Source organism: Lathyrus oleraceus, chromosome 5 (genome assembly GCF_024323335.1).
Source record: "Lathyrus oleraceus cultivar Zhongwan6 chromosome 5, CAAS_Psat_ZW6_1.0, whole genome shotgun sequence".
NCBI lineage: Eukaryota > Viridiplantae > Streptophyta > Magnoliopsida > Fabales > Fabaceae > Lathyrus > Lathyrus oleraceus.
The window spans coordinates 487,067,242-487,139,330 of record NC_066583.1 but is presented as its reverse complement, the minus strand read 5'-3'; the positions used below and the strand labels follow the sequence as shown (position 1 = coordinate 487,139,330).

Genomic DNA, 72,089 nt, shown 5'->3' with positions numbered 1-72,089 from the left:
CCGCCCTTGTAATATTTTAAGTTTTAACTTGTAATATTTTCAATTTTACTTTTCGCCATCTTTATTATGTAACTGCACCAAAGCGTTGTAATAATTAGGGTTTTATTTTCTGCCATTTTATTTTTCTGCCATTTAAATTCCTGTCATTGATCCTATATTAACTGCGTGGTTTAGTAATGTAGGGCGTGAAAACCTACTAAATTAATTATTTAATATTTTTCTATAACCTTTATATTTTTTGTAAATAAATAATAAATACTAACTATTTTAATAACTTTTTTTTTATTACTTACTTATAATAATAAATCCTTATATATTTTGTAAATAAAATCTAATTGACCATTTTTCTAATTGAATAATAATTATAAACCTATTAATCTAATAATTTGATATTTTCTATAATCTTTATTTATTTTGTAAATAACTAACTTAATATTTTTCATATAACTCTTTTATTTTATAATTTGTACATTAATGTATTTTAAATTCTTTTATTATTACTAATTTATTTTAAACTCATATTTTTCTAATAACTTCTAAAAAAATCTAACTTGTTTAACCTAAAATAATTTCTTTTAAAATTCTAACCTTTTTATTATCACTTTATTATTATTGTTATTTTATTATTGCTTTATTACCATTGTTTATTTATTATTTTATTATTATTTGCTTTTATCTATTCTATTTTTGCTTCATTATTTTCCTTATTTTAATTTTGTTTTATTTATAATATTAGGAACAAATGTATAGGTTGTAAATTTATTCTTTCTCGCCTGATTATTATGTATCTGTCCCATAGCCATGTAATAGTTTAGGAATTTATTTTTCTTGCTTTTATTTTTGTAAATATTTATTGCGCGGTTAGTAATTTAGGGAGTGCAAAAAACTAACTGTAAATAATTGAACTTAGAAAATTAAATTCAAGACAAATATCTGAAAAATAACACTCACACACGTAAGTCGATCTTTGATCGCCATCTGTACTTCCTAGGGTATTCCTCTTGGTTGCCTTCTTTAAATGGTCAAGTCCCTCGAAAATAGGGGTGTCTTAAGCAAAGTCCCTTCAAACAGAAAAATCATCAAGTCCCTATAAACTTAAAAGATCAAGTCCCTACGAGGTTGCCTACGATATAATGATCTTGTCCCTTCGGTAAATATGATGATAGTCCCTACGAGTTGCTAAAGACACCCCTTATGTTGCCTTCATTGACCATACGATGACCCTACGCCCGTCCCTTAAACACATCCAAGGTAATGACTACCTATCACTACGCCAAAAACTGGAATAGACAGCGCACCTTAGAGGGCGCTTTATTACAAAAGCGCTCTCTTAAGTGAAGCGAAAAATAAGGAGCAATAGACAACGCACTTTAGAGGGCGCTTTTGTAAAAAAGCGCCCTCTAAGGTGAAGCGAAAAAATAAGGAGGAGATAGAGGGACAACAATACATGGCGCTTTTTAGAAAGCGCCCTCTAAGGTTATCCTTAGAGGGCGCTTTTACTAAAGCGCTGTTTTAAGTCCATGTGCATTTCCAGCTTATAAAGCGCTTCTGGAAAGCCTTAGAGAGCACTTCCATAAGCGCCCTCTTAGGCCCCCTTTAGAGGGCGCTTTTTTTCCACAAGCGCCCTCTAAGGTGAAACGAAAAAATAAGGAGGAGATAGAGGGACAATAATACATGGCGCTTTTTAGAAAGCACCCTCTAAGGTTACCCTTAGAGGGCGCTTTTAATAAAGCGCTGTTATAAGTCCATGTGCATTTCCAGCTTATAAAGCGCTTCTGGAAAGCCTTAGAGAGCGCTTCCATAAGCGCCCTCTTAGGCCCCCTTTAGAGGGCGCTTTTTTTCCACAAGCGCCCTCTAATGTCCCCTTTAGTAAACATTAAAATTATAACATACTGCGCGTTTTGTTATTTCGCTATCTGTTATTTTCGTTCTTTTTCACGTTACGGTTCTAAGGCGTTTTCCTTCCACCTCTGTTAGATCTACATTATTACTGCACGTTTCCTCCTTCTACCAATCAAAGGTACACGATGCATACATTATTACTTGCACTATTGCTTTGTTTTAGCTTTGCCCAATTTCAGTTTTATGTTATTGTTGTCTATGCTACGTTTGTTTCGACCTGTAAAGTTTCAATATTCATAGTCATTTAAATAGTTTGGGTTTATTAGGAAATTGACGGTTGGTTTTTAGTGACCATGATAGCGCATGCAATGGGACTACATTACCCAGTAGTTAGGGTTATACGACCTATGAACATATGATTTTGTGTCAACACCAGTATCATTAGAAACCTAGGTCCGAATGTGTTTGAACTCTTCTGAAATTGTTTTTTGTTTATTCTAATTAGTAATGGATAATACATGGATGTCTTCCAATCGATTGTCGAGAGAGTACGAGAATGGGGTATCAGAATTCGTTAAGTTTGCCGTTGCGCACGCCGAAGACCCCAGTAGAATGATATGTCCTTGCTTGGGTTGTTGTTATGGGAAACGGGTTGACGCAGTTCAGTTGACATCGCATCTAATGAGGCATGGAATTGATCGAAGTTATACATGTTGGAATTTGCATGGTGAGAAAAGTAACGAGAATGTTGAACCGGGGGATAGTACGACCTATGCCTCAAACTATAGTGGCGCAGATACATACGATTGTGATCGAGTTGAAGAGATTGCAGAAGCACTTGAAGGAGATCTTAAGGATTGTCCCGAAATGTTTGAGAGGTTGGTAAGTGATGCAGAGAAACCTTTGTATGATGGTTGCACTAAATTCACAAGATTGTCTGCGGTATTAAAGTTGTACAACTTAAAGGCGGGCAATGGATGGTCGGATAAAAGTTTCACAGAGTTATTAGCCCTTTTGAAAGATATGCTTCCTGAGGATAATGTTCTTCCCAATCGAACATATGAGACCAAAAAGATGTTGTGCTCTATTGGCATGAGCTATGATAAGATACATGCATGTCCAAACGATTGCGTTTTGTTTCGAAATGAGTATGCATCGTTAAATGAGTGTCCTAAATGCGGTGTCTCGCGATATAAGAACAAGTTGTCTCCAACAAAAGTCTTGTGGTATTTTCCTGTTATTCCGAGATTTAGACGCATGTTTCGTAGTGAAACCGATTCAAGACACTTGACCTGGCATGCAGATGAAAGAATTATAGATGGAAAGTATCGACATCCGGCAGATTCACCACAGTGGTTGAAAATTGATAATGATTATCCTGAATTTGGAGAAGAATCAAGAAACCTTCGCTTGGCATTATCTACTGATGGAATGAACCCACACGGTATCCAGAGTATCTCACACAGTACATGGCCTGTGATTATTATGATTTATAACCTACCTCCATGGCTATGTATGAAGCGTAAGTACATGATGTTGTCTATGTTGATTTCTGGACCTAAACAACCAGGGAATGACATAGACGTGTACTTGAAGCCCTTAATCGAAGATTTAAAGATTTTGTGGGAGACCGGTGTGGAGGTTTATGATGGATATAGGAAAGAAAGTTTCAACTTGAGGGCGATGTTGTTTGGCACAATTAATGATTTTCCAGCATACAGAAATCTATCAGGGTATAGCATAAAAGGTCAATGTGCGTGTCCTATTTGTGAAGATAAAACAGATTGGAAGCGCTTGGAGTTTGGTCAGAAGAATGTCTTTCTCGGTCATCGGAGATTCTTAAATTCAAATCATCACTACCGTGGATGGAGAAAGGCGTTCAATGGAGAGACAGCACAAGGCAGAGCTCCACCTATATTGACTGGTGATCAAATTTTTGAAAAGGTGAAAGATTTGGATACTCAGTTTGGCAAGCCTTTTGCCCACACACTTGTCAAAAGTGGGTGGAAGAAGAGGTCAGTTTTTTTTGAATTGCCGTATTTGAAGTCCTTGTATGTGAGACATTTTCTTGATGTTATGCATATTAAAAAAAATGTATTTGAAAGTGTTATTGGCACGTTACTCAATATACAAGGAAAGTCTAAGGATGACCTTAAGGCAAGAAAGGACTTGATAGCGATGGGAATAAGAACTGAATTAGGACCCTTGAAGAAAGGAAAACGAACATATCTACCTCCTGCTGCTTATACTCTATCTAGAAAGGAGAAAAAAACATTGTGTAAGTTTCTAAGTGAAGTTAAAGTTCCAGAAGGGTACTCTTCAGATATTAGAAGACTTGTGTCTATGAAAGACCTCAAGTTAAAGAGTTTAAAGACCCATGATTGCCATGTTATAATGGAACATTTTCTCCCAATAGGTATACGTTCTATTCTTCCAGAAAAAGTAAGAAGCTCTATAACTAAGTTGTGTTCTTTCTTCAAGTCAATTTGCAGTAAGGTGATCAATCCTGCGATCTTACCAATGTTGCAAAAAGAAATCGTTATTACTTTGTGTGAGCTTGAAATGTTTTTTCCTCCACATTTTTTGACATAATGGTACATCTAGTTGTTCATCTTGTGAAAGAGACACAATTGTGTGGACCAGCTTATATGAGATGGATGTACCCTGTTGAACGTTATATGAAAATATTAAAAGGGTACGTGAAGAACCGAAGTCGACCAGAAGGTTGTATGGTTGAAAGATACATTGTTGAAGAAGCGATTGAGTTTTGTACTGAATATTTGTCTAATGTTCAGTCAATCGGACTCCCCAAGTCTCAGCTTGTCAAAAAGAAAGAAGGAAAAAATCTAATTGGAAATAAAATCGTGGCAGTATCAAGGGTCGAACGGGATCAAGTGCATTTGTATGTTCTGCACAATGAGAATGAGGTTGAGCCGTATGTTGAAATTCACAAGGATGTTCTCCGAGGTTTAAATCCCAATAGAAATGAAAATTGGATAGTACGAGAGCACAATCGATGTTTTATACCTTGGTTTAAGGATCATATTTATTCAAAGTATTATTCATATCCCGCTTCAATAACAGAAAGGTTGAGATGCTTAGCATATGGTCCAAGTTTCCATGTTTTTTCTTATAGCGCATACGCGATTAATGGATACACATTTTATACCAAAGAACAAGATGATAAAAGTACTATGCAGAATAGTGGTGTCACCGTGGTAGCTGAAGCAATGCACATATCAAGTGTGAAGGACTTAAACCCCAAATTTGCAAATCTGTCGTATTTTGGTGTTATCGAGCGCATTTGGGTGTTTGATTATGAGAAGTTTCAGATTCCTATATTTGGTTGCAAGTGGGTTGAAAATAATAACGGCATTCGAATGGATAAGTCAGGATTTTTGCAAGTGGATCTTAATAGGGTGGGATACAAAGATGAGTCTTTTATTCTAGCCTCTCAAGCTAGACAAGTGTTCTATGTCAATGATCCGAAAAGTACGAAATGGTCTATAGTTCTTTTTTCCAACAAAGTAATTGATGAAAACACTGGAGATCAAGGTGATATTGATGTTGAGATTGAATCGTTTACCAGAAATGATCAAGATGAGAATATTATATCAAATGATTCATATATTAGAAATGATCATAATGAGGGTATTTGGATCAATCCAACCGTCCGTGTTGTTAAGAGACATGTAGAACATATTCCAACCAAGAAAAGAAAGAGAACTTAGTGAAAAAGGTACAGGTCAAATGATTTTAATTGTTTTCTTTATTACAGGTAAAATGACTTTTATGATTTTAATTGTTTTTACATTTGTCATCTGATTTTAATTGTTTTCTTTATTACAGGTAAAATGGCTATTATGAAGTCAATCATTCGTGCAAGGGGCAAGGGATACTCGAAAGTATCAATTGATATTTGTTTAGATGGAGATGTTCCATTGTCGTCAAGCCTCATTCGCGTAGATGATGATGCTGGATATTTGAAAGTATCCCTCTACGGCAATGGAACATGTCCATCTAAACAAATATCAATTCTATCTTCAAAAGATAAGAGACCAAAAATATAAGGGGATTACGCAGCAAATCAAGTCAGTTGCATCAAAAAAAAAGTATAAACACAATTATATGATATTTATGCATAGAAAATGTTAATTCTTGATCTTATACACCACCTAACTAATTTTATGATATTTTAGGTTCATGCTATTGATATTGAACAAAAAGAGGTTGTTGCTAAGAAGACTGTTGCTAGCAAAAAAAACATACATCTCAGAGATGCTTTTGCTACTTAGTTTTATTTCTTTTTAAGTTATGAATTGGTTGTATATTTAGAATCTTTAGAAGTTAAACGATTATATATCAGTGGATTATTGTATATGTATGGATTGTTGTATATAAGGCTTGTTGAATGCAATGTGTGAAAAAGGGCTTCAAATTATACAGTTTTGGGTGTACTGCTTCAATATACAGGTTGTCTAAAATAAATAAAAAAATATAGCGCTTTTTAAAAAAAAAATTTTAAATAACCACCCACTTTAGAGGGCGCTTCCCAAAATAAGCGCCCTCTAAACCCTTTAAATTTCAACTTTAGAGGGCGCTTTCCAGTAAAAGCGCCCTCTAAACCCTTAAAAGTTTCCACTTTAGAAGGTGCTTTCCAGTAAAAGCGCCCTCTAAACCCTTAAATGTTTCCACTTTAGAGGGCGCTTTCTTTAAAAAGCGCCCTCTAAAGTGGCCCTTAAAGGGCTTAAAAAGCCACTTTAGACAGCGCTTTCACCAGGAAAAAAAGCGCTGTCTTTACCTATGCCAGCGCCATATTAGAGGGCGCTTTAAAGCGCTGTTATAGGCAAAAAAAAGCGCCCTCTTTTCCCTTATTTGGCGTAGTGTATTCCTTAATAATAGGGACAGTCTTACCATTGAAAGAATATACGAGAACACGAAAGACTTAATCTAGGGTAGGTATCTCATAGTTACTTGCTCACACTTTTCAAAATTACTTTTACACCTCACAATTTCTAAACTAGGCTTTGTATACACCCATACGAGGGTCATTACAAAGTACTTAAAGAAATTTTTCTAATCACACACTACACTCTTGCAAACAAATAAAATGAGCTAAGTAACTAAGAGCCCATGGATAACCATGGATATAAAGGGTGCTAATACCTTCCCTTTGTATAACCTACCCCCCGAACTCAAAATCTTTTTTTAAGGTCTTTCCTGTTCTTTTATGTTCTTTCCTTTTGGATAAAATAAAAGTCGGTGGCGACTCTTGCTATCCGCAACATTTAACTAAAGTCAGTTCTCCCACCGTGTTACACTATGTATCATTCATCGGGTGATGAAGGATCAGAGCTCCGCAGTTCGGAGTAGATTTGTTTTTTTTGTTGATTTTACCTTTGAGAAAAGGGTTTTCGGTGTGAAGCCTTAAGGCACAAAAATGAGATTTTATGGGTTCTATTGTTTTTACCTTGAGTACGAGTTTACGAAAGAGTATTTGTGATTAGATTCCACTAAAGTCTATAGGAATAGGTGAATTTTCTAGACAAACGTGACAAGTGTCTTATGTCCAAAATAATCATAGTAAGGGTAGGAAAGCTCCATTCTTACTCATTCTCAACCACTTAAGGCTCGTGGTGCACAATACTAATCATAGTTTTATTGTATTTTGAATTTAATTATGAAAATGTTGTTTGACGTTGAATCAAGGATTTATTTGTTTGATTATGAAATAGGGTGATGTAATGGATAAACAAAGTAAACAAACAATAAAGTAAAAGGTCTCATTGTAAGGTAGTCCAAGAGAAAGCCTTGTGTGTGCAAAAGTGACCTAAGATAACAAAGGATAATGGTCTTACAATCATGTCTCCCTAGGATAGTGCCATGATGTCATTCTTACCACAAGTATGTAAGTTATAGATGAAATCCAAAGTTAAAATAAAGTATTAGAAGATAAGGGAAAAGTCCTCCAAGAAAAGGTCCTAATTGAGATCCTCTAAGTCCAAGTTGATTACAAGTGGAATGAATCTGTTTGGTCTTATCATTTTATCATATTTTTGTTGTTTTTAATTGTATGATGGCAATAAAGTAAAAAAACAATAAATAAACATGCATGAGGAGTATATACAATGGTGATGATGATGATGAGTACTTGAATGTAAATGACAATACAATAACATAAAAGTATATCACAAGGTAATAATATTGACATAAAAGTAAAGTCACAAGACAATATTAACAGGATAAAAATAATGGTTAGTGATAAACAAAGTTAGTAAAGTATAATTATTGGTTAGTAATATATACAAGATAAAAATTTTAGGATTATCTATCCTTAGGTCAAAAGATTCAAAATATGGCGCATCAGTGGATAACTTATCACTGATGCAAAGTATTGAAGATGACCAATGATCAACTAACAATAGATTTGTAATAATGAAAGTTATACAACCCCAAGTCCATCTATCAATAGCTTGACAAAAGGAAGATTGTATCACTCAATGATTAAAGATTAACAAATTGATTAAGGGTTATGATAGGTAAGTTATACAATGATTAATGTACAAAGTAAATAACGAAGCATAATGCTCAGAGGGTTAGTAAACAATGGAAGCATAATAGGTCAAATTGTTGGTGTAAGCCCTAGAGGCCAATGCTTTTGGTACTTGTATCGAATTATTTATTAATAATAAAAGGCTTTTTCTTTATTATGTTTGTTTAATAAAGTCCCTAGAATAGCTGGTCCGTTTAATGTATCAAGTATGACTTAATCATGAGATCACATTAAACATAAGGATACTATTCTTAAAGTATCTGTAGTCAAGTTTTATTGTGAAGTGGGATAACATTAAAGCATGAAGACTATTATGTTTATAGACTGATGATCACATTTCATGGATCATGGATAAAGAGTTATCAAGTCTTAAACATAGGTATGAATATTAAGAGTAATATTTATACTGGATTGACCCGCTATGAGAATACTATATAGAATGTTATGCAAAGTGTCATAAGTTATTCTCATGGTGATAATGGTGTATACCACCCTTCGACCTGAAACCACTATGGACCCTAGATGTAGAGTCGAGTGTCTTATTGTTGATCAAACATTGTCCGTAATTGGATGACCATAAAGACAATTAATGGGTACTCCACGAAGCATGCTAAGGGACATGAGTGACCTAGATGGAATTTGCCCATCCTGCGTAACAGGATAAATGTCTATGGGCCCAATATTGAACTGGACAAGGATGCCACGGTATATGCCTTGTGTTCAATATAGACATAAGGGCAAAAGGGTAATTATATACATAATTATTATCACAGAAGGATTTGTCAGATCACATGATATTTTCGTGTCTTGGGTAGCAATGATGTGTTGCTAGATACCGCTCACTGTTTATTATGTTAAATACGTGATTTAATATAATTGCCAATGCCGCGAAAACCTATAGGGTCACACACAAAGGACGGATTTATGAGAGATATAGTAATTAAGGAATACTGTAATGTACGGTGCCCTTAAGGGAATTATAGAACATCGTAAGGTACGGTGTACTTAAGTAGAATATGAAATATGGTAAGGTACCACGCGCTTAAGTGATTTTGGCATATTATAAGATATGGGCCATATACACTTGAGTGGGCCTTTTAGCTTGCAGCCTACACAAGTGGTTCTATAAATAGAACCCTTGTGTAGAAGCAATGTTACACTTGCAATTTCGTTTCTCTCTCTCTCTCTCTCTCTCTCTCTCTCTCTCTCCTTCTCTCTCTCTCTCTCTCTCTCTCTCTCTCACACACACTCAAAGCCTTCATTCGTAGCAGCTAGCACTGAGATTGAAGGAATCCGTTCGTGTGGACTGAATAGAGGTGTTGTCATCGTTCAACGTTCGTGATCGCCACAAGAGGTAACGATTATATCACTGATCATGCCCATTCGTAAGGATCATTAAAGGAGAAATTTTAAATTCTGCTGCGTTTTGGATCGCTCTTCTCCTTCAGTGGTATCAGAGCCACTTACGAAACCATGCATCTGATAGCTGTTTATTTTCTGTATTTTCTGTATTAATACGATTAAAAGACAGAATGAACCAAAGAATAAACGAGTAATTAAATTCAGATCGATCAAGTTATATATATGATATAAGTAATCCTGATGCAAAATACGGTATATATGATATACTGTTTCTGTTTCATTCATTCAAACACTTTATGGTTGTTTTCCTTTGAGCGATCAATGATCGTTTGCTTCTTGATCCGACATTAGTATGGTGAAGCAATAACGTGTTGATAAATCATACTGAATCAACAATCGAGATGTGTTTGACGGTCTGAAATTGGTGCATTAGGGTTAATGACGGCACAAGGGTTATGTTGTCAAAGAGTTATGCATTAGGGTTAATGACGACACAAGGGTTGTGTTGTCAAAGAGTTATGCATTAGGGTTAATGACGGCACAAGGGTTATGTTGTCAAAAAGGTTATGCGATTAGGGTTGTGACTGCGCAAGAGTTGTGCTTTAAAGTATCAAGTGTTGATGCGAAAAACACCCGTTCCCGCTGACCGGGCAACGGACCCCCGGCTAACTCTGCGTAGTGTGATCGGTCGCCGAAATTTAATTTGGTTTTAATTAATTAAAAGAATTAAAATTAATAATAATAATGTGTTTATTATTATTTTCTTATGGTGATCGGTTATGGCCTTAGTTTTCCTTTATTTTGTTTTGGGTTTTTTAAAATACGACCTGCGTGTCGTGCCTCTCTTTTAATCTCATAATGTAACTTCTTTTCTCATCTCACTCCCTCGTATGTAAAAAGAGTTTCTTTTATGTAATGTAATATTATGAAGAAAGAGAAGAATTCAATATCAAAGGAGGACAACCTTGAAGATCTTGCTTGGAGAAGCTTAGATCGTTATTAGGTTAGCTTAGGTTCTCTCATTGGCTTGGGAGAACAATTGCGCTAGGGGCCATAACTGTTTCATTATGTATGTATGTTGATACATGTGAGTGTATGTTGATGCATGTGAGAGACGATTTATATGATAAATAAGCCGGTGAGATCAGAATAATTGCAAATTCCCTCAAATTAAATATTAAGTTTATGCTTTCCAAGTTTTAGCACTCATCAAGACTAGTATCCGATAATGTAGGTTTCGCCTACGCGAGGTGCATGTTCTATATTAGTAAGGTGCGATGGGATAATTGTAATATCCAATTGTTAAAATAATGGGTCAAACTTAACTAAACAAATTATAATAAGATTATATATGTTTAGAAGCAAGAGTTGGAAATGATCCATGTGATGGATTGAAATAAGGAGTTATTCACCCAACTAAAATATTCGAGAGTTGTATTAGATATAATTGGAAGGATTTCCTACCTAAATAACCTAGTTTTGTGTAATCCGCCTACGCGGACTTAAAACAAAGTGAAATATGGATCTCGACCCACTAGAAAATCTTCCAACGGGATTTTCCGAATCAAATGGTGAGGGTCATTTGTTTTGAGTAAAATAGTGGGAGCATATTGTAACACCTCAAAATTTGCCCTCCTCTCTTGGGACTAGCTTAGCATATTGCATTTCATTTTTTAGGTCATTAGGCATTGCATATTTGCATATCATATGGCAACATTGAGCAAGCCATCTTCCTAGGTCTTGATCAGAAGATAAAGAGGTTAAGATGCAAGCTGAGGGTTTCATTGAATTGATCACTAGCCATCTGAGGGTGTGTGCTTCAAATTAGGGTTTCTTGGTTCCTCAAGGAGGGTTGAGCTTTATCTTGGTTGAGATGGTACATCATCATCATCATGGTCTTGTCATCACCAAGAGATTCATTATGCTTGATCAGATACCTTGGGATTAGGGTTTTGACCTCTGGTCAACCCTAATCTTCTGCATTGTGCCAATCAGGGCTTGTTAAGGAGATGAGGTCTTCATTGAGATGAGAGATCATCATATGGTTTCATTGAGATTATGGAAGCTAGGGTTTCATGTTTGAGCCATGTCATCAGGAGCTTGAAGCTCAAGTTCATCTATGCATAGCCAATTCATCTATTAGTCAACAAAAGTCAACCAAAGGTCAACTGGTGGATTTGGAGGTGGGAGAGGGTTAGAGACACTTCATTCATGTCCAAACAAGTTTCATTTGACATTTCAAACATCAAGAATGAAGAAAATAAAGTCAGATGAAAACTTTCCAAAAATAGAAAGTGACTTGTAATTCAAAATTGCCAAAAATGGAAAGGTTTTCTCCTTAAAATTACATGTCCAAAAATGCTTCAAATGAAATTTTGTCCAACATGAAAGTTGTAGATCTTGCTCTCAACTTTCCAAAAAGTCCAAGAACATGAATTTCTCATGTGTGGTTGGCAGGTTATGGTCAAATCATTGTCAAGAAATTTTGAACTTCAACAAGGCATAACTTTTGCACCAAATGGCCAAATCATGTGGTTCTTTTTGGAGCAATTTTCTCTTGATGTGCACTATCATAATCATGCATCACATTTCATTAAAACTCATCACAAAAAAAGTGCATTTTTCACTTGAACTTAATTTGAATTTGGAGGGAAAAAGGTGAATTTGAAAATTAGGCATGGCATTCACTTAATTCCACTTGCCTTGGCTTGGAAACAACATTTCTGAAGAGAATTGAAACAGAATTTGCACTGTTACATTGAATTGCACATGTGAGGGGTGGATTTCCAATTTGCACTAAAACTTGGTTTTGGCTTAAACACTTGCATTAACACTAATCATGATTAGCAACATGCTTAACATCACATATATAAACCTAATTCTAACTGTTTTTGTGATTAACAATTCATTCAAACAGATCTAGATCAAAAATTGCAAATTCTCTCAACTTTTTCTCTTCATTTTTTCTGTAAATTTTTCATAGAACCTTGCCTAGTTCTTCATTGTTCCATCATCCACAAGCAATATTGAAGGTTTTGGAAGCAAGCATTCAAGGTTTTCGTGCTGTTTCAAGGACTGTCAAAGCTAGCATCATCAATGGCAAGTGAAGATTTGAGCTGCTTCAAGGACAATTGAGCCACGATCCATCATCCATTCATCTACCTGAGCATTAAAGATCTTCTGTTTCACCTTTTCAAAGCCAGAAAACAACGAATTCACTTTTGCATTCTAATTCAGGTCAGGAATCGATCCTCACAATTCATGAAATTATGTTATGCTTTTTGTAGATCTTGCATCCATGAGTGTTCTGAGCTTTGTGGCATTGATTTTCATCAAGTATTGAGTGAGATATTGTGAATATAAGCTTGAGATGCAAAACTTATTTCGATCGATCCTTCCATGTTAGTAAGAATTAGAGGAAATAGATGCTGGATTGATGATGTAGGTTAAGAGATGAATCGAATGGTGTATCGTTTGTGTATTTCTGTGACAAAAAATTCATGATGATGATGAACATGATGAATGCGTGAAGAACCCTAACATTTCCAATTTCCAGATGCGTTAGATCTTGCTGAGTTCATTTTGCATGTTTTTTTGTGTTTGTGTGCCATGCAGCCAACCGTACCCTGCCACCTCACTTAATGAAACGGTGCATTTCATTAAGTGAGCGCCATATTTGAATACGAGCGCGGTTCGATTCCGGCTCCAAGCGTTTCACATTTTTGGTTTTGGCATTTTTGCATCATTATGCATCCATGTTCATGCTTGGTTCCACATTTTTGGCATTTTTGGATGCATTTCCAATTTGTTTGAGAATTTCCTTTCTGTTTGACCATTTGTGGACTTTTTGTGAGTCATGATCTTAAATGATTTGTTAAATTCTTGATATGTATTGGATGGACTTGAAATTTTGTGGAGTGATTCTAGACACTTTAAAGTTTGCCATGGCTTTGGTTTGGTGCATTTATCATGTTCCTACTCTGTTTTATGCTTGCTTGAAGTTGATGCATGATTTTGTGCCTTGTATGAGCTTGTATGTGCATGCCTTGACTTAGGGATTTTATTTGACTTGCTTCCATTTGTCCAAATGACTTGAAATTTGGTGTGATGATCCTTTGATGAATGATGTTTAGCCATGATTTGTCTTGGGGTTTATTGAATTATTCTTGAGTTGGTTTGAATTGGATATTTCTGTTTGGTCCAATGAGCTTTGAATTTTCATGTTTTGCACTAAATGCTTCATGAAATGATCTTGGTGAGTGATATGAATGTGAGACCACTTGGACATTGTTCTAATTTGATTGAACTTGATTTGTGCCAATTTTCATGTTCTGTTTTGAATTATTTCTCCCCCTTTGACCCTAGGCCTTGTCCTAGGGGTTTGCTTCTCATGATTGAGTTGTGTTTTCAGGACAAAAAGCATATGGCATGGAGGAATTAATTCACTTGGCTTGAGTTGTTTATTTTGTTGATGTTTAACTAATCTTGAGTTTGTTTTGTAGGTGCTTCTAAGTCATTTGAGTTGAGCTTGTGCTTGCACTTGTTGCTTGCTTATTGCTTGTGTACAGTTAACTGTTGACTTGTAATTGTCTGTTTGACTGTTTGAGCTGTGTACTGATTATGTTAGATTGTTTTCAGGTACATTAGTTGCTATAGTTCATTGTGAACTTGCTTTTGCTGTTGCTTGGTTGCTTAACCAATTGAGGTAGAACTCACTAACTCCATGTAGTCTGGAAGACCTGGCCTGTTACTTGGCCAGGCACCTGTCTGAAGTCCTCCTTAAGAGGCAATGCTTGTGATTGTTTATCTTTGTCCCCAAGCAGGAAAAGACCTTGAATAAGGCAATTGGCAGATACAAGAGATGTGTAATCCATCTCCTGCTATTCAGTTGAGTCATCCCTTTGCTCACACAACTGGTGTTGATGCATTGTGGATATTAACCCAAGATCCTTGTACAGTTGAGTCAGTCATAAGTGTAGAAGGGTTCCCACTTTCTGAACCCACACTTCATTTGTCTAAAGCTCTCCCAGGCCAGGGATAAGAGCTGTGAGGCACACCCCTCACTTCCTATTTCATCTGCTTCACCCTAACTCTCAATGTTAGGGTTAAGAGCTAACATCACCCTGATACAGGTGGCTTGCTTTTGCAGCCTAACCCTTGTGTGAGCCCACTTTGTCTGTATATAGTGTGTGCTAATTGTGAATGTTTGCTTTGTTTTGCTTATGCTTGCATGCTTTGCTTTGCCTGTTTAGGATGGCTTGCAGTCTGTGCAAGTAGATAGAAAACTCAACCTAGGACCATTGTGGAATACATGATAACTATTAGGCTCGAGTTAGTCTCCCTTCTAGTTGGTCATTTCCCAGTCTCTGGTTAGGAGAAAGTTTCTCCCCTGTTTAGGGGAACTACGTTGCCCTGATCCTCATACCAGATGAGGTACGTAGGCAGGAGGTCGTACGAGATCTCTCTGGGCACCCTTTTTCTTTTTTGTGTGTGTTTGCTTGACAGTTGCTAGGCTCGAGTTCCCGACTCCTTAGTAACTTGTTTTGTTTGATTCCTTTTCTTGTGTGTGTAGGAGATGGATGTAAGCCCAGCAATTGGCATTCCGTATCCTCTTGTTGTGTGCTTGGAGTCCGGTATAAGTCCATCAAGTGGCATCTGGTTTCCAGTGTGGGTTTGTTTGGTTCGGAAGCTGATGTAAGTCCAGCGATTGGCGTTCGGGTTCCATGTTTGCCTTTTTGTGTTTTGTTTTGTTTCGGCGTGCGTGAGCCGAACTACGATAGCTCTGATTCTCATTCCAGATGAGATACGTAGGCATAGGATGCGATATCCTAGCAAGCCCTCTCCCCTCTTCCTCCACCTGTGTTGTTTTCAGCGTGTGTGTGTGATGTTTGTTTTAGCAACCTTTTTCTATCTTTTGAGCGTGGATCCCGTCGAGTACGACGGATGCGTAGGGGTGCTAATACCTTCCCTTCGCATAACCGACTCCCGATCCCATTCTCTTTGGTCGCGAGACCATGTCTTTTCCAGGTTTACTTCGAGCGTTTCCTTTCCCTCTTTGGGATAAATAACGCACGGTGGCGGCTCTGTGTTGTTTTGTTTTAGCCCGCCGATTGTTTTTCGCGGATGCGACACATATTTAATTAAAGGCCTAATTAAATATGTTATTGATACTTATATTTTCATTATTTTCATGTAGATTACCATGACAACAAACACCTCTAACAACATTTTGCGATCAATCCTTGACAAGGAAAAATTGTCTGGGACAAATTTTTTGGATTGGCACCGAAATCTGAGGATTGTCCTCAAACATGATAAAAAGCTGTATGTCTTGGAGAAACCTGTTTCTGAAGAGGAACCTCATAGTTTTGCACCTAAGGCACAAAGAGATGCTTATAAGAAGCATGTCGATGATGCCAATGAAACTGCTTGTCTCATGCTAGCTACCATGAACTCAGAGTTGCAAAAGCAACATGAGAACATGGCAGCGTTCGATATGATCGAACACCTGAAGATGCTCTATCAAGAGCAAGCAAGGAATGAAAGGTTTGAAGTTTCAAAAGCCCTTTTTCAAGGCAAGTTAGCTGAGGGAGCCCCTGTAGGTCCCCATGTGCTCAAGATGATTGGGTATGTGGAAAACCTTGAGAGGTTGGGTTTTCCCCTCGGAAAGGAACTTGCTACTGATTTGATCTTGCAATCGTTGCCAGATAGATTCAGTCAATTTGTCCTAAATTTCAATATGAATGATATGGACAAATCTCTTCCTGAACTGCTAGCCATGTTAAGAACTGCTTAGCAGAATCTGAAGTCAAAAGGGAAGTCCATTCTGATGATCGGAAATGGAAAGAGACAGAACAAAAGGCCCACCAAGCAGGGTGATAAAGGGAAACGCAAGGAAGTTGCCAAACCCAAACCCACTGTTGCTGCTTTGAAGCCTAGTGGAGGCATAGCAAAAGAAGGCACCTGCTTCCATTGCGGTAAGACCGGACACTGGAAGAGAAACTGCCCAAAATACCTGGAAGATAAGAAGAATGGAGTAGAGACTTCAACTTCAGGTATTTTTGTTATTGAAATTAATTTATCTACTTCTGCATCATGGGTATTAGATACTAGATGCGGTTCTCACATTTGTACCAATGTGCAGGGACTAAAAAGGAGTAGAGATTTGGCAAAAGGTGAAGTCAACCTACGAGTTGGCAATGGAGCAAAGGTTGCTGCTTTAGCCATAGGAACTTATGTATTGACTTTACCTAGTGGTTTAATAATTCAGTTAGAGAACTGTTATTATGTACCTGCAATTAGCAGGAATATTATTTCCGTTTCTTGTTTGGACAAGTTTGGTTTTTCATTTATAATAAAGAACAATTGTTGCTCAATTTATTTGAATGATATATTTTATGTTACTACACAAATGAACAATGGACTATATGTCCTTGATCTTGAAATGCCTATTTATAACACTAATACTAAAAGGATGAAACCTAATGAGTTAAATCCAACTTACCTTTGGCATTGTCGATTAGGCCACATAAATGAGAAACGCATTTCCAAACTCCATAAAGATGGACTATTGGACTCTTTTGATTATGAATCATATGAGACATGCAGATCTTGTTTAATTGGAAAGATGACAAAGTCTCCATTCACAGGAAAAGGTGAAAGAGCTAATGATCTTTTGGCCCTCATATATACTGATGTATGTGGACCACTAAACTTACCAGCCAGAGGAGGTTTTCAGTACTTCATCACATTTAATGATGATTTCAGTAGATATGGTTATGTCTATTTAATGAAACACAAATCAGAGTCCTTTGAAAAGTTCAAGGAATTCAAGAATGAAGTACAAAACCAACTAGGTAAGAATATTAAAACTCTTCGATCAGATCGAGGTGGTGAGTATTTAAGCCTAGAGTCTGATGACCATCTGAAAGAGTGTGGGATCCTATCCCAACTTACTCCTCCTGGAACACCCCAATGGAATGGTGTATATGAGAGAAGAAATTGCACCCTGTTAGACATGGTCCGATCCATGATGAGTCACGCCGATCTTCCAAACTCCTTTTGGGGACATGCACTATTGACAGCAGCTTACACACTTAACCGTGTTTCATCCAAAAAGGTTGAGAAGACACCATATGAGATATGGAGTGGTAAGAAACCACATATGTCTTACATGAAGATTTGAGGTTACGAAGTTTATGTGAAACGACAAATTTCAACTAAGCTTGAGCCCAAATCTAACAAATGCTTATTTGTGGGGTATCCTAAAGAAACAAAAGGGTATTACTTCTACAATCCTTCTGAGGGCAAAGTGTTTGTCGCTCGAACTGGAGTTTTCCTAGAAAAGGATTTTATTTCCAAAGGAATCAGTGGGAGGAAAGTAGAGCTTGAAGAAATTCAAGAATTACAAAGCATCGATACACCTATGGAGGAATTAGAGCAGGAAACACAAGTAGTTGTGGAAGAGCAACCTGCTCAAGTAGAACAAGACCAGCAAAGGTCAAGCAGGATACGTCACCAACCTGAGAGATATGGATATCTCATAACTGATCAAGGTGATGTATTACTCATGGATCAAGATGAGCCTATGACCTACCAAGAGGCCATAACTGGTCCCGAGTCTGAGAAGTGACTAGAAGCCATGAAATCTGAAATGGAATCCATGTACGCAAACCAATTTTGGACCTTGGTAGAGCCTCCTATAGGAGTTAACCCTATAGGATGCAAGTGGGTCTTCAAAAAGAAGACTGACATGGATGGTAAGGTACATACCTATAAGGCAAGACTGGTTGCAAAAGGATATAAAGAAATTCATGGGGTTGACTATGATGAAACCTTTTCACCAGTTGCAATGGTTAAATCTGTTCGGATTTTACTTGCTATCGCTGCATATCATGATTATGAAATATGGCAGATGGATGTCAAAACTGCTTTCCTTAATGGGAATCTTCTTGAGGATGTGTACATGACACAGCCTGAAGGATTTGACATACCAGAAGAAGCCCAAAAGATATGTAAGTTACAAAGATCAATCTATGGATTGAAGCAAGCTTCCAGAAGCTGGAATCTTTGTTTTGATGAAACGGTAAAACAATATGGATTCATCAAGAACAAAGATGAGCCTTGTGTCTACAAGAAGGTTAGTGGGAGCATGATCGTTTTCCTGGTATTATATGTAGATGACATATTACTCATTGAAAACGATGTCCCTACCCTGCAACAAGTAAAGTCTTGGTTGGGGGAAATGCTTTTCTATGAAGGACCTAGGTGAAGCAGCCTATATATTAGGAATCAGAATCTATAGAGATAGATCACAAAAACTGCTTGGCCTAAGTCAGAGTACGTACATAGACAAAGTAATGAGACGCTTTAATATGCATGATTCCAAGAAAGGATTCATACCTATGCAACATGACATGTGTCTATCAAAAACACAATCCCCTTCAACTAAGGAAGAAAGGGATCACATGAATAAGATTCCATATGCATCTGCAATAGGATCTATCATGTATGCCATGTTATGTACTCGACCAGATGTCTCGTATGCTTTAAGTGCAACGAGTAGGTACCAATCTGATCCCGGTGATGCCCATTGGGTAGCTGTTAAGAATATCCTTAAGTATTTGAGAAGGACTAAGGACTCATTCTTGATATATGGAGGTCAGGAAGAGTTGGCTGTAATTGGATACACCGATGCTAGCTTCTAGACAGATAAGGATGACTTTAGATCATAATCTGATTATGTGTTTTGCTTAAACGGTGGCGCTGTGAGCTGGAAAAGTTCAAAGCAAGATACGGTTGCTGATTCTACAACCGATGCCGAGTATATTGCTGCCTCAAGTGCAACAAAGGAAGCTGTTTGGATCAAAAAGTTCATTAGTGAACTTGACATAGTTCCTAGCATTGTGGATCCCATTGGTCTCTATTGTGATAACAATGGTGCTATAGCACAAGCTAAGGAGCCTAGATCTCACCAACGATCCAAACACATACTTAGGCGTTATCACCTCATTCGAGAGATAATAGATAGAGGAGATGTGAAAATATGCAGAGTACCTACACTTGACAATATTGCTGACCCACTGACAAAGCCTCTTGTGCAGCAGAAGCATGATGGCCATACAAGATCTATGGGCATTAGGGGTATGCCTGATTGGCTCTAGTGCTAGTGGGAGATTGTTGGTGTAAGCCCTAGAGGCCAATGCTTTTGGTACTTGTATCGAATTATTTATTAATAATAAAAGGTTTTTTCTTTATTATGTTTGTTTAATAAAGTCCCTAGAATAGCTGGTCCATTTAATGTATCAAGTATGACTTAATCATGAGATCACATTAAACATAAGGACACTATTCTTAAAGTATCTGTAGTCAAGCTTTATTGTAAAGTGGGATAACATTAAAGCATGAAGACTATTATGTTTATAGATTGATGATCACATCTCATGGATCATGGATAAAGAGTTATCAAGTCTTAAACATAGGTATGAATATTAAGAGTAATATTTATACTGGATTGACCCGCTATGAGAATACTATATAGAATGTTATGCAAAGTGTCATAAGTTATTCTCATGATGATAATGGTGTATACCACCTGAAACCACTATGGACCCTAGATGTAGAGTCGAGTGTCTTATTGCTGATCAAACGTTGTCCGTAATTGGATGACCATAAAGACAATTAATGGGTACTCAATGAAGCATGCTAAGGGACATGAGTGACCTAGATGGAATTTGCCCATCCTACGTAACAGAATAAATGTCTATGGGCCCAATATTGAACTGGACAAGGATGACACGGTATATGCCTTGTGTTCAATATAGACATAAGGGCAAAAGGGTAATTATACACATAATTATTATCACAGAAGGATTTGTCAGATCACATGACATTTTCGTGTCTTGGGTAGCAATGATGTGTTGCTAGATACCGCTCACTGTTTATTATGTTAAATACGTGATTTAATATAATTGCCAATGCCGCGAAAACCTATAGGGTCACACACAAAGGACGGATTGATGAGAGATATAGTAATTAAGGAATATTGTAATGTACGGTGCCCTTAAGGGAATTATAGAACATCGTAAGGTACTGTGTACTTAAGTAGAATACGAAATATGGTAAGGTACCACGCGTTTAAGTGATTTTGGCATATTATAAGATATGGGCCATATACACTTGAGTGGGCCTTTTAGCTCGCAGCCTACACAAGTGGTTCTATAAATAGAACCCTTGTGTAGAAGCATTGTTACACTTGCAATTTCGTTTCTCTCTCTCTCTCTCACTCGAAAGCCTTCATTCGTAGCAGCTAGCACTGAGATTGAAGGAATCCGTTCGTGTGGACTGAGTAGAGGCGTTGTCATCGTTCAACGTTCATGATTGCCACAAGAGGTAACGATTCTATCACTGATCATGCCCATTCATAAGGATCATTAAAGGAGAAATTTTAAATTCCGCTGCGTTTTGGATCACCCTTCTCCTTCACAAATGAAGTCACAACAAGTAAAATGGAACCATAAGTTAGTATATACAAGAAAAGACTTCATCTATGTGTCAAATGATTCAAGTTTGGTTGATATAGAAGCGGCCTATCTATGCCTCAAAATATAATGAATGATCCATTGATCATTCATTGATATATTTGAAACATAGAAGGTTTTATCAAACCTAATCAATCCATAATCATGACCAAATAGATCTCATTAACCATTAATGTTCAAGACATGAAAAGTCAACCAAAAAAATTTCAAATAAAGTGAAACAAAAAGTAATAAAACATAAGAGGGAAAAATAAACTTAGTTTGTGTTGGAAATTTTTTGATCATAATTAAAATGAAAATGGAAATAAATAGGTTGAAAAATAAGAAAAAGGTGAAATAAAAAGAAACATTAAAAATAAATTAGGGGTGTTGGGGGTTGAACCCCTGACCTTGGGGTCATAGGGTCAACCCCCTTACCAACTGAGCCAAGCGCTCTTAGTGACCAAAGTGCGCTTTAATAAAATAAAATATTAAAATAGAAGTTAAAATGAAACACGCACGTGATCCAACCAATCAGAAGTTGCCAACATATTTTTTAAATTTGAACCACAAAGAACACGCGCGTATGGAACTTCGTCTTCAACCTTCCACCACCCAAATCCAAACTTCAGAACTCGTGTTTTTAGGGAGATTTAAACATGTAATCATCATACCCATACTTCATATTCTCACCTCCACACTCATGAGCCATTGATTGGCTCTGAGTGTGGAGTATTTCCTAAAATTTTAGAAACTCGTTTTGACCTAAAATAAAAATTAAATGCTTGATGATGGACAATCAAGACTCAAACCACGTGGTTAAGCTTCAGCAAGTGATTTCGAGTAGAACAGTAACTTGTTTGAGTGAAGGGGATGAGTGTAGCTACCTGGTCGGAATCAGTTTTAGAATGAAACTCCGATGAGTATGAGCAGCTCATGTGAGGTGTTGGGAGGGTGAGTTAGTGTTTGGGAAATCTTTAGTGATGTTAAATGATGGATTATGGGCACTTGGTTTGGATGGAAATAGTTTAGAACTTGAAAATGAGAACTCTATTTTTGAAGGTGAAACACGATTTTGTAGTAGGATGTTTTTGGCTCTTCAAGCTTGGTTCTAAGACGGAAAACCTTCCCCTATTTATATGGAAGGTGTTGGGATTGATAGGTGAGAGAATGAGATGGATTTGATTAGAGATTGGAAGTGGCTTGAAGTATGCTCGAAAGTGGGATTTTTGGGACACGAATTGGAATGTTCTAACCTGATTTTCACTCCCAACCATTTGGTTTTGCCATTTAGCATCAAACAAGTGCAACCAAGGGGTTTGAAAATACCTGTTATGGCTTTGTCTTTTATCCATTTTGGGAAATTTCTGAACTTTGCACATGGCTCGGGTTCTTTGATTTGTGATCCCCTTACATCCAAGTTTACTTCTAAACATACCTAACTATGTTATGAAATGAGTTAGAGGTAAAATGGGATTAGATCCATGTGGTTACATGACTTGGTACACAAAAATGCAAATTCTGGTTGGCTTGGTCTGGTCTGTGTATCATGATAAAGTCCCAACTTTGAACTTGGGCCAAATGGAATTGGCTCGTGCATTTTGATTGAAATTTGTGTCAAATGTTCTTTTCCATGTCCTTGATAAAATTCAAAAAGAACCAGGTCAAAAAGAGTTGTGGTTTGAAAATTTCAATGTCGTAAAGTGGTGATCTTGGGCACGATCTAGGTCTTGCTAGGCCATTGGACCAGCTTGGCCAATGCAAAAATTTGGGTCCTTGCTCAATGAATTAGGTCTTAGATCTTGAAACAAAGTTGAAGAGGGACTCAATTAGGACTTTTATATCAAAGAAGATCTTGAAAATATTGAAAGGGGAAAAAGTTATGAGCTTTGGACCAAATGATAGGTCATTCTTTCCAAGGTTATGGGATGCTTAAGGATGAGGACTAGGGTTAAGGTGGCTTGGGTACACCTCAAAATGATCAGAGAATCTTGAGGCTTCAATGGATGAACCCCATGCCTTGAGTTTATGGATTATGGTAGGTGTAGATGCATATGTGATAATGTATGAGGGATGCAATGCTTATGTAGGTAGGTTAAATTTGAGGGTGTAACAGCCACATGATAGGCACAATTGATGCAAGCCTGTATACTCGACTTTGTAGTGTTTTCCTTTGATAAAAAACATAGCTAAAAGGTCCTTAGTTAAGTCGACTTGAACACATAGGGGCGCGTACTTACCTTGATCCCTAGATAGGTATTTTTATCCATCTTACACGTTTTCCCGGTACGATCATTAATGTAAGATAGCACCATGTTGTCGTAGTATTTAATAAGTAATCCTGAAATCCTCACCCACATTACGAGGTGTTCTATGTCATCGCTGTTTGAGCATAAATTTGCACATCAAGGTCTCACAAAGAGGTAGTGATCATATATGAGCCAAGGTCCTTCCGTCAAAGCAACATTATGATCTTCTTCATTTGTGAATATGGCCAAGTAATATTCTTAGCCTAAATCAACAATATTCAGGATTCCTCGCTCCACCCACATTAGATTCAATATGTTACCAATGTTTTGAACCCAATTATGTGTCCTAACATCTTCACTATCACCCATTTCCTCTAGGTTTTTGCAATGTGATTTTCTTCCTTCGCTGATAGTATGAATTCAGGACATTCATAATCCCCCACCTTCCTTTCTGCAATCTTTAAACCTTCTTGATCTTCGTTTTCAGCCTCAGAGAGTTTTTCCATCGAGGGAATGAAAAACTCATCTGTAATAATCTTTTTGAAGGATAACACAAGCTCGGGGATAAGCCTTTCCAAGATTGACGTCGGGCTTTTTCAGAGGAAGAAGAGAGTGAGATCATTTTCATCGATTCTGTTTTTGACATTATTGAAGCTTCGATTGTACATGTCAACATCTTTGTGCATAGAGTCTTGGTTTGCAGGCGCAAACCCAAAATGGGAGAGGATCATGCAAGCCCTAGCAGGAAAAATTGGTTGTTAATCTTCAACATTTCTTCTAAGTTTTTAAATTTTAAATTTTGATGGTTTAACGTTAAGTTATTTTATTAGAGTAGTTGTTCGATATGAGTTTATAAACACATATTTGAATTTTAAAAGTAATAGAGAATATTAATTGATTTGTTTGTATTTTAAGTGGTTTTATTTGATTATTATTATTATTATTATTATATGTATGAATTTATAAACACATTTTTAGAATATTTTTAAAGAATTTATATATATCCGAGTTTATATATGAATTGGATTTGTAACTAATATCTATATATTAATTTTATTAATTAATTTGAATGGTAGAATTTTAAGATATTTAATAAAATAATAATATTTAAGATAGTCATTTGATAAATAAACTTAAAATTTAAAATTTAAATTATTTTCATTTAAAAAAATATTTTATTGATATTTAAATAGTTACAATTTGTTGAAAGTTCAATACTACAATACAATAATAAAAGTTATTGTACTGTAATAACAAAGTTAATAGAGATAAATAGAATTTTAAATTTTTTAATATTATATTAATTGTGGGGTTAGAATTTTGATTAATAAATAATTATAAAATAGTGAAAATAAAGTTTAAATACACTTTATCCCTGCAAAGTTAGTGAATTTTGGTAGGAGTGTTCATGGACGTATATTAACTCGAAAATCCACTTACTCAAATCAATCCAGCCTTTAGTTTAACTCAACTCAATCATGTACGAGTCTAACCCGAATCGACCCATTCAAATCCATTGACATTTAGTTTAGGTAACAAGTTTAGAATTTTGAATCCGCAAATCCGCGAACTCAATCCATTAATATGTCGTGTTATTTTTTATTTTATTTCTTTTACAAACGACCTAGCAAAATCCCTATTATGTATATATTAGGTAAAAACTTAAGCATAAATCAAGTTTGAGAGACCAAATATCTTTATTGAAAGAGTGATATATCTTACCATTTAAATTATATTCTACCTATTTTGTATTTCTTTTTGTACTTGATTTAAATTGTGAAAGAATTTTTAGATACTAAATGATACATTTTTTCAAATTAAATACTAAATTCTTGTGACGTTTTAATGTTTATGTAAAATAAATTAGTTAATTGAATTAATTTTTTATTTATAATAAAAAAAATAGTGGATGACTCGCGAACCCAATCCGACTCAACCCATTGATGAGAGGGTTAGTTCAGTTCGGGTTTAGTCTTAGAAGCACGGGTTGAACATTGAACCCAACCCAACGACTATTGATTGGACCGAGTATTGGATTTCATCAAATTTGACTTAACCCAACCCGCTAATACCCTTAAGTTTTGGTTTACTCTCCCGTATTAGTTTTTTTTATTCCCCCCTTTTAATGTAAAGATTCTGAATGTTTGGCCCCTTAGTGCCACTAAACATACAAAATCTTTTATTTTTAATGATTTGACAGGTGTTTAGTGGTCTAGTTGACATTTTATTTTCTATTAAATTTATCTTAATTTATTTTTCTTTATTTTTGATTCATTATAAATGTAGATTAAGGATGTTTGGCCCCAATTGAACCCTAAAACCTCAAACTCCACCCAATCAATTTGTGCATTTGTTTCATCCACCCAAAACGAATTCTCATTTGTTGCTCCATTGGATTTGTGCAATCGTTCCATCCACCCCAAACGAGTTGTCATCTGCCACTCCAACCCACTTGTGGTTTCAAATTCTCTTCTGCCATCATCTTCTTCATCTAAATGGGTGGTAGAAAAATATCATCAAATAGTTTGAATCTACCTAGATGTGGATGTGATCAAGCAATGAAGATGTGGAAGTCAAACACAATCGAAAACCCCAACCGAAAATTCGGGAGATGTAATCTTCGTTTTTCTGTGTATAGTATGGAAATCAATGACCAATTTGTATGGGATGATGAACTTGGACTTAGTCAGGTTCATGGTGGGAATGGAAATAAAATACTGCACTAAATTGCAATAATTGTGAAGTGATAATGGCTTATTTGAGTGAATTTGGGAAAGACATAGAAAAGGAATTTGGGAAGGAGTTTGAAAAGGAATATGGTGTCCAACTCAATTCGAGGAAGCTTGAAAAGACAAAGAAGAAGCTTCAAACAGAGAAGAACAAAAGTCATTGTATAACCTTTACACTTATGGTGTCTTGGATTATGTTTGCCATTGTTTACAAATTCATGTAATATGTACTTTATAAGTTATGGTCGAATTAGGTATTCTGAAGTTTTGAGGTTTATGTTTTTCATTGTGTAGAAGTTCATGTAATATGGATCAATAGAAAATGACAATGTATGAGTTCCTGTTTTTTAATGAAAAAATTGGTAATTGTTATTTTTCAATTTTGAGTTAAAGTGACGTACTTAGTATTAATAATAATAAACACATATAGTGCATGTAAACCAATTATGTCCTTATAAAATGACACATAAAGTGCATATAAACCATCAAAGTCATTACAAAATCGCACATAAAATGCATATGGCATAAAGTCATTACAAAATGAAATTTCAAAGTGCATTACAAAATGAAACATAAAGTATTTAAAATGTCATAAAAACCATTGCATAATCTTTCACTTGATCTACTTAGAAGGATTCTTTGACTTGTTTCTCCTAGATTTCTTGAATTTGATACATGTACTATGCTTAGAATTAGAAACCATCACATAATTTTCCTTGTCACAACACAAAAAATACGCGAACGTACTAACGCTCGAAATAAACTACAGAGTCGCTACCGAAGTTTTATTTTTAAAGGAAAATATTGATAAAATCCTTGAAGAACGAAAACGTAATCGTCACAACCAGTTTCGAGTTCCAAAGTGGGTTATACGAGGGGAAGGTATTAGCACCCCTCACATCCGTTATATTCAACGAGAACCTTCTAACTAGTTTAGGTGAAGAGTTTATCATAAATGTTTGCGGTTTTTCCTATTTATTAAAAGGTAACTGTAAATGGGGGAAATTTTAGTTTTTTATTAACATGCTCGACAAGATTTCAAAAGAATGTGCCTACGTATTCCTAGGGGCAATCGGAAAATCAGAGTCTCATAGTTCATGGTAAAAATATTTGTATGTTGATTTCTTTTAGAGAATAGTATTAGATTGCATTTGAGAAGTTAAGTATCTTCCTGTATGCTCGCACGATGGAGGCAAAGGAATATGTTTGTATTTCGTGTCGAAATGAATCTAACCCCATCTTTTATGAAATAAAAAGGTTGTTTTGACTGGAGAAAGAACAATTTGATGGATTGAGGTTGATTTTAATTATGAAAAGAAGAAGTTTTTTTATTCTTTTATAAAGTTTTTGTTCAGCAACTTTAAGTTCAAGACGGATGCAGATGTAAGGGCCATGTGAAATACATTTTTCTGTTTCAAAATAAAAGTTCCGCTTAAGTTGGAAGGGATGATGTCAAGATTGATCGAAGATATTGTGAAGTTGTTGAAGCGTCCACCTGGATATTGAAGTGTAATATTGTATTTTATGTTGAAATCATCTATGTAATGCTTATTTTATATTATGAATTTTAATTTTATTTTGTCAAATTAAAAGTTTTTGGTTTCTGCCTCTGATACTATTGTGCATACGTTACAGAAATGCATATACAAACAGATTTCAGAGATGCATCTCCGGATTAAAAAAACGCATCTTCGAAATCTAGGGACATTTTAGTATTTTTCCGTGATACATAAGTAACATATATGATGCATTAAGAAATTCCCTTAAAAAACAATATCCTATCTTTTTGGTCCAGTTCACCAGGCCTATGTTTTTTATTGACCGAGTCGGACCGACCAAGCGGGCTTCGGCCTGACCCAATAAAAGTAATATTTTTTTATAAAATAAAATAGAATTTTTTGTTGTTGTTAATTTTAGGGAAACAAATTGGGCTAAATATGTTTAAAACAAGCCCAAAACAAATAGCTCTTCTCTAACCTCAATTGTTATTTTAGGGTTATTACTTATAAGTGAATTTCTTAATGCATCATATATATATATATATATATATATATATATATATATATATATATATATATATATATATATATATATATATATATATATATAATTATGGCACCACATGAAAATAGTAAAATTCCACCATATTTTGGAGATTCATCTCCAGATGCACTCAATTATGACTTAGCGTTATAACATTTCGTAGATACATCTTTAAATTTATTTCGGAGATGCATCTTCGAAAGGTATTGTAGCTTAAATTGCGCTAGAATCCTTCTCCGTCCCAGATAAACGTAAATAAATAAATCAATGTCAGAAACTTTCGAAGATGCATCTCCAAAATATTTTAATATTAAATCAGAATTAGATGTGCCCAGAGATACATCTTCAAAATCCGAAGGCATTATAGTATTTTCACGTGGTGTCTAAGTAATATATATGATTCATTAAAAGAGAGACACATTATAATATTTTTACGTGGTGCCTAATATATACGTGATGACCGAGAGAGGGGATCAGCGGTTGAAATTCATTCTTGGTGATGAAGAACTACAAGGTTCCGCTGAAACTCATTATTAGCGGCGATGAACTAAAACACGGAGCATAGTGTGATCAAATATTTGCAAAGTGGTAATTTTTATTAGTAGATATTTCTTCACTAGTTTTATTGAACATGAAAATATCTATTGCAATTCATTGTATATTAATCTTAACCATTTTTTTGAATTTAAAATGTGTGTATAATATAAAATGCAGATCAATCATTTTTTAAAAAAGTTGAATGAATGATCTTAATGTTGATTCTCTTTGTGATATTTTTGTACAATCGTAGTGGTGGACTAAAAATAAAACTTAGTTAAGAGAATGTAGAGTAGACAAATGTGAAGCTTGTATAATGTCATCATCTTGTATAGTGTCATCATCTTGGTTGTGTAATATAAGAGCTAATGTGAACCTTTCTTTCTTGTGTTGAAAGTGATTTTTAAACTTTCTTACGTAATATATGAGATATATAAGGAAAATAAATAGTGGAATATTTCTATTTCAAAGTGCACAGAAGACCATTTCATAGTAGCAGCTGATAATGCTTTGTTCATTTTGATGTATTGAAGTCCCAGGGTTTCTCCTATTTGTTTTCTCATGTTAATTGAATTCATTCATATTTCGATTAGCAGTTAGGGTTAATCAAATTATTTAATTTGATAGATGATTAACTATTTTGAATTGTTAGATGATTAATTATTTTGTTATATATGTATTGATAGAATATAATCTTTTCTTGTAATTAAGTTTGATTCTATGTAATTATGCGGTTGTTGAACACGAAAATGGGTGGCGTGGCGGAAGGAGATGGTGACATGGATGACGGCGACGCGAAGGAGGTCTTGTCTTGAAGGGAGAACTGCGCGGTACATATAGGGAGGAGAGAGACGACCGGTCAACACAAGGGTTAGGAAATTTTTAGTGTTATTTATTGAAATACTACTAATATCATGAAGGAAATTAATCTATGAGTTTTATTGATAATGATCAAGAATATATATATAGTTACAATAGGTAAAATAAAATCTAGAAGAGTAATTACAAATAATTACAAATATAATTGTCAATAATTAAAAATATAATTATAGAGAATCAAACTTAATTACAAGGAAATATTTTATTCTATCTGCATGTATTCTATTGTCTCTAAAGTTACACTATGTGACAATTGTTAGATTCCCCAAGTGTTCATGGGATTTGTTATGTATGAATGCATTTTATTATCTTTAAATTTACAAATTAAAATTATAATATTGAAATATATAGGTGAGCATGACCCATCGGGCTACACGACCAATAAGGAACTGAGTCAAGCTTAATTTTGATAGCCCATGAAGTAATCAGGCTAACCCACTCCAGCCCATTATACATGTTGCTCCATTGGGGCGAAGCGGGATGGATCGGGCCGACCCATTTGACAACTCTATTTAGGGGTAGCAAAATGGATAAGACTCGTCGGACTAACCTATTTGACCCACCATTATTGTTTGGAAGGTAATGATGTATGGAATCAAAAATCAATCAGGTATAAAAGTTTGTAAATAAAGTAGTAAAGTAAATTGTAAATAAAATAGTATATTATTTTTAAAAAATTGTAAATAAAGTAGTAAATTAAATTGAACTTTTTTTTATAAAAAGTTTGGTGGGTCGGCCCGCCAACTTATTAGTGAATGGAACATGCTTGACTTTTGAACTCAGACATCTAAGTTGGTATGCCCTGCTCTGCCATACTTTTGGACATGCTTAAACGAGACAAATCGCCAGTTTTTCCACCCAAGTGTTATACATATTGTTGAACAATTCATTAGCACCTTGTACTTTAAGGTTTTCCTCCTACAATTAGAAACCAAGCAATGCTTCCAGTCTTGAAGTTGGTGGTGGTACTTGAGGCTTGATCGAAGACTCGCCTTGTCGGAGTTATGGAGCGGATCTTGCAATATGAGGAGGTTGAAGTATATTTGGATGCAACAGAGTGTTTACAACGGCTTAATATGCATTTCCTTAAGAAGGAGGAGGATGCAGTTGATTTCTTACGACTTTAGTGGCAGCGACAACTGTCTCGTGTAAAGTAACAGAGAGAGTAACTTTAGATCCAACCATTGCTAGAGGATTTTAAGGCCATGGATTTGGAAATTCTGGAAATTAAAGTTGATATGCCATTAGAATAAATCGATGACAGTGAATCTGAAGTTAAATCTCAAGAACTATGATCTGATAGGTTGAGAAAGCTTTGAATCGACGAATCACAATGAAAATGTAAAATCATATAACCAAAATTGATTGGAGAACAAAGGTTACGGTGAGCAATGGGGGATCTGAGCTTCTGATGTGGTAACACTTAAGTTAGTATGTGAATGAAATGAGTGAATAAAGTTTGATTTTGAAACCATGTACTACAAATTGGTGCGCGTGCTCTTTATATAATTGAGTTGTTATAACAAACTGTTATTCTCTAGATGTTGGATGTAAGGAGCTTTTCCCCAGGGTAATTCGCCTACGATGTGAGCGATTGAGTGGATCATTGCTTTCTCAAAGCTACAGCCGATGGTCGTCCTGGCATGCCTAGAATAATTAGCAAGTTATTATTTAAATCGTAGAGAAAGCTATTATTGGGGAGTAAAATAAGAAAGGTGCATGAGAAGGATTGTATAATTGAAGGTGAAGTTATGGCTTTTACTAGACGTAACTCGAGAAGCCAATATCATAGGTTGGTCAAATGTTTTGTTTGAGAGTTATTCTAAGATTGTTGGAAATTCTCTTCATTCAAACAAGTGCATTGTGTTAAAATTTAGTACTCTTATTTCTACTATTAAGTTATTATTTTGTTTGCATTCAATTTTTGAAGTGAACTTCATTCCGTAACAAGCGAACACGGTTGCTCATACTCTAGCTAAGGAGGTCATTTATTGGCCTCATTGTTTTTAGAATTTTGTTATTAATTAAATGAGTTAAGTTTTTTGTTGTAAAAAATATAAGAAAAGTGTACTCATACCCCTCTTACTCCTTCTTCCCTTCCACTTCTCATAATTTTCCTTTTAACCTAAAGTCTCTATTTTTCTTATTTTTACTAAATAATAATAATAAAAATATTATTTAAATATTAAAATACTAATATTTTAGATTTAATCTAGTTTTCTCCTTCACTCCACAATATTAACCGTACACCCTCCAACACTTATTTCTTTAGTTAAACCATAATAACTAAATAAGTTGTACACAATTATAACTAAATGCAACACCTGTGCAATGTACTCAACACCGACTCATTATGCATGTGGTATCAAATATGAACACTCAGGTCCATTTCGCTCCCTGATCCCCACGCTAGATCAGACTCCCTCTTGGAACTGGAGCACACCAAATCGCTACCATCACCATAGGTAATGCTTCACTAATCTCCCATAATAGGAATTAGCTACTCGCACCCGATCCATCATCATAGGATCGGGGCTCACCAAAAAGAACCGAAGTTCCAATAACATGAGTGCATGGACTCTCAGCATGTAACAACAACACATACACATTGGTCCCTCTTCTGACTATGTATGCCACCAACAACATAATCAATATAAACATAACATATGTATAATTAAATATGCAGCATCTTTAACAATCACCACAATCATTCATGCTCAATAATTCATTATAGACACGTATAATGTAATTAACATTTACATGTAATGTAATTAACACTTACATTGTTAATCAATTATAATTAACATTCTCATCATCATAACATGATCACAAGATAAAATCAAAAAGTATGCATAAATATCATCAATTATTCATGTTTTCAAGACATAATTAGCCACTGAAACTAATTCCATTTGATGTTAAACAACGTTAGATTTCCAACGCTTCGAACCGCGTCTCAATCCGAGTCCCGAAACTCAAGTTACAACGAGTTGAGTCGCAAACAACAACTATGTGTTGTCATGCTCGTCCGACGAGATGAGGGTGAGACAAGTCAGTAGAGAAATACCATGTGCTCTCCTGGAATAGACCTAGAGAGACTATCTCGCTTGGGGATCGCCCGAAGAAGCTGACAAAACCCAGAAACACAATTTTACACTACAAAACCTCCAAAACCTTTCCAAATTCGATCCCAAACGTCTAAAAACTTATAGCACATGAATACCACACAATATCATGTTAATTCTTTTTAATCTAACATGTTATTACACTGATTTAACTAAAAAAATAGAACTTTTCATACTTTAAAAAATCGCAATCTCGTAAAAAAACTCATGTTTATGAACACGTAGCATATAAAACAATTATCCCAAATAAACTACACAAATTTGCAAGTAATCATAACATAAAAACATAACTGAAATGATGTAATTCATCACATTCATTATAACTCAAAGGAATAACAAACCCTATGGGAGATTAAGGATACCTCCACTATACCCTTCATGCTTTAACACTCATTAGAGAAGTACGTCTTCCCCCTTACCTTGATTCATAGCAGCACTTTGGTAAAAAATCAGGTTTTATTGATCCTTCTTCCTCAACTCCTAGCCTTCCCTCTATTCTCCCTTGCCTCTTGCCTCTTCCTCCTTTTTTCCAATTTTCTACGTACTAATTCAAAAAGCTCATAAACTTAGGTTAGACTTTTTTAACTTATATCATTAGGGCAATCTTTCTAGAATTAAAAATTATGACCCAACTCTTATCCCTCTTACTCCTTCCCCCCTTCCACTTCTCATAATTTCTCTTTTTACCCAAAGTCTCTCTTTTTCTTATTTTTACTAAATAATATAACAAAATTATTATTTAAATATTAAAATACTAGTATTCTAGATTTAATCTAGTTTTCTCCATACGCTCCACAATGCTAACCATACACCATCCAACACTTATTTCTTTAGTTAAAGCATAATAACTAAATAAATTGCACACAATTATAATTAAATAAAACACATAAAATCATCAACAATTCAAAATAAAATAATTAATAAAATTGGAGTCTTACATCAGCCATATATTAAATGGAGAATAAAGAGATGCCATTATTGTTCTTGGGAATTCAAACATTAATGTGCCCCACACTTCAGACGTCTTTTCGTAGGTTTCACCATAAAGATATTTGGGAACGGAACCACTTAAGTGTCTTGTTGAGACGATCTGGAGTGTTAATATGATTTATTGCTTTATGTAAGTTATCACACGATTATTGAAGAGTCAATTTTGCATTTTCTTGAGACATTATCTTTGTTTATTTCTCACCCTTGTTTCCTACATCTACTTTCCTTTCTATAATTAAAGAAAGTATTATCTACCATGAGTTGAAAATTAAAATAAGATATTTCTGCCTCTTGGGTTGACCCTGTGTCTTCATCAACAATATCTATCTTTTCGAGATGGTAGCCTTGACGTAGCCTTTTTGGACATAGGTCCTTCTTCAGATTTGGGTATAATGACCTCTGATGTAGACAAGATAATATGTAGTGAGTATGGAGAATATGCCATTCCTTTCTATGAATGTATCATTTTGATACTAGGTTTTCAGTTGCCCTTAAACAACTTTGGAATATAAGTTTTGAATTACTTGATGGTTGCTCCCTCGCAACTGCACCCTGGGAGTTAGGTATATAGTAATGTTTCCTAGTACTGGTGCGAATGTTAAAAGGGAAAACCTTTTATGTCACTTTTCTTCCACCTTTTCAAAGTACAACGTAGTTCTGCGACCCATGCACGGGGCCATGGTTTGATTAGACTAATGCAGGTTGTTTGTAGTTTTAGAACATTTTCAAAAAGCTTGAAGTGTGAATGAATCTTATTCAAGAAGTAGTTTTGATGAAGAAAAAATATCTCAAAGACGATTTTGAACCAAGATATAATATGTGTATCAATTCAAGTTAATCGAGAAATAAGTGAATGAAACATACTCAAAGGTACTTGTTGTAATTTACGCTATAAGACACTATCATAATGCTCAGAAAAGTCATGTTTCACTTCATCTACATCCTTCTTACATTATCATTCATATGTATGCATCACTCCATCTTTAAAAATGAATTTTTTAAGAAAATTGGTAATGTGGTATTTGAATACCATATATGGTATCTGAATACCAAATGAACAAAATGAAGAATTTTTAGTTTTTTAAAGGGTAGTATTTGAATACCATATATGGTATATGAATACCAAATGAACAAAACTCAAATTTCCATATTTTTAAAGAGTGGTATTCAAATACCATATTTGGCATCCGAACACCAGATTTCAAAATTTGAATTTTAAACATTTTTTATATGGTATTTGAATACCACATTATGGTATTCGAGTAACAACCTGAAACCATGTATTTTTTTTTTTGAAAAATCAAAATGTTCCACAATTATTGCATTGTTCATGGTTTAATAAATTTGAATAGTTGTGTTGCATCATTCTTTCAAGATTCAAAAATCTTTGTATTGATTCATGAATGGTTTATGTTATATGTCGGCTAAATGACCATGTACACACTGCTCAGTGCCGCCCAATTGACCAATAACATGAGGCCCACTTATCCAACCCACCCCATTAAGCCTAAGGTATAAATACCTTCAAAAAGGGTTTTCAGGTAGACAATCTTTAATCTCCACTCTCACTACGATTATCTTGAACCCCAAACTGACTTGGGTGTTGGAGTGCTAACCACGAGATACCCCCTATTTGATTTGTTATATTTGAGAATAGAAACTCCGATTCAAGATCAACATCGATAAATGACGTTGATTCAATATTAACACCTCAAATTTGAGAAGCATCATGGATGCAACCTTCGATCCACGGTGCCGAATCATCGAACACGCTCAGGAAGCTTTGCCTTATTGTAGTTTCCTTAACCCTATCCATTTTTGGTTCCACAATGGAACAATGACGCTGTTTGTGGGTATCAACTTCTTATTCCTGGGATTTCTACGAGGTTAAGTTTGATTCTCATATCTGAATTCAAAAGAATAGATGTTCCCCAAAGAAGAGGTCTTGATTTTAAGGCGGTAGAGTCTACCAAATTCTGATTCAATTCTGATTGATCACTCATCTCGATCTCTCTCCACCGAGATATGACGCTAAAAGACATCCTTAGGTTGGGATCCAATTCTACAACGTTTCAACCAACCAGAAGTCTCGGTCCTAAACCCTTGGAAAAGTGGCCAGTAAGTCCCATTTGATCCAGATTCAGATTCACAGAGGAAAAATTGATCAACCGAGCAATATTATGGGACCACCTCTACTCAAATGGACTTATATCGGGCTCATGCTAAATACCTCATCATCGTAAAAGGCTCGCACTAGATGTCTCATCATAGTAACAACCAGAACCCGGTCCCAAACGGTCACCAATGGTTTGTGATTCTGGAATGATAAGGGAGTTACGAGATGATAGGCAACCCTAGATGTGGGGTAACTCATGAGATCATAAGATTGGTTGGGTATCCGGATGATGGAGTAAGTAAGATCTAGATGGCTCTCCAACGGCAGAAGGAGTCCTCAACGCCCCGACCTCGGTCCAAAGGGAAGACTATATGGACGATCGGGGGTGCGAATCAAGAGGAAGGACTAATCTACGCTTAACGAGGCATGTCGCATATAACTATCTGATAGATTATGAATGAGACAAAGTCAGAAGGACATCAAAGATCCTCCAACCTCCATAAATACCAATAGAAATTTCTTCAGTCCCCGGCCGAATATCTGAGAATCTGAGACATCCCAGAGAAGATCCAAGTCCAAAGGAGTCGGTCCATCCTGAACCCGGAAAGCAAAGATGTACTCATCAATCATAGGCCTGCTATCTCCCAAACTAAGGACTCAGTCCTCAAAATCACCCGACCGTCATGCTACCCAGAAAAAACATCCGAGGGCGAGCGATTGGCATACAGTTGCGGTCGACTGCAAGATTTATTTAATGTATTTGTAAACTCTTGATATAATAATGAAGTGATATATATATATATATATATATATATATATATATATATATATATATATATATATATATATATATATATATATATTATATATATATATATATATATATATATATATATATATATATATATATATATATATATATATATATATATATATATATATATATATATATATATATATATATATATATATATTCTTGTTGCTCTCCTTTAGGTCTTGTCCCTTCTTCAGGACACCAAAATGTGAATGCATGTGACAGTCAATCGAGGTACAACCAATGCAGTTGACACTCAAATCAAAGTTCAGGGATGATGATTATTATGATGACAACGATTCCAATGAGTCCAAATTAGGCAATAAATTGATGTTTTTCAAATAAACTAGAAGAGATGAATTGTTGCTTTGAAGAACCTGTAACAGTGAACCAAATTCTATATGTTAAAGAGCGAGAGATGAGTTACAAGATGCATGTAATTCGAAAAACAGTGAATGATCTAAGTTGTTTTTCAAGAATAATTTAATTTTTAGATTATTATCTTCTAAATCAATTTAAATGGTTGTATATTTTATTGAGGTTAAGTAAAAATAAACAATCTACATATTTTATAACAAACTCATATACATACTACCACAATTGTAATATATAACTGTGGTGAAACATTAGTATTATGCGTGCTTTAATTAAATTCTTGCTGATGAGTTTCGAACTCATGGACTATATATATTACAATGTTTATTTACTATAACCGTTGTGATAGGTAGCACACTACCTAGTTTATAACTACACTCAATCACCCGTGATGGAAAGTAGCATATTTACAACCACACCCTACCTAACCATGATTTGTTAATCATCATGGTATTCTTTTTCAACCATGGTGAAAGGTCCTTTACGTAGTAGTGCATGGAAATGACTTTTTGACTATGCTCACAGTAGATTTCAATAATGATTTCAACCTGGTAGATCGATTATCCATATTGCGAGAGGTGAAGGTGACATGCCTATATATTTCCTTGTGGGTTGATTTTTTCTATGACCAGACAACAAGGTTATACTTTGGGGATGAGCATATTATTTCAGCCACAGGAGTGAAACGAGTTAGGGCCGCTCCTTTTTACCGTTGTGTTACACCCACATATTCATGAAATCAACAAAAACTATAAGATTCTTCTTCATGCATGACATATTGATGATGGGACCATCATAGGGGATTCAGTGGAGGTGACTAAAACCCTCAACATCATTCAGGAGATCGGTTCAGGATTAGGTCTCGAATTGAACATTCATAAAACTAAGACCTTTTGGCCTTCATGTAATGGTAGTAAACTTTATGGGGTTTCCTTCATACATTGGAAGAACGATGTTGGGGTGGAGTTGCTTAGAGGGACTGTTAGCCGAAATGAAGGTTTTTTCGAGGGGTTGTCCATGAAAAGAGCAACCAAAGTTGTTGAATTAATGCATCTTCTACTTCAATCTTGCATAAGTATCTCCAAACTCTTTTTTGGCCTTAGAACATGTCAACCTAATCATATGGAGAAAGCAACTATTTTGTTTGATAAAGAGTTGTCAAGGAAGGTTGAAGACATCATGATTGATAAAGGTCTTTTCTTTGGGGACCTTCAATAAAGGGTGACTTATTTACTTATTAAATTTGGAGGATTGAGTTTGTACTCAGCAGGAGAGGTTGCCTCATACGCGTTTGTGGCTTCTATAGCCCAATCTTGAATGTTACAAAATCATATATTGAGAAACAATGGGATATATGGCATGGACCTTGATTTCGATATAGCTTACACTGGTCTTAGTGTTGCGATTTCAAATTTTGATCTTAGTAGTTTTTCTAGCAATGACATTGTCTCTCCTAAAGCACAACATGGCGAGTGTGCTTTAGTAAAAGTGTTCAGGACATAAATGTAAAGTTTGGCATGAACATAAGACAGAACAATTTTTGGTTGTTTGCAAGTGTTGATATTTGTAAATATAATATTAAGAATGTTTGTATATCGAATAGTCCCACATCGACTATATCATGTAATTAGTTATAATCTCTTTATATAAAATAAAGTCTCCGTAGTGCTTTTCAAGACACACGGTTTATTCAAATGTCTCTTAGTCTCCTAATTCAACATGGTATCAGATCCTCGTCTAAGATCCGGTGGGCCACCTACTATGGTTTCCGCTATCGGGCCACCCATAATTTATTTCCACGCTCCAGATGTCCAGTCCTGGGCGTGAAGGGGTGTGTTAAGAGTCCCACATCGGACAATATATGGTATGAACATGTGTTTATAAATGGAGGCAGTCCTCACTCTACCAACCGATTTTGTAGAGACGAGTTAGGTCCAATGACACATCCTTAACATGGTATCAGAGCCTGCTAAGAGACAATTCTTTATTTGTCGTACTTTCCCTGGTTGACCCACTATCTTCCGGTGAGAATTTTTTTACAAACCGTGTCACCACTCCGGTTTGCTTCTCACTTTTCAAAATTATCCGGTAACCTACCAGCAGAAGCGCCTCTTCTGATCCAGCCGTTCCCGACTTTTCATCGGCAAAAACCTCCGCACGTGACAGCACATCCGACGGCCGATCCCGATAATTTTTCCACCACTCCACTCTCCAAAGGGCAATTGTTTCAGATCCGATACTCATGGCTACTCCTCATAAATTTACGCAAAACTACGGTGATTTCCTCAGGTGGTATCAGAATTATCAGAACTTAGATTCTACTGCTTCGGTAGCACACATTGGTAAATCATCTACTTGTCTCTCTCAATCATCTTCTCCTGGATCTTGGGTCTTTGATTCTAGTGCGTCTGATCATGTTACCGATAATAAAAATCTTTTCTCTTCCCTCTCTACATCCGGTTTCTTACCTACTATAACTTCTGCCAATGGTTCTCAAACCCAATCCGAAGGGATTGGTACTGTTCGAATTCTACCTTCTCTCTCGGTTACTTTTGTCCTCTATGTACCTAATTGTCCATTTAATTTAATTTCATTCAGTCGTTTAACTCATTCTCTTGATTGTAGTGTCACCTTCACTAATAATAATGTTACCCTACAGGATCGGAATTCGGGACGGACGATTGGTGTCGGATGTGAGTCTCAAGGCCTTTTTTTACCTCTCAATGTCATCTCAGACATGCTCAGCCAAAGATTTTCCACTCACTATCCACGCTCAGTTAGGTCATCCCAGTCTTTCCAAACTACATAAGTTGGTGCCAAATTTATCGGAGGTATCTAATTTACATTGTGAGTCGTGTCAGCTAGGGAAACACACTCATGGTCAGTTTCCCAATCGATTCAATAAACGAGCTTCGTCCCCTTTTGCTTTAGTTTACACCGATGTTTGGGGTCCCTCGCGTACTGTCTCTACTCTTGAGTCTAGGTATTTTGTCACCTTTATTGATGGTTTTTCACGTTACACATGGTTATTCTTAATGAAGAATAGATCTGAATTATTTTCTATTTTTGAACAATTCTATCAAGAAATAAAAACTCAATTTGGTGTGTCTATCCTTACCTTAAGAAGTGACAATGCCCGTGAATATTTATCCCAACAATTTCAAAATTTCATGTCACGCAATGGTATTCTCTATCAAACATCTTTCCCTCACACACCTCAACAAAACGGGGTAGCCGAACGCAAAAATCGGCATCTTGTAGAAACCACTCGGACCCTACTTCTCCATGGTAACGTTCCACTTCGGTTTTGGGGGATGCTGTGCTAACAGCATGTTATCTTATAAATCGCATGCCCTCATCTGTCCTTAACAATAAAATCCCTCATTCAATCCTTTTTCCCAATTCCCCACTTCACCCAATTCCTCCCCGAGTCTTCGGGTCCATATGTTTTGTACACAATCTCTCTCCTGGTCTTAATAAACTCTCAGCTCGATCACTAAAGTGTGTCTTTCTTGGTTATCATCGATCCCAAAAAGGTTATCGTTGTTATTCACATACTCTACAACGATACCTAGTATCGGCCAATGTTACCTTCTTCGAGTCGGTTCCATATTTCGAGTCCAGTCACGTAACTTCAGAACCCATTCAAGAAAGTACCCCCACACCTTTCCCGACAGTTATTAATGTCCCGCCTACCATTATCCCCCGTCAGTCTAGGGCTCCTGACCCACCTACTTCTCGACCACTTCAAACATATCAGCGTCGTCACCCAACGCCTTTCGTCCCTGTCCCTGAGGTCATACCTGTCCCTGAGGGCATTGCAGACCCTCCTCCGACGCCTCCGCCATCACCGGATCTGATCGTGCAACCTGAGTTTGATCTTCTAATTGCCCTTCGAAAAGGTATACGTCAAACACGAAATCCTTCTCCACATTATATTGATTTATGTTATCATCGTCTTTCCCCTTTGCAATATACTTGTTTGTCTTCTTTGTCTTCTGTTTCTATTCCTAAAACTCCATGTGAAGCATTGTCTCACTCTGAGTGGAGGCAAGCAATGATTGATGAAATGTGTGCTCTTCAAAACAGTGGTACCTGGGAACTGGTTCCTCTACCCCATGGGAAATCTTTAGTTGGTTGTCATTGGCTTTATACAGTGAAGGTTGGTCCAGATGGTAAGATTGATCGATTTAAAGCTCGCTTGGTAGCCAAAGGATACACTCAAATTTTTGGATTGGATTATAGTGATACCTTCTCGCCTGTAGCCAAGATGGCATCTGTTAGACTTCTTCTAGCCATTGCAGCCATTCGACATTGGCCTCTTCATCAACTTGACATCAAAAATACTTTTTTACATGGTGATCTTGAAGAGGAAGTTTATATGGAGCAACCACCTGAATTTGTTGCTCAGGGGGAGTCATCGAATATGGTGTGTAGGTTGCACGGGTCTCTTTATGGTCTTAAGCAATCTCCGAGAGTTTGGTTCGACAGATTCAGCACTATAGTACAACAATTTGGTATGGTCCGTAGTGAAGCAGACCATTCTGTTTTTTATCGTCACTCAGCCCAAGGGTGTATTTATCTTATTGTGTATGTAGATGATATTGTCATAACTGGTAGTGATCAGCAGGGTATACTCCAGTTAAAGCAACATCTCTCAAATCAATTTCAGACAAAAGATCTTGGTAAACTTCGTTATTTCTTGGGTATTGAGGTAGCCCAATCTATAAATGGTTTGGTGATTTCTCAACGAAAATATGCTATGGATATTTTGGAAGAAACAAGTTTGTTGAATGCTAAACCAGCTGATACTCCTATGGATCCAGGTGTCAAACTACTACCCAATCATGGGGAGCCTCTATTTGACTCGGGAAGGTATAGAAGATTGGTTAGAAAGTTGAATTATCTCACAGTCACTCGTCCATACATTTCTTTTGCAGTTAGTGTGGTAAGTCAGTTCTTAAAATCCCCTTGTCAGGAACACATGGATGCTGTTATCTGGATTCTGAGATACATCAAACGTGCTCCAGGAAAAGGTCTAATGTATGAAAATAAAGGACATACTCAGATAGTTGGATACTCCGATGCTGATTGGGAAGGGTCACCCATTGATAGACGATCCACCTCTGGGTATTGTGTACTTGTTGGAGGAAACCTTATATCTTGGAAAAGTAAGAAACAAAACGTAGTTGCAAGATCAAGCGCCGAGGCAGAGTATAGGGCCATGGCAATGGCAACATGTGAACTTATTTGGTTAAAACAGTTGCTCAAGGAACTTCAAATTGAAGAAGCAAGACCAATGACACTTATTTGTGATAACCAAGCCGCATTGCACATTGCTTCAAATCCAGTCTTCCATGAGAGGACCAAACATATTGAGATAGACTGTCACTTTTTCAGAGAGAAAATTGAATCAGGTGACGTCGTCACAAACTTTGTCAACTCTAATGATCAATTGGCAGACGTGTTTACAAAATCTCTGGGAAGCCCTAGAACTAATTATATATGTAACAAGCTTGGTGCATTTGACTTATATGCTCAAGCTTGAGGGGGAGTGTTGATATTTACGCAAAACTACGGTGATTTCCTCAGGTGGTATCAGAATTATCAGAACTTAGATTCTACTGCTTCGGTAGCACACATTGGTAAATCATCTACTTGTCTCTCTCAATCATCTTCTCTTGGATCTTGGGTCCTTGATTCTAGTGCATCTTATCATGTTACCGATAATAAAAATCTTTTCTCTTCCCTCTCTACATCCGGTTTCTTACCTACTATAACTTCTGCAAATGGTTCTCAAACCTAATCCGAAGGGATTGGTACTGTTCGAATTCTACCTTCTCTCTCGGTTACTTCTGTCCTCTATGTACCTAATTGTCCATTTAATTTAATTTCAGTCAGTCGTTTAACTCGTTCTCTTGATTGTAGTGTCACCTTCACTAATAATAATGTTACCCTGCAGGACCGGAGTTCGGGACGGACGATTGGTGTCGGATGTGAGTCTCAAGGCCTTTTTTACCTCTCAGTGTCATCTCAGACATGCTCAGCCAAAGATTTTCCACTCACTATCCATGCTCAGTTAGGTCATCCCAGTCTTTCCAAACTACATAAGTTGGTGCCAAATTTATCGGAGGTATCTAATTTACATTGTGAGTCGTGTCAGCTAGGGAAACACACTCATGGTCAGTTTCCCAATCGAGTCAATAAACGAGCTTCGTCCCCTTTTGCTTTAGTTCACACCGATGTTTGGGGTCCCTCGCGTACTGTCTCTACTCTTGAGTCTAGGTATTTTGTCACCTTTATTGATGGTTTTTCACGTTACACATGGTTATTCTTAATGAAGAATAGATCTGAATTATTTTCTATTTTTGAACAATTCTATCAAGAAATAAAAACTCAATTTGGTGTGTCTATCCGTACCTTAAGAAGTGACAATGCCCGTGAATATTTATCCCAACAATTTCAAAATTTCATGTCACGCAATGGTATTCTCCACCAAACATCTTTCCCTCACACACCTCAACAATACGGGGTAGCCGAACGCAAAAATCGGCATCTTGTAGAAACCACTCGGACCCTACTTCTCCATGGTAACGTTCCACTTCGGTTTTGGGGGATGCTGTGCTAACAGCATGTTATCTTATAAATCGCATGCCCTCATCTGTCCTTAACAATAAAATCCATCATTCAATCCTTTTTCCCAATTCCCCACTTCACCCAATTCCTCCCCGAGTCTTCGGGTCCATATGTTTTGTACACAATCTCTCTCCTGGTCTTAATAAACTCTCAGCTCGATCACTAAAGTGTGTCTTTCTTGGTTATCATCGATCCCAAAAAGGTTATCGTTGTTATTCACATACTCTACAACGATACCTAGTATCAGCCAATGTTACCTTCTTCGAGTCGGTTCCATATTTCGAGTCCAGTCACGTAACTTCAGAACCCATTCAAGAAAGTACCCCCACACCTTTCCCGACAGTTATTAATGTCCCGCCTACCATTATCCCCCATCAGTCTAGGGCTCCTGACCCACCCACTTCTCGACCACTTCAAACATATCAGCGTCGTCACCCAACGCCTTTCGTCCCTGTCCCTGAGGGCATTGCAGACCCTCCTCCGACGCCTCCGCCATCACCGGATCTGATCGTGCAACCTGAGTCTGATCTTCTAATTGCCCTTCGAAAAGGTATACGTCAAACACGAAATCCTTCTCCACATTATATTGATTTATGTTATCATCGTCTTTCCCCTTTGCAATATACTTGTTTGTCTTCTTTGTCTTCTGTTTCTATTCCTAAAACTCCATGTGAAGCATTGTCTCACTCTGAGTGGAGGCAAGCAATGATTGATGAAATGTGTGCTCTTCAAAGCAGTGGTACCTGGGAACTGGTTCCTCTATCCCATGGGAAATCTTTAGTTGGTTGTCGTTGGCTTTATACAGTGAAGGTTGGTCCAGATGGTAAGATTGATCGATTTAAAGCTCGCTTGGTAGCCAAAGGATACACTCAAATTTTTGGATTGGATTATAGTGATACCTTCTCGCCTGTAGCCAAGATGACATCTGTTAGACTTCTTCTAGCCATTGCAGCCATTCGACATTGGCCTCTTCATCAACTTGACATCAAAAATACTTTTTTACATGGTGATCTTGAAGAGGAAGTTTATATGGAGCAACCACCTGAATTTGTTGCTCAGGGGGAGTCATCGAATATGGTGTGTAGGTTGCACGGGTCTCTTTATGGTCTTAAGCAATCTCCGAGAGTTTGGTTCGACAGATTCAGCACTATAGTACAACAATTTGGTATGGTCCGTAGTGAAGCAGACCATTCTGTTTTTTATCGTCACTCAGCCCAAGGGTGTATTTATCTTATTGTGTATGTAGATGATATTGTCATAACTAGTAGTGATCAGCAGGGTATACTCCAGTTAAAGCAACATCTCTCAAATCAATTTCAGACAAAAGATCTTGGTAAACTTCGTTATTTCTTGGGTATTGAGGTAGCCCAATCTATAAATGGTTTGGTGATTTCTCAACGAAAATATGCTATGGATATTTTGGAAGAAACAAGTTTGTTGAATGCTAAACCAGCTGATACTCCTATGGATCCAGGTGTCAAACTACTACCCAATCATGGGGAGCCTCTATCTGACTCGGGAAGGTATAGAAGATTGGTTAGAAAGTTGAATTATCTCACAGTCACTCGTCCATACATTTCTTTTGCAGTTAGTGTGGTAAGTCAGTTCTTAAAGTCCCCTTGTCAGGAACACATGGATGTTGTTATCTGGATTCTGAGATACATCAAACGTGCTCCAGGAAAAGGTCTAATGTATGAAAATAAAGGACATACTCAGATAGTTGGATACTCCGATGCTGATTGGGAAGGGTCACCCATTGATAGACGATCCACCTCTGGGTATTGTGTACTTGTTGGAGGAAACCTTATATCTTGGAAAAGTAAGAAACAAAACGTAGTTGCAAGATCAAGCGCCGAGGCAGAGTATAGGGCCATGGCAATGGCAACATGTGAACTTATTTGGTTAAAACAGTTGCTCAAGGAACTTCAAATTGAAGAAGCAAGACCAATGGCACTTATTTGTGATAACCAAGCCGCATTGCACATTGCTTCAAATCCAGTCTTCCATGAGAGGACCAAACATATTGAGATAGACGGTCACTTTGTCAGAGAGAAAATCGAATCAGGTGACGTCGTCACAAACTTTGTCAACTCTAATGATCAATTGGCAGACGTGTTTATAAAATCTCTGGGAAGCCCTAGAACTAATTATATATGTAACAAGCTTGGTGCATTTGACTTATATGCTCAAGCTTGAGGGGGAGTGTTGATATTTATAAATATAATATTAAAAATATTTGTATATCGAATAGTCCCACATCGACTATATCATGTAATTAGTTATAATCTCTCTATATAAAGTAAAGTCTCCGTAGTGCTTTTCAAGACACACGGTTTATTCAAATGTCTCTTAGCCTCCTAATTCAACAGCAAGCAACATATGCTCAAGATTTTCTCCTTGTTATCTTTATTGATGGTTCATGCCAATATATACCCCTAATAGAGTATCGTGCCATCATTAAATACTGACATATAACTCTCTTATTTTCTGTTGATAAGGTTTACCCTTTTTACCGCAAGACATGCTTTGATATATTTGAAGAACACACCATTCACTGTATAGAGCTTTTAGGGTTCAAATACCAACATGATTTTTTTAGGAATGTCTTATTTGATATACTTTGACGTGTCAGAGTATCTGTTAAAAAAAGGCGTTTGTGACTAACTCATACAAGGAGAAATCGACACTTAGGCTAGTAGATGTTCTGGTGTACAAGTGGGTAGAAGAAAAACGTGCATGTGTTGACTTGAGTAGAATTTCCCTACCGGTGGAAATGAGGGCTGAAGGTTATACTATGGGACATACAACTCTCAAAACTGCTTCAATGACCAAACATGAGAAAACGTGTTCCGACAACCAACATACTTTCATACCGTTTGTCTCTAACACTTTTGATTTTCTAACAGCAAAAGCAATAGATCTTTTTTATAGAGTACAAAGACTCATGCATATCAAAATTGTGTCTCAGAAAAATAAAGTTTTAAGATGATTGATCTTACCATTCAAAAAGAGCTGACAACGCAGCTTTGCCTACTTTTTCTGTATAATCTTTTTTATATATAATATAATCTAGATATTAAAAAAAACTTCTAACTTTGAGGAAAGTTTCACATAAAAATAAGTTATTTATTTTGCACCAGTAGAATAACTTTGATATTGTACAATGAATTGTATTTTGTTTGTTCGTAAAATCTAATTTATTTAGTAAAAATCAATATTGTTAGGTTGAATGTTATCATGAGAGTTGAATCTTTAGATTATGTATAAGTTTTTAATAATTATTATATTTTACTTTTTCTTTTGTTTGTTTACATCATCGATCAACAATTTTAACATTATTAGTGAGAAGCAAGCACCAAATATACAAGTTTGATCCCCTCAAATACTGAAGTTCATTTCAGAAAGAGAGAGAGAAAAAAAACAAGTATTTCAAGGAGTCAACTCCCAAATTCACCTTCTATTTTTTTGGTACACTCAAATTTACCTGTTTTATTGATCAGAAATATACTCCATAATATAGTATACACAAACCCAAGTACTTTCTTTATTTCAAGTATACACAAATACCTTTAGCCTGAAAAAAAATCATGAACTTCGTATTGCAAATTAGGATCAAAATAATACAAGCTAGCATCCTTACAATGTAATCTTACTCCTTCTGGCTATAAAGAACAAAGTAATCGTAAACTATACCAATTAATTCCCTTAAAAAATCATAATCTAGTTGGCTCCAATAGGAGGAATAATGAACTAAAGTTCTGTGCAGTGTTCCCAAAACCTCTTAAATTCACCAACATATACTTCCACTATTTTGTCAATCAATCTACAATACCAATTGTATTAAGGCTTGAACCAGACTTGGGACCATGACTTTTCATCAATTATGTTTCTTATAATATGGCCTCTGGGATCCCAAGCTTGCCACTGAGATATAATTGTGTAGGAATGTCGCATTTATGGATATTGGAGACTGTTTCTGGCTTTGACATTGTTAATGATCCTGTCAATGCTAGCAAAGGCTCCAACAATAGAGTTTGGTTTTCACTTTCTCTTTCATTCTCCTTTCTTATTTCTTCTACTAAGGCTTTGCCTGTGTCAATACCTGTTAAGTATTCAAAGAGCGAAATAAAATAAATTCATATCCATATGTAAGGTCTTAGGAGTCACTGATATGTTACAAACACGAGATAACTCCTCACCTGCGAGATATCCACCATGAACGTAGCCATTAAATCTTTCACTGGTGTGCTCTCCGGTGAAAAAAATGCGACCGACAGGAGCCTGAAACATATAAAAAATGATAAATAACAAGTTCAATTTTATACATGAACAGAAAAGCTACAAGGCAAACAATTATCTATTATATTTAAAATTCCAATTATCAAATTTACAAGGAAGCTTCTATGGTGTGAAATATTGATTTTGTTGGATTCTCCTCTGATTTCCTATTCATCAATAAGCAGGGGCACCATAAAATGATTGTAACATCAAATAATTTGATTCATAAATGAAAGGGAATTTAATAATAGTATATATGTGATGCGAAATAAAGGACATTTGGGTACAGAAGATTGTACTGTACTCTGACCACACAACATTTTTTATTTTGAGGAAGATTGTTAAGTAATGAAACCAAACAAATCCAAATTATATTAAATTCAGATCCTAAATAAATGAATTATATAGTAGCAAGCTGTAAGATCCAGGTCATCTTCAATTTTGTCTTTGCATGCACTGATATAAATTGATATAGTATTTAAGAACATAATGTATTCAAAAGGGAATTGTCAAACAATAATAAATAAATATGAAACTTCAGCATGATAAGCAAACCTTAATATTATGAAAAACTTTACGATTGGCGATAATAGGGTAGTTGCTGTAGCTGCCACGCTGAAACCTGTTATTAAACCAGCGGGGAACGAGTATATCAATGGCGTCCGGGATGTCGGGTCCGAACATATCTCTGAGCACTGCCATAGCTTCTCGCAAGGTGTCATCGTTAGATTGAGCTTCCACGCGTTTTGATTCTCCATTTGTCAAGGTCACAACTAAGATATTGGAGCCAGGATATGCGTTATCCATGTGCTGGTAACAAACAAATCAGCAGATAAGTGATTTGGATGAGTAAACAGAGATCCTAGATAATTATTCTGATTCTATGCTTGGAGAATAAGCAAAAGGACTAGACAATACAATCACCCATGTTATACTTTGATTCCGAATTCAATTATTTTCATATACACCACATAAGTGTAGATCCAAAGTCAATGCATTATTGCATCGGGTTTGAGTATTGACAAGAATGAAAATGAGCAAATTTCTACGATGTCGTATAACCCAATTTTCTCCCATTTATAATAATATTACTCTATAGTTTGAAATATGTTAGGTTACATAATCTTCCATATGAATAAGAAAACAATCAAGGAGCAGCTCATATTACCAAACTTACACAGATAACTCCAAGGGAATAACAACATTATAACATTTCAGAAAGATAATTAATCATTTAATATTTGTTAACAGTAGTAAGGGGAAAAAATATTATATCTTTGTTATCCTTCCTAGGAAACAATTAATATTATCAATAAGACAAATGGTAATAGGTGTAGCTGAGCAGGATTTATTATCATGTGTGCATTAAAAGGTCAAAATTACAACTCCAAAATATAAATAAATATCTAGGCCAGCTTGCATAAATCAGGGAAGGAATAAAGCTAAAGCTATTCCTCCATCTATATAAAAAATCTGTTTTTATCAATTTTAGTCACCTGCTATGGAATTGTACCAGACAAGAACAAAATATGCAAATGGTATCCAAAGCTAATTGTAAAAAAACTCATCATGAAGTTCAACTGATAATTAACTCAGATTTGGAAAAATATAGTAAGATTGATGAGTGCACAAGAATTTCCGTTAATCTTATATGACTAGTACTTAATGTTTGACCCGAGTGTTTAGCCTCAATAAGAGGATACAAACAAAAGCCACTTCATTAAATTTAAAAATCAAGATATACCGCAAGTCCTATTGCCAGCAGAGAAGATTAAGATGAAGCATGTGACTCACATGCACAGCAAATAAACAATGAAAAGGTAGTATTTAAATCCTTAGCATCAAGACAATTGTTTTTATTTTTATTTTACAATTAGCAAGCAAGACAATCATTTTTATTATTATTTTTTACAATTACTAGCAAGCAAGACAATCATTGCTTTTAGTTTATATTCTTCAAATCATCTTAAGGCAAGTTGCAGATTTCAACTTGATCAGCAAGATTAGGTAAGCGGCAAGTACCTTGATGAACAATAGAATTGGCAGCATATCAATTTTTCCATTATTTTGATTTGAGCCAAATTTAGGGTATGTTTGGATTAGGATATTTGAAAAGCTATGTTTTATGGTCATTTATCATGCTATTCTTTCAAAATTTTAAAACTTAAATATTTACGTAACCCTCCAAAACCCTCCAACACACTCTTAGAGATGTTAATTGTCTTTCTAATTCAACTCATTTCCCATTGAACTTAACCTAAAGTCATGTTTTTTAGTTTTATTTACTAGGCAAACACAATCTAATAATGAACTGACAATCATTAAGGAAGAGATCCAACAAACCTGCCAAAATGTATAATAACCTCTCCGCTCGTGAGCATAGATGAAGAATTCCTTTTCGGGTCCACTCGGCCAAAACCTATAGGGAAACTTCAGAAAGATTTTGGTGTACACCATTACATCACATTTCTCGATGGCTTCCAATTTCCACCTCTGTTACATTATTTTATTCATCATGGAAGTATTGAATCAGACAAGTATATATTACTCAACAAGACAAAATGTATAAACTAATAATAACATCATTGAATGGATGATTAGATGACTAAAACACAAATGAGTTCATGGAAAAGACAAATAACCTCAATGATAGACCATATCCTATAATTGTTTAATTTAATGACCTCACATAATTCCATACATTTGATCAAATACATTACGTGTTCATATGAATATGTTCTGAAACTTAAAATTGACAATTATTTAAGTACTTCAGTCCTTAACTAATCAAAGCGCCCATGTAATCAAGTAAGCTAGGATTTAACCTACATGGAGCAACAAGCAATATGTCGCTCTCCTACAATTTTCCCTTTTTGTAGGACAAACAATTAAGTAGTTCAGGCCAAGGTTTTAAAAAACGGTCCATTACCACAAAAATGACCGCGACAAAACGGTATCGGAAGGTGCCGATACTGATACTGTTATTCACCGTTTTGGTGATAAAGAACAAATTATGGTTAATTCACACCACAACGACCGCAATCAGCATCGCAACACCTATTCCGACCGAAATCGCAAAAGAATTTACGCGACCGCGACCATTATATAAAACCTTGGTTCATACCATATTACTACAGTATTTTCTTAAGTTCTAACTCTAGTGGCAGAGCATGAGTCCTAATCCAGACTTCTGAAAATAATGAAGTATGCATTAGTTTCACTACAAATGAAATACTAGTAGTAGCACAGTTTCACATAGTTGCACTTGTTCATTCAAATTAGCTACAGTTTCAATTACTTTTTTTTCCTCTTAAATTAAAGTTAAAAGAAAGCAATCATGTCAACAATTCTAAAGGAGTACTAGTAGCATTATTCTAAAGAATACATAATGCATCTACGTGGATTGACCAATTACATGTGCAAGTAGGTGAATTCCCGTGTCCACGTGTCAACCAAACCAATAGGGGTGTAATAGACCATTAACAATTAGACTGTGGATCAATGATACCATGGATCATGCCATCCCTGGTTTAGGCATATGAAGACACCTCGAAAATCTGCCTTCTGGCGTCATCAACCAGAGAGCTTAATTTAATAACCTAGCTATCCCTATTCCCTACATTTCTTTACATTACCAACCAATATTTAAGACTATGGGGCCACAACCTGTAAACAGAAGGGAAACTCCTGCTGTAGGGAGTAGGGACCCTTATAGACAGATAGAGCCACACCTAGAGATTCCATTCTAACCATGTTGGGGGCAAGTTCTCAAATTAATGGCCTTAAAGATCAGTATGAGAAGCACGAGGTGTCCATATTTCCGGGACCAATAAATGAATCACACATCATACAATATTCTACTACTACTAACTTGCTTGATTACATGGGGCTCCTTAGAGTAAATAAAAGAGAGAGAGAAAACGTACAGGTAAGGATGGAGTGAAGGCAAGTAGGTCGCTTTGGAGAACACCAATGCTAACAGACAGAATCACATAATTGGCTTCGTAAACACAGCCATCCTCCGTGATCACCGTAACACCACTTCTTGAATGTTGCAATTCCCGGACGACCTGTGTAATTTCATGCAAAATTCTCCACATTATTACCAGCATGGAGAAGAAGTTACTGCCTAGTAAAATGAACTCTTGACAGGACATAAACAATTGCAGTCAAAGGGAGAAGTAAAAGTAAAACAAAGCCCCAAACAATAATTATCTCATGAGAATCTGAGCAGTCAAGCCTTGAAATCAACCAATGAATTCAAGGAAAGATTTATTACAGAGGAATCTGAACCAGATGCTGATTTATTGGAGTTTTGTGAATAAAAGACATTTGTAGTATACAGACAAACTTTTTTGTTGTCTCGATATTTAGTTTAGTATACTAAGAAATTAGATACTAGTACAATTTTCATAAAACATGAAAAGAAAAGAAATTAAAATAGACTTAGTTTTATTAAATAAATAAAAAGTAAATGAATCTAGAATTATCAAGTTTATCATTTTTTAATCTAGGCTCACGGTAACTTGTATATCTTTAAGGACACAGAATATTAAAAATAGATAAATTTAGTTGAATTAATCAATGTTCATTCTACTCATACACACATTTCAAAGGGAATATTTTTCAAAATAAATTACTCCCTTCATCCTATATATTAAGTGATCTAATTGACAATTTCACATATATTAAAATAAATAAATAAATAAAAGAGAGACTGATATTTTTACTAAATTACCCTTTATCAAATATTAAAAATGACAAAATTATATGGTAAAATTAAAAAAGATGCATTGATAATTGAAATAAATCATTCTTTTCGGAATAGTTTTTTATTCCAAATGAAGGAGTATTAATTTGTGGCTTTAGAGCCAATGTTAGAATTAACCTTTATTCTATGCTAGGGACTATCTTAAATTTTTACATATCAACCAATTTGTGTAGGTTAGTCACGGTTTAAAAAAAATAAAATAATAAATATTCTATTTGATTATAGTTTAAGCATGACAAATCCATTATCATTTCATATTCTTACTAAGGAAAATTTGGACTTTGTGCTTTAATCCAATTTGCACTCCTTTAAAGAGTTATGGAGTATATAAGAAAACTGAGAAACTATGACCCAATATTTATAATCTTCGACCACATGAACTACTATGACCCAATGTTATGAATGGGGAAATTGACAAGACTAATTTCTTCACTGTATTGGAAGCTGAGATCAAATGACACATCAGCTTAAGTCATTGGAATTGGGTCAATTCAAACAGTGCACTGGTAATTGAAATCGGAACTTTGGGACCTACTAATTTATGAGATGTAAAAGGCCTTAAAATGGATTGAAATATAAGATATTAATTGTGGGTCAAGTTTTGCCTGTAAGTGGAGGTCCTCTAAAATATCAATGTACTGTAACACTGATGAAACCATTGAAAATATGCAGCAGATGGTCAGACACGTCCTGAGATCGACCTGCTTACTGCTTACTCAGTCTCATTCTTCAAACGTTGAAATGGTTACAAAAATGATTTCGAATAATATAAATTCTATACTATAGGGAAGTGTCCAAAAAAAAAAGAAAAAGAGAATTTTGTCATGATCATAACTTGAAATTATATTTTACACATTGACTCTTTAACAAAATAAGCCTGCCTATTATTTAATCAATGAAATCTAACATGGTCAAATATTTGTTTAAAGCTGACTTTATTCACATAGAATTTTTTAGATTCATTTTATATATGTTTCCTTTTTCTCTTTCTGAGTATGAGAAAAACATTTTGGAATATTTTTTAATCCACCTAAAAGTTATTGTCATTGTTTTAAAAAAATAGTTTATGAATATTACTCTTCAGGCTTGAAAGTTACTGTCATGGCCTCATGGGTTTTAATAATAAAGACTTTAACTTTGTAGTAGTATTACATATCAATTGTTTTTATTTCCCTTCTTCAAAAAGCAAATGCTTTGGAAGTTGAGTAACAAAATAAACAACTTCAGTATTTATACTATTTTATTATATGGTTTTAAAAGTCTTCTCAACTAGTAGTACTAAACCTTAAAATAAAAGTAGTCAAAAACTTCACGAAAACGTATAGGGGTTGACAAAAATATCTAATTCCATTTTTACAAAAAAAATCAAATTAAAAAATACTTAAAAACAGTTTTGAAATGTCATTATCTGCACAAGTCCTAACACGGGACAATTGAGCTGAAGTAACAGACAGCGAAAGAAGATAACAAAATAGCAAAAGGGAAAAAACAGAAGGCGCAAATAAAAACAAAGAGATTTTTTTTCACCTCAGCTAAATGGTGAAGCAAAAAGACAAGCCAACAGAGTACTGACACTTAAGCAGGTAGGGGCCAACAAAATATCCTTTTTTAACAGAGAAAAAAAAATCAAAGTATTTATTACTAAGAATTCTAGTACCTTATTGAGTTTGAGACGATCATCCAAGATTTTACCCTCTGATGTGAAGAGAAAATCTTCAGCCATTTTGTATAGTAAGTAATCGTACCCTCTTTCGTCTGCTACCAAAAACTCTCTATCCCCAAAATCAACATAGGTAGATATTGGTTCCACTTCTGCATTAATAATTTCCCAGTTAACCAATCTCCAATTCTAGAATAGAGACAAAAAAATGTATACATATTTAACTAGTAAACAAATCATATTCATTTCAAAATCACAATGGCCCCTAAAAAGTGATCCTACTATTTTCCTTGACATAACTTCTTTTCAATTTCAACATTTACAGGCTGAGACAGTGATTTATTACAATTTCCAAACCCATAAACACAAATTTGACATTTTTTCATTTTTGAGTAAATCACCAAAAAGTTATCATTAAAACTGTGGGCTTATCTAGTCAATCAATTTATAAATTATAGATATTATAGAAATTCATTCAAACATAATTTAAAATTATAAATTTTTAATCAAAACCGTTGTCTCTCCATTAGTGTCTGTAGATTAGAATGACACTATTAAGTTGATAATAATCTTTAAAAATAGTTAATAAGAATAAAAATTATGGACAAAACCATATTAAAAGGTGTTGATACTAATAATGTTATTTTCTTTTTAATAAAGAACAGATATAATAACTCCAAATCTTTACAAGACAGCGACCGTTTTAAATAAATTTTTTGAAAGTAAGTGAATAATATAAATATTTGATAACAAGGTCCAACAAGGTTATATAAAACGATCTGGAACCATGAAATCGGCTGCGATAAAACGTAATTCTCAAATACCGATACAATTATTCACTGTTTTTGTATTAAAAGATAAATTATGATTTATTTATACGGTGACGACGATAACATATGTATAGACAAAAATCGCGAAAACCTTTCCGCGTCGGATACAAAAACTATAATGACCAATTTGTCTATTTAATTATTTTTCACGACGATAACATATGTATAGACAAAAATCGCAAAAACCTTTCCGCGTCGGATACAAAAACTATAATGACCAACTTGTCTATTTAATTATTTTTCATAATCTGAAAATTAACAGTGATAGTTAAACAACACCTACCTGCCATTTCGAAATCATGCAGAATGAAATCAATGGCGAGTTCTACAGGCGTCTTCGGCGTCCTAAAACAGTAACAGTAAACAAAAGAATTATTAACAACATAAAGAAACAAAAGAGAAAAAGCAAAAGAAAACATTTCAAAAAGGAAATAATTGAAGGTATGATTATCAATTACAGAGTCACAACAACAGAAAACGCTATAACGGCTGAAAACGACGCGAAGAAAATTCGCACTTACGAAGGCGGTTTCATAACTTTGTTGCCATCATTGATGTTATTGCTGTTAATCGCATCATCAATGGATTCATCTTCTTCTTCATTCCTCAATTTCTGGATCGCTGAGTCAACCGCTTTTTTGTATGAGTCAGCAGCGATTCCACTCGGAATTAACTTTCCACTGCAATGTAACCACCACAAAAAAAATCTCAGCACTTCAAAATCGAAAAACAGAGAAATAAAAACAAACAATGAACAAAACGTCGTCGTTTAAAATACGAAAATTACTTAAATAAAAATTAGGGAAGCAAAAAATGAAAATGAATTCCTCAGTTATCGCAGCAACTTCATAAAACAGAAGTAAAATCATAAAACAGAGCAACTAACAACGACGTCGTTTTTCAAAATAAAATAAAATAAAATAAAATAAAAAAATAAAAAAATATCAGCGAAAACCGTTTTTTATTTTTGTGTTGAATTTTGTTCTCTAAAATGAAATTTTCAGTTATCTCTGCAACTCCAGAAAACTCGTTAAAATAAAATACTAAAACATAGCAAAGAATGAAACCGCGTGGTTAGCACTACAAATTATAACCGTAAACGGTTATGGCAGTGAACAAAACGGCGTCGTGGGCACTACGAACCGAAACCGTTACTAACCAAAGAAAAATATTAGAAAATTGAAGAAAAAAATGAATGTGATTAATTTTGTGGACCTTTGATCATAGATGTTATAGCGAGCATTGCTATAATCGGAGAAGCATGTTCGTATATTATGCTCAACGGCGAGTTCCCACACAGGATTGGCTTCTCGACCTCCGACGCCGGCGATCCATCCCGCACCGAGTTCCACCGACACACCACCAAAACATTCCTTACGGATCCTGCCGCCGATTCGGTCTGAAGCCTCAAGGATTATTATATCCTCTACACCGTTCTCAGCCAACACTTTCGCTGCGGAAATACCTTCAAATTCAAATCAGAAAAGAAAACTCAGCAAAACAAGTAATTGAGAAACGCGTTGGTGAGAATTTAATTGAGAAACAGCTGCGGTAGTTGTGGAGAAATAAAGTGATATGTGAATGGTGGTGGTGAGTGAGTCGTTGTGGTGGCGGAACTCACCGGAGATTCCGGCGCCGATGATTATGACGGAGGAGCGAATGGAGGAATCCATGAATGTGCAGTACAAGTGCGTTGTTTGCGTTGTGTTTATGATTTGTTTTACACGAGCTCTATATTATAGCGGGAGTCGGTTTATATAGTTTTTTTTAGCTGTTTATATTTTTTATAAAATTTCAATTTACCTTTAATTTTAATTTTAATATAAATTTAATGATGATTTTTTGTGTTTGTTTTCAAGTATGCATATTTATTGTGGAGCTTTAAATTTGGGTCTAAAAAGGCATGCCAACGCGGGTTTAGGTTTGGACGGTATATGTGATGTTGTGGCATGAAGCACTTGATTAGTAGAAAACTATCATGAGGTCTTTTTCTTTGGATGTTTTTTTTTCTTAAAGTTGTCAAATTTATAAACGAACGATGGTGTTATAGTAGCAAACGTATTGTAGCATACGTGAGAAGCTTGCCTTGATTATAGAGAGTCGTGAGATCCTTAGACACCCCAAGAAGTAAAGTATTTGTACTGATGATATAACTAATGGTGCTAGGTTATAGAGAAGGAACTTGTCGAGCACCCAGTTGTACCGGACATCCTCCATATTTTTATATTTTCAAAATTGTCTATGTTTTCAATTATTTATTAAAATTTATTTTATTTTATATTAAAAATAAATTTTTTGATAATGTAAACAAAATTTATGTACAATTTTTTTCGCATTTTTTAAATATCAAGAGTTTTTATCGGTATTTTGTAAATTTTCGATGAAGAAATGTAAGAAAAATTGAAAATTCGATAATTTTTTGAAAAATCTCAAACTCATACCATAAATTATTAAAATTTTCAGAAAACTACCAAAACTTTTGGAATTTTCAATTTTTTTTGGTATATCGGAAATTTTGCTCATACTTAAGATTTTCTATAGTAGTGCGGAAAAATATTTTAATTGTGTGGTCAAGAGTCAGTAAGGTTTTCTACAGATTCTTGTACAGATTTTACACAATTCTTCATCATTGACGCAATATGTTTTCTATGTAACAAATTTAATTTAAATGTTTTTCGTCTTTATATGATATTGATAGTATGCTTTTTATATATTATAAATGACAGATATTTAAGTCTCGATCTAAAGTATTAGCATAGTCACAAACTATTGCTAAATAACATAATTGTTATAAAATTAAATAAATTAATATAGAGATCAAAGAGAGGAAGAGAATGAAGAAAGTAATATTATAATATCTTCTCCAAAAGTACATTTTACATTGTTGAAGCTAGCGGAAATATACCCGAACGCATCGCACGCTCGAACATACAACAGAGTCGCCATCGAATTTTATTTATTCCCGAAGAAAAAGAAAAACATCGATAAGAACCGGGGGAAAGAGAAACTAGATAAGGAAGTCGGTTATGCATGGGGAAGGTATTAGTACCCCTTACATCCATGGTACTCCATGAGAACCGTTTTGATTGTTCTTGCTTGAATGGATGTTATCTAAAGATTACTCACGAAAGAATAAGAGAAAAGAAAAGAAATAGATAGAGTGTTCGGTGAGGATTGGAGCTCTCATGCCTACGTATCCTTATAGTGCAATAAGGAATTCAAAGCTCCGTAGTTCATAGAACTAGTGATGGAAGATAAAAGAAGTATGATCAAAGTATGGTCTAGACTAAAGGATTGTATGATTTGAACTCCAGTGAGGGAAGAAATTTGAACCCAAGAGTAAAACTTGTATGAACCAACAAGTGAGGGGCCTAAGGCATGGTATTATTGTATTGAAATAATCGAAAAGAAGGAGAATTAGGTGTTTAGTTTCACAACACAAACAACTCTTGATTCGTAAGCTGGCACAAGATGGAGCTCCAAGGGATATTATATTTGGCTCAAAGATATAAGTATATCACATGAAGTGAATGAAGATAGAATATGAATGCATCATGGAGATGAATGGAGGAAAATAAATAAATATGCTCGCGAAGGATCTGAATCCTCATGCCTATGTATTCTCACCGTGCAATGAAAAAATCAGAGCTTTCGTAGTTCAGCCTACTAAAGCTGACAACAAGATGATTGAGGCAAAAGAAATGATATATTGTCAAGGTGCACAACCCTTCCAGGTAGAAAAAAGGAGGGTCATGGTTCACAACCTACTAAGCAAAGTATCACTACCAGAGTTTATAATTCTGATGGCAAAGAACTGAACTACCAAGGTCTATAGCTATATAAGACTATTCAAAGGGATTGTCAAGGTTCATAACCAAGTTCCAAAGTCTATAACTCCATAGGCACAAAAAGAGTTTGCCAAGGTCCACCATCTTATGGGAAAAAGAAATATTGCAAAGGTCTATTACCTTATAGGCTAGAAAGATTGAATTTCCTGGGTCCACAACCCTATAAGGAAAAAGGAATGCCAAGGTCTATTACCTTATAGGCAAGGAAAGACTGCCAAGGTCTACCACCTTATAGGCAAGAATGAATGAACTGCCTGGATCCATAATCCTACAAGGCAAACGGAATGCTAATGTCTATCACCTCATATGCAGGAAATAGTTGAATGAAAGATGGTGTATAACCACAAGGTGTCGATTGTAGCGGTAAATTCATGACCATCAAGCTATGGATAAGCTAGACGTTAATTAAATCAGAGTCGCCACCGCGCTTTTATTGTTTCCAAGGGAAAAGGGAAAGGAACGAACAAAACCCAAAGATAAGAAGTTTTAAAATTAAAACTAATAAAATGTCAGAGATTACAGGTAAGGGGGTTGGTTACACAGAGGGAATGTGTTAGCATCCAAAGTGTCATAGGTACTCCTAGGGAGCCTTTTTTTGTGTGCATATGTGTTTTTGTACAAAATGATGTTTGCAAAAAATAGAGTGTGGGAATGAGAAAAGAATTCATTAATTATATTTTTGTGTTTGACAAGACCTTCGGACTTGTGCCTACGTACCAACGTAAAATGAGGGATCAAAACCTCGTAGTTCGTGGTAACAATTTCAAAGTGAATGATTGCTTTTAACAAAAATTTAAGTTTAACAAAGGCACAAAAGGCCTAAAAAGGTTTGAATGAGTGTTAGTTCTTTTTGTCTTTTGAAATTTTAAGTTAAGTATAGTTAAGTTCATTTACAAATTTGATTAAGAAAAGAGTTGAAAATGCAATGACATAAGGCCAAAGTTTCTAATTTGCAATAAAGTCAAGGTTTTAGAAAAAAAACACAAGCAAAGAGGATTTTAAAAGGATGGAGAGATTTGAAATTTAAGAAGTGGGGAGGAGATGAAGAGACTAATCCTAAGAAAAAATTTAAAAGTTAAGAGTTGAAAAGATCTGACCAATGGGATGCAACCCAATAGACAACAATGTCATATAGAAACCCAAATTCCCCTTGGACTTTAGAATCAAGCAATATCAATACACAAATAGTAAGATGAATAGCAATGCATCAAATAAAGATAGCCACATCCAAGATTAGCAACTCCATGATCTTCTTCATAATCTCCCATGCATCAGATGATATACTCCTTGAATGGCTCAGAGATAGGCATTAGTCACAGGTTCAAAGTAACAACTTCAATAAGATCATGTAGCAGATGAACTCAAATGGGATCCCAATACTTGCTTCAGATGAAGATTCATTTCACAAGCACTTGGTTTCATGAAAGTTGGCATTGGCCAAGTCCTTTTGCATAAGGAGTGTTGCCTAATTCTAAGTCCAATGTCCCGGATCAAATCCAACAGTCCACACAAATATCTTTTAGAGTTTTTTGTTGTTATTATGTACATTAAGGTCAAAAGACCACAAACATAAACAAGTGTATACAATCACAATATAATCACAAGATATGGCTCAAATAAGCAAAGTGAAAATGACATTAAAGTTAACAAGTTAAATGGTATGAATAATGACAAATGAATAAAGACTTAAAATTAAAGTGCATAAAAGTAAATAGCTTGAAATTAAATGTTAGTTGTTAGTTGATTAGAAGTTAGTATTGCTTTTGCTTTTGTTGTTTAAGTCATTCTTTGGAGAACACTCAATCCACTATTCACAAGCATGGATCCTTGAACTAAGATATCTTCCAAAGGAAGGAAAAAAGGCTAAGTTTCCACACAATAACATGAAAGAGGGGAGACTTACAATCTCACTTACTAGAATGTTATGCCTTTTGTGTCAAAATTTAGCGTTATGTTAAGCAATCGTAATTGGACTTACGTAGAAGTCACAATTATTTGAGGCCGGGCAATAGAAATTTTAGTGCTAATGCATGTTAGAGATATGGTATTATGAACCATACTCCTAAAACATGCCACATTTAAAAGAAAATGCAAAAGGGGTGGACCTAATCTCATCCACACTTATGTTGATTTTTCAATCAACTAGCCTTAGGATATAGAGATATCATAGGTCCATGAAATGAATGAGAAGAGAATGGGATTGAGATGAAGAGGGAGGGGAAATGGAATCAACACAAATTGGTCAAAGGAGGACTTTTATCAAATTAAAATCATTCATTTATTTTGGGAGATGAAATGTACATTTCATCAATCCCCTAAATTCAATGATTTTAACTCAACAAAGTCAAATCAACCTTGACCAAGGCCCAATAACACAAGTCAAACTCAACAAGTCAATATCAAAAGCTCAACACAATTTATTTGGCAATTAAACAATTAAAATAAATTAAAAATGCATTAAATTAAATTATGGTTGGTCAAAATCCTAAAACCTCATCAAAACACCAAATAAATGGCCATGAAATTTATCATAGGTCAAACAAGGTCAAAGGACCTTGGAGAAAAAATTTCATTATTTTTGGAAACTTAAAATTATTTTTAAACAATTAAAAATATTCACAAAAACAATTAAATCATGAAAAATATTAATAATGATCCAAAAAATAATTTTAATTCAGAAAATGAAAGAGGAATTTATTTAAATTTTTTTGGTGAAAGTCTCATATTTTTTGGATCAATATTAAAATTAATATGAATTAATGAAAATAAGTCAATTAAATCAAAAATCAGAAAATAGCAAAAAACGTGGCCCGCTTGATCTGCCTCATTAATTGAGGTGGAAGATCAAGTGGATCTCAGCGCGCGTTCCACAATGGACTCAAGTCAATGCGCTGCACAAGTCGTAATCCAACCCAACGCGTGAGATTAAAACAAAATGCAAGGATCCTATGGTCTGAGACAGGCCAACGCATCGCCGGAGCTGTAACTCCGGTCTTCTTCTCTGGTGGACCTCACTGGACTGGTCCACCTTCAACCATCACCAAAATAAAAAAGGAGGAGATGAATTTCAAGTAAAAATTCCCAGGACCTCGAATTTGGCATCAATTTCTCCTAACTCCAAGTATATTGAAAGATACAGGGAGTTGAAATTTGAGGATCATGATTTGAGTTGCTTCGATTTGACCTCTAAGCAACTCAATCTTGTTGCCTACATTGGTAGGACTTTAGACAACTAAAATCAATAAGAATTATGGAGAATTGAGTGAGAATCAAAGAGATGAAAAATCGAGAAATTCACCTTCACTGCAGGTCCAGATGAACATAATCTTGCTTCCAATTGCACTTGGCCTTGCTCTGGACACTTGATGGAATGGAAATGAATCAAAAAGGAAGCAGGAATCTTGGAGATTTGGATCTCAAAATAGTGGAGATTCAAACTCGATTTCCAATGGAAATCCTCAAGGTTATCCTTTGAATGAGAGGGTTTGGATTCGGGGATTCAAAGTTGGCACGTAGGGTCCTCCATTATGAATGCAAGGGTCTCTATTTATAGCCAAGGTATTGTTATTTGCACACTTGATTCAAATTTTAAAAAACAGCAACTTTGCTTGCATGGATGCATGGGCGTGTGATAGGCCCATGTAATCATTCCTTCAGGTCCAAAATTGAGTACAAACATTGTTGAAGTCACTTTAACAAGCCATGCAATTGTGTATGAGGAATGCAAGTTCAATTATGCCAAATGGTCATCCAAGTTCAAGACATGCGCAAGTCACTCATACTTTGTCCAAATGGGATGAATTTTGACTTTTTGGAAAGGTTAGATCAAGAGGAACAACTTTCATGTTGAACACGTTTTTATTTGAAGCTTGGATCATGATGAATTTTGAGGTGGAAGTTTGGGAAATCAAACATATCAAAAAAAATTCTAAGTGTTAAGCCATATGTTTACTTCTTCCACCTTGGCTAACTTTTATTATGAGCTTCAAATAAGAAATGTTCCTTCATTAAAGTTATAGCTCTCTCAAATTCCTTCAAAATGGTCATAAATTTGACCTCATTTGGATTTAGAATGAAGGAGTTATGTATTTTTGAAGTTGAGGAAAATCACTTGTTCAATGGCATTAGTCCAAAATAACCTATAATGTCTCCTCATATCACATGCATTTAAAAGTTGAATTTTCTCTTCCTCCAAACATAAAAGTTGAATTAGACAGCTTTAATTTTATCATGAAACTTGAATGGATTTCATCTCATACAAATTGAGCAAGTTATGGCCTTGGGAAGTTGACCTCCAAATTAGGGTTTAGACAAAATGACCTATAATCTTTCACCATAAAAAATGACTTTCTTAGCAAAACTACCTCTAGGCCTAAACATGAAAGTTGTTTTGAATGTCATTTAGAGTAACTTTTCTCTTGGAATCATTTTCATATGACAAATATTGTAGGAGATAGGGTCTAGGAAACCCCAGTTTTGATAAGATGAATTCCTCTGGTCAACCATCATGAACCAACTCGCTAACTTGACATTCTCTTGACTTTTAGGGCTCATGGAGGATCATATATGCATAAGATGATGAAATTTGAAGTATCCCTTGAAATATTTGATCAATTGTTGAAGAAGCTTGTTGAAGAAGTCATATAAGATACCCAGATGAATTAGGGTTTCCAAGGCAAACCAACTCCAAACTCTTGATGATTTCTTGATCAAAAAAACATGTGAAGATCATGAGGATTCATATATGATGCTTAGATCCATAGTAAACCAATTCTTGATTGAACTCCTTGCACTAAGGGTCTTAAATCCTAGATGTGAGCTTGATAGATCAAAGGTGAGGATGTGCCCTACCTACAAAAGAGTTTAAACTATAAAATGAAATATTTTTGGTATTTTGGTTAGTAAATGATAAAATATAAAGTATGATACAATCAAATGGTGCCTGGTGATCTCTCCCAATGCAAACCCAATGAATGAAGGGTGAAGAGGATGCCAAGATGTGATCCCAATGCCAATGCATATGATGAGATAACATGAGGGATCTTAGGGTCAAAATTGGGGTCTTACACCGATAGCAAAAGTGATATATTATTGAAGTGTTGAAAGATTGATGCTTTCTTGAAAAAGACTTATCAATTGTATGATTCAAATTGCAATAAAGTCTATGAACAAAGGCGAATACTTTGAGCAACTAGTTCATTCCTCCCGTACTTAAGGATATCCTAGACAAGGATATGAATTCTCCACTCTCATCGTTCTTTGTTTCTTAAGGATCATAGCGTGGAACTCGAATCAAAATTGACAAGTTGCTGATAGAAGATCGTGTATGTTGATCTTGTTGATGCAATGCTACTTGTTGTAGAAGAAGACTTGACAATCACATAATTCAAATTATGTTAAAGGCTATGAATAGAGGTGAACAGAGGTGACAAGTTACTAATCATCATTAAATTAAAAACTAAATTAGGCATAATTATACAAAGAAACCTAATTATTCTAAAGATCTAATTCTAAGAAATCTAATTAATATATATTCTAAAGAGAAATTCTAATAATATTAAAAGTACTAATTGGACTAATCAAGTCATAAATATTCATTAATTTATAAACCTTATTAATCCTAAAGTCTAACCAATTTCTAAAATATATTATCAAAAAAGTTTAATTAATTACTAACTAACCTAATTAATTCTTAATTAAACTAACAAGCAACCAAAAAACAAGAAAAGGGATAATGTAAAAAAAACTGGCAATGGGCCCAAGTTGGAAGGGGGGTGCATGCCCATGTACCTGGTGGTGTTTTAGAAAAAATGAAGGAAAGGACAAAGGTTTGGGCCTGGGACCTAAGCCCGGGCACTGAAACAGTGCCCGAGAGGGTGCACATACAAGCCATGAGTAAAACAAAGCTTGTTTGGGCCTTATGACCAAACGGCTAGGGCATGAACCGGGTCCAACAACCTCGCGTTTGAAGCATCCTCTCTTCTTCTTCGCTTCGTCTCAACCTCTTGCGTCTTCTACGAAACCAGAATCGAAGGGAAGCAACTTCACAACATTCAATTGCCTCCTCGAACGTCTTCATGGTGAATTCAATATTTGTGTGTGAAAATTCAAAAAGGATGAATCAGATTAAAAAAAACTCATCAAAACGAAGCTTCGGTGCGAATCAGGTATCAAAATCTTTCTCCTTCTCTGATTTTGATTCACTTTCCTTCTTCTTCTTATTTGCGTGCGAGCATCAAATACGAATGAGATGGAAGCGAGGTATACCGTGAATTCGTGTCATTGTGAGTTTGTGGTGTGAGAGTTTCAACTTGCTCGGTCGATTGAATCATGATGTTTGCGCTCTTTGCATTTTGTTCGTGTGATTGAAGAAGAAGATTGAGAGTGAAGAAGGTCCGCGTGGATGAATGGTGCGTTCTGATATTTGCGGCGAAAAGTGGATTTTTTGAGAGCTCGAGAGGAGTAAAAATTCTGAGGATTTGATAAGAGTGAATCGTGAATTGGAGAGATTGATATTTTTCTATTCTGGGAGTTGCAGGGTAGCTTATATACGCATCCTTAATCTGTTAACTGCTAAGCCTCTGTTAATCCATTTTAATGTAATTTTGTTAGACGTTTTTACAGTTAGTTGGAAATGTTAGATTGTCAGTTGGTGTAGTTTTATGTTATCAATTAGCTTGAACTGGAAAAAAAGTTGACATATATTTTTGCAGGTTGGATGCGTTTTATGTGTTCTGCTTCTATTAAGCTGATTATGGTGAACTGGTGACCTGCCACAGCAGGCATGATATACAACAATGCAAGAATGATATGCAATAATGTATGTTAATATCACAAAATTCGGGCATATATACAACAATGCAAAAATGATATGCAATAATGTATGTTAATAGCACAAAACAACCCAAATAATTTACGTATACTGCCTGATGTAAGATCAAAGGTTCGACGTCCATGGAAATAAGGGTATGTAGAGTCTATGGTTTCCTGCAGAAAAAACCCATATCCCCCTCACAGGTAGGTTCTAGTCTTCAAAAGATAGTCCCTATAAGGTCTCCCAGAGTCATCGACTTGAAATGAAAATACCTTGCCGTAGCGAATTCTCGCACGACAAAAGTACTTCCAAGTGAATCTAGTCTGGGTGTGGTTCTCGTGACAACCCAACGTACGAAATGCAGGTGTACACAACTATTCACGAGTCTATCATGTGTATGTACTCAACTCGGGTATAGGGTTTCACTCATGTAGTATAACCCTAACCCAACAGAGAGTATAACATATATCCAATATAAACAATATTTAAAGAAATAAAGAATACGATAAATAAAGCGAGTAAAGCAAGAAGATAAACACCTAGAGAAAGCTAAGAAAGAAATCAAAACTAGGCTCGACGCCTTTTAGAGACTAGGAAATACTCCAAGTAGCAGGGCATCCCCAACAGAGTCGCCAACTGAAGCTATAGGAAATATACCTGAACATATCACACGCTCGAACATACAACAGAGTCACCATCGAACTTTATTTATTCCCAAAGGAAAGGGAAAACATCAATAAAACCCGGGGAAAAGAGAAACTGGGTGAGGAAGTCGGTTATGCAAGGGGAAGGTATTAACACCTCTTACATCCATGGTACTCCATGGGAACCATTTTGATTGTTCTTGCTTGAATGGGTGTTATCTAAAGATTACTCGCAAAAGAATAAGAGAAAAGAAAAGAAATAGATAGAGTGCTCGGTGAGGATTGGGGCCCTCATGCCTACGTATCCTTATAGTGCAATAAGGAATTCAAAGCTCCGTAGTTCATAGAACTAGTGATGAGAGGTGAAAGAAGTGTGATCAAAGTATGGTCTAAACCAAAGGATTATATGATTTGAACTCCAATGAGGGAAGAAATCTGAACGCAAGAGTCAAATTGGTATGAACCAACAAGTGAGGGGCCTAAGGCATGTTATCATTGTATTGGAATAACCGAAAAGAAGGAGAATTAGGTGTTTGGTTTCACAGTACAAACAACTCTTGGTTCACAAGATGACATAAGATGGAGCTCCAAGGGATAGTATATTTGGCTCAAAGATATAGGTATATCACATGAAGTGAATGAAGATACCGGGATTTCACGATAACAAAATCGAATGGACCGAAGAGGTGGGTGTCTCTCTTATAGAGAAAAGGAAAAACATACAGAGTCACCACCAAATTTTATTTATTCCTAAAATAAGGAAAGGGGAAATAATCGATAAAACTCTAGAGAGAGAAAAAGGGTGCACACGGGAAGTGTAAATTATGAATAAAGAATCAGTCTCACAACCGAGACTTGGGTTCGGAAGTCGGTTATGCAATGGGAAGGTATTAGCATCCCTCACGTCCATGGTACTCCATGAGAACCATTTAGTTTGTCTGTGTACGTGGGTATTTATCTCACTTATTTTTAATTTATTCTTACTTACAAAAGAGTGTGAAAGGAAAGGTTTTTGGGTTTTTTATTATTGTGCCCGCCAAGGATTGTGGCCCTTGTGCCTACGTATCACTCATCGGGTGATGAGGAATCAGAGCTCCATAGTTCAGATTAGAAAATTTGTGTGCCTTATCACTGATTCAAAGTATTGAAGATGATCAATGATCAACTTACAACAAATTTGTAACAATAAAAGTTATGCAAACCCCAAGTCCATATACCAGTAGCTTGACGAAAGGAAGAATTTATCACTTTAGGGTTAAAGATTAATGAGTTGATTAATGGTTAAGTTAGACATGTTATACGATGATTAATGTACAATATAAACAAGTTAGTATAATGGTTAGATAGTTACTTAAACAAAAGAAATAACAGGAATCAAATGGAAACATAAGTTAAGATATACACAAGCAAAGCTTCATCTATATGTAAAATGATCCAATCTTGGTTGATATAGAGACAACCTATCTATACCTAAAAGTATCATGAATGGTCCATTGATCATTCATTGATAGATTTGAAGCATAGAACGTTCAAACATCCCTAATCAATCTATGATTATGACTAAATAGACTTCATTAGCTACCAATGTTCAAGACAACATAAGTCATTCAAAAAATACTCAAATGAAATGAAACAAAGCATAATAAAATAGAAGAGGAAAAAATAATATGAGTTTGTGTTGGAAATATTTTCAGCAAAATGAAAATAAATGGTAAAAAAAATGAAAAATGAAATAAATGGGTGGAAAAATAATAAAAAGAAAAATAAATGGAAGCAAAAATAACCAAAGGGGTGCGTTGGGGGTTGAACCCCTTACCCTGAGGTCATGGGGACAACCCTCACCCACTTGGCCAAGCGCCTTGTGGGGTTCACAAGCACTTCAATAAAATAAAATAAAAAACAAATAATAAAATGAAACACGCGCGCAAGTTGGCCAATCAGAAGGGGACAACATAAATTTTTAAATTTGAAAATACTCGTAGTGTTCTTCGCCTTCAACTTTGAGACATCAAAATCAAATCTCAAAAACACGAGGTTTTCAGTGGATTCAAGTATGGAACCAACACCTAAACTCAACAACAATCTAATCTCCACACTCATGAGACATTTATTGGCTATGAGTGTGCAGTATTTTCCAGAAATTCATAAGAACAAACTTGACCTAAAACAAAAATTAAATGCTTGATATTGGATAATCAACACTCAGACCATATGGTTAATGTTCAGTGGATGATTTTGAGTTGATTGGTAACTTATTTGAGTGAAGGGTGTGAGTATTGTCACCTATCGGAATCGGTTTCATAAGTGAACTTTGATGAGTTGGTGCAACTCAGGTGAGGTGAGTTAAGGTTTGGAAAAGCTTGAGTGATGCTTATGGAAGGATTATGGGTGGTTGGTTGGAGTTGGAATGATTTGAAACTCAGAAACCGTATCTCTGTTTTCAGTGATGAAATTTGATTTTGTAGCAAGGTGATTATGGCTATTCAAGCTTGGTTTTGAAGTGGAATACCTTCCCTTATTTATAGGGAAGGTGATGAAGTGGTTTGGAGGGAGAAAACAAGTGGTTTGCTCAAAAAACACATGTGGTTCGAAGCATGCTTGCAATGGATTTTGGGGAACATGAAATGGGATTTTTTGACCTGGTTTGATTCACCAACCAACTGGTTTTGGTCCTTAGCACCAAACAAGAACAACCAAGGGCATTGGAGTGGCCTGTTATGCATTTGGATTTTAGCCAAATTGGGAAAAATCTGAACTTTGCACATGGCTCGGATTTCATGGTTTGTGATCAGTCTATACCAAAGTTGACTTCCATTTGGGCCTTTTTATGTTATGTAACATGTTACAAGTCAAAAGGAATCAAATTGGGATGGTTTAAGGACTTAGAGAATCAAAATGCCAAAACTGGCTAGTCATGGTATGGCCTATGCATCATGACAATTTCCTTTTTGAACTAGGGCCAAATGTTCCTTGCCATTATGCCAAATGTTCCTTGCCATGTCCTTGATCAAATGCAAAAAGAACCAGGTCAAAAGGAGTTATGGTTTGGAAATGGCAATGTGGTAAATGGTCGTATTGGTCATGTTTCTAGGGCATGTTAGGCACATTGGACCAGCTTGGCCAATGCAAAAATTGGGGTCCTTGATCAATGAATTAGGTCTTGGACCTTGAAACAAAGTTGAAGAGGGACGCAATTAGGAAATTTTTCGTAAAGAATATCTTGAAAAGCTTGCAAGATGAAAAAGTTATGGACTTTGGACCAAATGATAGGCCTCTCTTGCCAAAATGTGACCAACCAACTTGACCTAGAAATGCCACTTTGTGATTTCTTGATTTTTATGGTGCAATTATGGATGTTTAAAGCTCATATGATAATGTCATGGCGTAAAATGAGTCTTGGAGCTTTGTGGGGTGATTTTAGGTCATGTTGATGGGTGAATTCAATGTCTTGAAAGTTAAAAAACCATGACCCAACCAATGACTTGTAACATGAATGAAATGGGTGTTTGATTGGTGAATTATGGTTTAAATTGACTTGAATTGATGGTGAATCAAATGTGGTATGATAGGATGATCAAATGAAGCAAGGCCAATGATCAAAGGATGCACAAACTAGGGTTTCTTGAGTCACAAGTTTCATCAAGAACCATGGCCAGACAAATTAGGGTTTTATGATGTAAGGGATGTATTTAGATGATTCAAAGGAATGAGGTATGATTTTTTTTTGGATTTTAGGTGTCCTCAATGGCATTGTCAAGGCTCAAGGTGAACCATGATTTATACAAGCCAAATAGGGTCAAGCACTAGGGATGAGGTCCTTGGGTAACCAAATGAATCTTCACGTGTCTTCAATGGGACTCACCATCCAATTAGGGTTTTAGAGAGTGAGTGAGATGAATTGAATGATCCTCCAAGTTTGTGGGATTCTTGAGGATGGAGATTAGGTTCAAGGTGGCTTGGGCATACCTCAACATCATCAGTGGGTCTTGAGGCTTCATAGATGAACCCCATGCCTTTGGTTTGTGGAACATTGTGGATTATTAGGTATAAATGCTTATGCGATGATATGTGTGGGATGTATGCTCATGAATTAGGTTTATGGAGGGTGATGTGTGTAAGACCCCAATTTTGACCCTAAGATCCCTCATGCAATTCCATCATAAGCATTAGCATTGGGATCATATCTTGACATCCTCCTTACCCCTCTTTCATTGGGTTTGTTTTGGGAGAGATCACCAAGAACCATGTGATTGTATCATACTTGTATATTATCATTTTTCTAACCAAAATACAAAAAATATGTCTTTGCATTTGCCTAACTCTTTTGTAGGTCGGACATGATCTCCATTGATCTATCAAGTTCACATCTAGAATTTGAGACCCTCATGAACAAATAGAACAACCAATAATTGATCTAATAATGGTTATGAGCATCATATATGAGTCCCAATGTTCTCTACATGTTATATTGATCAAGTTTTCTTCAAGAGTTTGAGGGTGATTTGCCTTGGAAACCCTAGTTTGACTGGGTATCTTGAGTAACTTCTCCAACAAGCTATCTCACCAATTGATCAAATCTATCAAGGGACACTTCAAAATTCATAATCTTATGCATATACGATCTACCATGATCCAAGAAAGTCAAGAGAATTGGAAGTTATCAAGTTGGTTGATGGTGGTTGGCAAGATGAATTCATCTGATCAAAACTGGGTCTCCCTAGACCCTATCTCCTACAATTTTCACCATATGGAAATGATTCCAAGCGAAACCTTACTCTAAATGACATTCCAAACAACTTTCATGTTGAGACCTAGAGCTATTTTTTCTTGGAAAATCATTTTCTATGATGAAACATTATAGGTCATTTTGTCTAAACCCTAATTTGAAAGTTAACTTCCCAAGGCCATAACTTGCTTAGTTTTTATGAGATGAAATATTTCCAAGTTGCACAATCAAATTTAATGTGTCTAATTCAACTTTTATGTTTGGATTTGGAGCTAATTAAACTTTTTTGAGCATGTGATATGAGGTTACATTATAGGTCACTTTTGACCTATACCATTGATCAAGTGATTTTTCCAAACTTCAAAAATGCATAACTCTATCATTTAAAATCTAAATTACATGAAATTGGCAACCATTTTTAAGGTATTTGAAATAGCTACAACTTTGATGAAGACATGTTTCTCATTTGAAGCTCATATAAAAAGTTAAGCAAGGTGGAATATTGAGACATATGGCTTGACACTTAGAAAAATTTTGATATGTAAAAAATTTCCAAACTTCCACCTCAAATTTCTTCATGTTCCAAGCTCCAAATGAAAAAGTGTTGAACTTGAAAGTTGTTCCTCTTAATCTCACCTTTCTAAAGAGCTCAAATTTATTCGTTTTGGATAAGGAATGCATAGGCTGCGCATGGCATGAACATGGTGTCATCACTTGGCAAAGATCAAACTTCAAATCCAAATGCACAC

General features: G+C 35.5%; 1 protein-coding gene across 1 annotated transcript; it reads right to left on the bottom strand.

Moving 5' to 3' along the window:
- Positions 1 to 47,344: 47,344 nt before the first annotated feature.
- LOC127085614 (polyamine oxidase 1) lies at positions 47,345 to 57,187 on the bottom strand. The gene is made up of 10 exons (XM_051026126.1): positions 56,930 to 57,187; positions 56,524 to 56,773; positions 55,830 to 55,988; positions 55,592 to 55,653; positions 54,476 to 54,630; positions 51,974 to 52,117; positions 50,391 to 50,540; positions 48,603 to 48,857; positions 47,969 to 48,050; positions 47,345 to 47,871 (listed from the first exon to the last, which is right to left on the bottom strand). Exons 1-10 carry the CDS (start codon positions 56,979 to 56,981, stop codon positions 47,660 to 47,662), a joined length of 1,521 nt encoding a protein of 506 aa, XP_050882083.1. The 5' UTR covers positions 56,982 to 57,187; the 3' UTR covers positions 47,345 to 47,659.
- Between the last annotated feature and the right edge of the window lie 14,902 nt (positions 57,188 to 72,089).

Bases quoted from the DNA above. Each gene is read 5' to 3' on its own strand.
- LOC127085614 (XM_051026126.1), bottom strand. From the start codon at position 56,981: ATGGATTCCTCCATTCGCTCCTCCGTCATAATCATCGGCGCCGGAATC. The intron at 54,631-55,591 runs GTAGGTGTTGTT...TTATTAATGCAG, and splicing joins GCATGATTTCGAAATGGCAG to AAGTGGAACCAATATCTACC. The intron at 47,872-47,968 runs GTGAGGAGTTAT...AATACTTAACAG, and splicing joins TCATGGTGGATATCTCGCAG to GTATTGACACAGGCAAAGCC.